Below are 58,704 nucleotides of genomic sequence, written 5' to 3'. Positions count from 1 at the left end.
CAGTAGACGGGTCAGACGATACACAATCGTATGTGTACAATGAATACAGGTAGGGACTTAGCAAACATCCCTGTGGTGTGCCAGTGCTGATTTTTAAGGAATTAGAAGACGAAGAACAAGTTGCATTTATATCCCAACCTTCTTCTCCAACGAGCTCAAGGTAACATAAAAATGTTCTCCCCCTCCACATTTCATCCCCACAACAACCCTGTGAGGTAGGTTAGATTGAGAAGCAGTGATTGACCCAAGGTCACCCAATAAGCTTCATGGCTGAGTAGGGAATTTGAACCCTGGCCTCTCAGGTCCTAGTCCAACATTCTAACCCAGGTGTCAGCAAACTTACTGCGCCTCAGGCCGGCCGGTGTCTTCAGCGCCAATCGTGTTGCAGGCCAGAGGGCAGGGGAGTGCGTGCCCATACGCGTGCGCACACACTATTTCCGGTGCACTTCCGAGTCGGAGGAGCACCGGAAATAGCTTGTGCGCATGTGCACAGGCCTCCTCTGACCAGATGTGCACCAGAAATAATGCAGATGAAATTAGGCATGACAGAACTTTAGAATGCAATTGTATGTGATTTGGGTTGTAAACATCAATGTTGGGTGAGCGGAAAGTCACTAGTTTTGTTGAATTGGAGTATAAATTCTTGAGTAACAAATGTAACTTTCTGTATGGAAAAAAGAAAAAAAATATTATTGTAAAAAAGGAGTGAAGACCCTCAAAATTGGTTTGTCTTGGTCTCCACCAACCAGGCTCCCTCCAGATTTTTTTTGCCTCCTGCCATTCTCATCCAGGAGGCAAAAAAAATCTGGAGGGAGCCTGGTTGGTGGAGACCAAAGACAAACCAATTTTGAGGGTCTTCACTCCTTTTTTACAATAATATTTTTTTTCTTTTTTCCATACAGAAAGTTACATTTGTTACTCAAGAATTTTTTTGCCTCCTGCCATTCTCATCCAAGGGACGCAGGTGGCGCTGTGGGTTAAAGCCTCAGCGCCTAGGGCTTGCCGATCAAAAGGTCGGCGGTTCGAATCCCTGCGGCGGGGTGCGCTCCCACTGCTCGGTCCCAGCGCCTGCCAACCTAGCAGTTCGAAAGCACCTCCGGGTGCAAGTAGATAAATAGGGACCGCTTACCAGTGGGAAGGTAAACGGCGTTTCCGTGTGCGGCTCTGGCTCGCCAGATGCAGCTTTGTCACGCTGGCCACGTGACCCGGAAGTGTCTCCGGACAGCGCTGGCCCCTGGCCTCTTAAGTGAGATGGGCGCACAACCCCAGAGTCTGTCAAGACTGGCCCGTACGGGCAGGGGTACCTTTACCTTTACCTTATTCTCATCCAGCACAGAGGGCACCAGGTTGGCAAAGACAGGTTTGGCCTAACAACATTCCCATAAATAGCCAAGGTAATGGGTTGGATCCAGTCCAGACAGTTGTAGGAACCAGATCTGTGTCCTTGCCATGGAATTCAATCTGTTTCCAACGCCTTTCCCCCCTCCCTCCATAATTGCCCTATAAAGAATGCAAAAGAAATTTGGAAGACGAATAAGAAATACTCTGCATGGGTGGTCTGGGCCCCATTCATTGGTAAATACCCACATAATCTTATTTTTGAAAGCTATTTCTCCTGCATTAGTTCTTAATATCATATTTTCTACTCTGGAAAAAGGGGAGAGAGAGGAGGGATGGGAGAGAACACCCGTAGAGATCTCTAAACCTTAGAAATACACCGAAACAATTCTTATGAGGTCACCCCTATGTTGCCTCTGTGTGACAATGCAGAAAGCAAGAAAGGTTGTTGTTGTTGTTGTGCATTTTCTTCAGTCTATAAAGGCTCCCAAAGCAGCTTACGAACATCAGTGAGAGAACAGTCTTTGCCCTCAGGCAATTTAAGAGATGCAACACAAAAGGAAAGGGGACCAGGAGGGAGGAGGGACACTAATTCTTAGTTTCGGAGATCTTCTAGAGAACAGCAGGAATGGGAGATTTTGGAGAGGAGTGGAAAGCTGCAGGTCTTTCAGCAGAACCAACAGAGAAGCTTCACAGTTCCACCTCTTCCTGCCTCCTACAGCCTGATGGAATAGCTGCTGCAGATGGTACTGAAAAGGAGAAGCCTGTGTGGGAATGTTCAAGATAGAAAAGGTAAAGGACACAAATGACTCTGGGATTGTGGCACTCATCTCGCTTTACAGGCTAAGGGAGCCGACGTTTGTCCGCACACAGTTTTTCCAGGTCATGTGGCCATCATGACTAAGCCGCTTCTGGCGAAACCAGAGCAGCGCACAGAAACGCCGTTTACCTTCCCGCCAGAGCGGTACCTATTTATCTACTTGGACTTTGACGTGCTGATGGAACTGATCTTTAGCAGAGCTGATGGAGAAGCCCTGTGGCCCCATCTCCCTTCCTGTAGGCTGATGAAATATCATGTGTGCATCTTATGGAGTGAGTGCAGGCTGCGCAGCTATCCCAGAAGCCAGAACAGCAAGAGGGATCGCTGCACTCCCTCTCGCTGTTCTAGCTTCTGGCTTAGCCACGCTCTGTCCCTTCCCCCACCTCCCGGAAAAGCCCCCAAGAGCCGCGCTCCCTTTAAAGAGCTGCGTGGAGCGTGTGTGCGGCTCTTGGGGGCTTTTCCCTGAGGAAAAGCCTTTTCACTGACGGGTTGCCCTTCTGCCTCCTCAGGAAAAAGCCTGCAAGTGCCGCACACACACTCCACGCAGCTCGTGAAAGGGAGCGCTGAGCAGAGCCTGGGATGCATACAGGCTCTGCTCAGCGCTCCCTTTAAAGAATATTTTTTTTCTTGCATCCCCTCTCTAAAAACTAGGTGCGTCTTATCGTCAGGTGCATCTTATGGAGCGAAAAACACGGTAGCCGCTGTGACTGAACATCTTGATGGAGCAGGTCATTAGCAGAGGTGATACCAGTTCCTTGACATTACAGGTAAGAGGCTGTACAGGCAGTGTTGTGCTGACGTCCTCCTGCTCAAGGGTTTCTCATAATGGGTACCCAGTTCATCCCAGTGAGAACAGGATGCTGGTGGGCCCCCTTTGGCCTGACTCTGCAAGACTACAATTGCCATCATCCCAGCTCTTTGGCTCTGCTGGTTGGAGCTGATGGGATCTGGAATTCAACTGCTGAAGGGATCCTGACCTACATAGGGGAAAGTGTTTATTTATTTCATTTCCCACATTCAGATCCCACTGCGATAGGACTGTTATGCTCTTAGATAGTGAGAGATTTTACTTTCTTGGGCTCCATGATCACTGCAGATGGTGACAGCAGCCACGAAATTAAAAGACGCCTGCTTCTTGGGAGAAGGGCAATGACAGGCCTAGACAGCATCTTGAGAAGTAAAGACATCACCTTGCCAACAAAGGTCCGTATAGTTAAAGCTATGGTTTTCCCAGTAGTGATGTATGGAAGTGAGAGCTGGACCATAAAGAAGACTGATCGCCGAAGAATTGATGCTTTTGAATTATGGTGCTGGAGGAGACTCTTGAGAGTCCCATGGACTGCAAGAAGATCAAACCTCTCCATTCTGAAGGAAATCAGCCCTGAGTGCTCACTGGAAGGACAGATTGTGAAGCTGAGGCTCCAGTACTTTGGCCACCTCATGAGAAGAGAAGACTCCCTGGAGAAGACCCTGATGTTGGGAAAGATGGAGGGCACAAGGAGAAGGGGGCGACAGAGGACGAGATGGTTGGATAGTGTTTTCGAGGTTACCAGCATGAGTCTGACCAAGCTGCGGGGGGCAGTGGAGGACAGGAGTGCCTGGCGTTCTCTGGTCCATGGGGTCACGAAGAGTCGGACACGACTAAACGACTAAACAACAACAACAAAATGTTCATAAGTGTACCAACCAAGCACATACATAGATCAGCACAGGAAGGCCAACCTGGAACCATTTTGATTCCTAAAATGACCAAATGTTTTCTCTGCAAGGTCAAAGTGGAAAAGCCTCCCCATTGTCTCTTTCCTCACAAATCCTGTCTTAAGGGCACATTTAAGATATGAATAGGGTGTGAGCCTGTGACCTGGCCCAGGAAATAAGTATTTATCACTACAAAAGACTGGCCAGGCTCCCCAGGCAATCCAATCAAGTAACCTGCCAGACAGGAGATAAACAACAACAGGAGAAAAACAATATTCAAATTTCTGTTTTAGACTGCCTTTTCTATGATGTCGGTGTGATGTATCTGAGGGGTGGTCTTAGGTTACACCCCTTCTGTGATGTATGTATGATGTTTCTGGGGGTGGTCTTGATCTACAGGATGGGAATTTCAAAAGTCTTTATAAGGCCTTGCATGCCATTTTTCTGGGTCCCTCCTCTCTCCTGCGGGTGAGGGGAGCACCCTGTTGCAACAGATCAATAAAGATCAGGCTTACTAGCTGCTTTGCTTCTCAATATTCTCTGGTTGGCCTCTGTTATTTTCTCCTACCAATAGGGAACCTATGTAAGGACTCTATATGGGCTCTTGGATACCCCATAAGGGAAAAGGGCAATTTTTGTTTACAACACCACCTTTGTGCTCCAAGGAGCTCAAGATGTTGTGCCAGCTTCTCATTTTATCCCCAGGTTGGTTAGGCTGATGGGGCAGTGATTGGCCTCATATCTTCATGGCCTTCGGGATTTGAATCCAGGTCTCTCAGGTCTTAACCCGATGCTCTGACCACACCGCCACGCTGGCCACAACCTACTGGGAGCTCTCCCATTATCCTACTCTTTCAAAGCCACACATTTAACGGGGGGGGGGGAGAAAATAATAGCTGCTTGTATGTGATTTTATCCCCGGGTCCCAGAATATGATTCCATTCATCAGTTGCCAGCTTCAGCAAAATCACGGCGAGGGGAAAAAATGCAAATGTTAGTGGTTTTGGATGCTCTAACACTACTGACTTTGCTTTCAGGCATTTTCTTTGGGGTTTTGCAAGACGGGGTGCCCAAAATTCATTATTTTTAAATAATAGTGGAAGCAGGATGGGGGAAGGACGAGAGGAAACATAATAGTGAGCTTAAGTAAAGAAACTAATGAAATTCTAAGCCCTCCAAGTGTCCCTATTTTCCAGGGACAGTCCTGGATTTATAGAAGCCGTCCGGTTTCTGATTAGATCCCAGAATGTCCTGCTTTTCCTTTTCATCAGAGAAATGTTGGAGGATATGGAGCTATGCAACCCCCTAGCCAAGGAGATAAGTAACTGGACAACCTTTAGAAGACAGCTGAAGGCAGCCTTTTATAGGGAAGTTTTGTATTAATGTTTAAGGCTTTATTATGTGTTTATATATGTTTATTATGTGTTTATATATGTTGGACAGATTGTGAAGCTGAGGCTCCAGTACTTTGGCCACCTCATGAGAAGAGAAGACTCCCTGGAGAAGACCCTGATGTTGGGAAAGATGGAAGGCACAAGGAGAAGGGGGCGACAGAGGACGAGATGGTTGGATAGTGTTTTCGAGGTTACCAGCATGAGTCTGACCAAGCTGCGGGGGGCAGTGGAGGACAGGAGTGCCTGGCGTTCTCTGGTCCATGGGGTCACGAAGAGTCGGACACGACTAAACGACTAAACAACAACAACAACATATGTTGGAAGCTGCCCAGAGTGGCTGGGGCCACCTGGGCAAGGCATAAATAATAAAATGATGATGATGGGGATGAAATAGGACGTCCCTATTTCCATCAGAGAAAAGTTGGAGGATATGCCATTGGCCTGACAAAGGAAGTCCTCTTGATATTCTCATGTTCTTATCGGGACTTTTATTTTGCGTCTGGCACCTCTCAGTCGGGGGCCATTGTCATTACAGTCATACCCTGTAACCCGTTCCAGATGCTTCGGGTTGTGTGATTTCAGGTTGAGTACCGCGCCGAACCCGGAAGTACTGGAACGGGTTACTTCCGGGTTTTGGCGCTTGCGCATGTGCAAAAGTGCTAAGTTGTGTTTTGCGCATGCGCAGAAGCGCCGAATTGCAACCCGCATGTGCGCAGACGCAGCGCTGTGGGTTGCGGATGCTGCAGGTTGTGAACGTGCTTCTCGCACAGATCACGTTCGCAACTGTATAAGTGAATAAGGGAGGTCTTCATGATGAGTACCTCTTTTTCTAGAAAAATAGCCCTGGTTCTTATGAGGCTGACCATCTCCCACCACCAGGAGCATGAGGAAGTCGTTGGTTTTTTATCTGTCCCGAATCTTCCAACATTCTGCTTCATTAGATGTCCAAAGGTTGCACAGTGGTACCTTGGTTCTCAAACACCTTGGTTCTCAAATAACTTGGAACCCAAACACTGCAAACCCAGAAGTAAGTGTTCTGGTTTATGAACTTCTTTCAGAAGCCGTACGGGCTCCGTTTTGAGTGTTCCGCTTCTGATTTGAGTGCCACACTTCCGTTTTGAGTGTTATGCTGAGGTCTGCCTGTTTTTGCTATTCATTTTGCATTTTTGTTTTTGTGACTCTTTGTTTTTTATTTTTGTGATTGTGTGGAACCCAGTTCAGTTACTGATGGACTGATTGTGTGACTGCACTACATTGTTTATTGCTTTCATTTTGGTCTCGTTAGATAGCAGAATTCATGTTAAATTGCTGTTTTAGGGCTTTTTTTAAAAAAAGGTCTGGCATGGATTAATCAATTTTGCATTACTTTCTATGGGAAAGCACGCCTTGGTTATGGAACGCTTTGGTTTTGGAACAGATTTCCGAAACGGATTAAGTTTGAGAACCAAGGTACCACTGTAGTGTTATCAGAAAGGGAGAAAAACAGCTGGCCACCACACGGTTCCTCCAAGGGCACTGTTCTTTCCTTGCCAACTTTTACGACCTTTCCCCAGCTGGAGCGAAGCAGACATTAACCAGTCCTCCAGAGTCGGCTTGGAAATCATTTTCAAATGGGCCTGGAGAATAATATAAAATGGCACATGAAACAGTACAATTAAAACCCTATTACAATGAAACCAGACAGGGAGCCCGGGGGGAGAAACGTACCGACACACTTGCGGGAAACACTCTCGGTTTTTGTGTCGCGGTTTTTGTGATCTCCCTGGCAGAAAGGTGTCTGAGCTCAGAAATCTTCCCCATCTGTCCTCGCCGGAGGATCAATTACCCCCAACTTTTTTCACCAGGCTTTTAAGAAACCTCTCAGGCAGAGGACCCTGCAAAAATGTCCCTTAAGTGACTTTCCATCTATAACCCGAAGGCATAGGATCTTGCAAATTTCCTGCTAGCTGGGGCTAAGAAAGCAAACTGGGTCAGTGGGTTCAGCTGAGTCAATCCGGGTTCTGCGTTCCAGTTAGCAGGACCAGTCGGTGGAACGGCTTCATTTCCTGCGCAAGAAGTGACACACACATCTACGGTTTCGGATCAGGTAAGAACATTAGAGACAGCCGAGCGAAAGGCAGCTGGGGATATCCCATCGCTGTGTAGTTAAGAAGAGGCTAAAATAGAGTTCCAGGGCAGAAATGAGCACAGCAGGCCTGTAAATGCCTTTTGCAAGTGGCATTCCGCACTTGCAAGGAATCGATCCTTCAGTGTGGCAGCAGCTACCCTTTGGAACTCCCTGCTCACTGATATTAGTAAGGCCACTTGCTAAAAACTTTTTGTTTAAACTGATACGGAAATGACGGGAAGGGGCACATCTTAAAGTTATTACCATGTTATAGATATTATGCCTGGGTGTATGCTTTCGACTTGACAGCTCAGGGAAGATTGTTGTTGTTTAGTCGTTTAGTCGTGTCCGACTCTTCATGACCCCATGGAGCAGAGCACGCCAGGCACTCCTGTCTTCCACTGCCTCCCGCAGTTTGGTAAAACTCATGCTGGTAGCTTCGAGAACACTGTCCAACCATCTCGTCCTCTGTCGTCCCCTTCTCCTTGTGCCCTCCATCTTTCCCAACATCAGGGTCTTTTCCAGGGAGTCTTCTCTTCTCATGAGGTGGCCAAAGTACTGGAGCCTCAGCTTCAGGATCTGTCCTTCCAGTGAGCACTCAGGGCTGATTTCCTTCAGAATGGAGGTTTGATCTTCTTGCAGTCCATGGGACTCTCAAGAATCTCCTCCAGCACCAGAATTCAAAAGCATCCATTCTTTGGTAATCAGCCTTCTTTATGATCCAGCTCTCACTTCCATACATCACTACTGGGAAAACCATAGCTTTGGGAAGATGCCTAGCTTTATAAATTCATGCAAAATCCACACTTTAACCGACTCTCCTCATTCCAACGCCATTTTACCCTTAAAGAAAGGTGAATTTGGGCTCCACTTCCCTCCATGAACCAGGAAGCAGGAAGTCACGTAGGCAGCAGGAACAGGGCATCCCGTGCTAATTCCCCAAGCATGAGAGCGCATACACGGCCCCCCACCCAGGGAGCGACCAGCGGGGCAACACTAGACATCCTCAGAGGCAGTTGAGCAAGTCAGGTGTTCTGAAAGCCCATCTCCAGACAAGTCCTGAGAGCAAGGATATTTAAAGTGTTTTATTGTTCTTTTGGCGACAGGTAGTTAAGAGGTGTTGGGAAAGGTGTCTGATAAAGTGACCTAATGTTGAACTCATGTAACCCTTGGATACCCCTCCCCATTTGTGACATGCGAGTAATGTAGTAAAGGGATGCGGGTGGCGCTGTGGTCTAAACCACAGAGCCTAGGGCTTGCTGATCAGAAGGTCGGCGGTTCAAATCCCCGCAACAGGGTGAGCTCCCATTGCTCGGTCCCTACTCCTGGCCACCTAGCAGTTCGAAAGCACGTCAAAGTGCAAGTAGATAAATAGGGACCGCTCTGGCGGGAAGGTAAACGGCGTTACCGTGAGCTGCTCTGGTTCGCCAGAAGCGGCTTAGTCATGCTGGCCACATGACCCGGAAAAACTGTCTGCGGACAAACAGCGGCTCCCTCGGCATACAGAGCAAGATGAGCGTTGCAACCCCAGAGTCGTCCATAAATGGACCTAAAGGTCAGGGGTACCTTTACCTTTAGTGATGTAGTGATGATGTATCAATAATGCTGCTTGAAGTGTATTCTGGGGGAAGTTTTAAAAGATGTCACCCCGTGCTCGGGGTTATTACTCTTGTGGGACCTGTTGTGCAACAATAAAGATCTTGGTCTACTGACGACTGTTTTGCTCCGATATTTGGCTGGAACTTCCTTCATTTCTGACCATATAGACCCGTGGGCTCTGCCTGACAAGCTGGGCTGTTGAGTAGCGTCTCACCGCAGAATTTTCCTTAGCAAAACAAAGACATGTAAATATGACGTATTTTAATCCGTAATTTTATTTTAGTACCATTGATGTCATTCTGAAGAGAGAAATGTTAGGTTGAAATCTTCTGTTAAAAGCAAGTTATCTGTAGTTTGAATGTCTATTTTATGTTTTGGGGGAAGGAGGGGCAGGAAGGCTCGTATCCTGCATACAAAGGTATCCACCAGCCACGCCTACTTTCTGTTCTCTTCTGTTCCTGTTTATTTATATGCTGGATGTCAGGGAACTGCCATCGGAGCCAGAGGAGGAGGGAGGGCTCCAGAGGGATGCCGGAGAGCGTCCCAGGAGGGAGAGAGGCAGCCCATCTGCGGGGGAAGGAAATCAGCGTAGCACCAGTGGAGAAGGGGGGCAGATGGAGGAATCAGCGAGGTGGCTCCATGACTCCTCGCCGGAGACCAGCGGGGAGAGCACGGGTCCTCCGCTGCCCACACCCTCCCTGCGCAGAAGACTTCCGCGCAGGGAGAGTAGGCGGAGACTTGGCGTCAAAGAACTTCTTTGCTGGAAGAAGTTCAAGAAACGCCCACTGACGGATTCTGCCAGTGATTGAGACAGCCACGGACGGGTGGCTGTCCGGACAGAAAGGGTTCACCCAGGTGACTCAGCCAGGTGTGGCGACGACTTACGCACGAGCAACCCCCTAGAACCATTACACTACCCAAAGGGTTCCCAAGGCAAAAGTAAAACAGATGCATACAAATACAATACTGTAAATGCAAAAATAAAGGAAAAGCAAATGATACAAGTTCAAAACAATTTAACAGTGTTAAAAATCAAACGCATCCATGATCAAGGTGTCTCCCCTGCCAGGTAAGTACAATGTTGAATGAAAACAAAAAATATTTGAGCAGCATCTTTGTTTTAGAAGGTGCCACCAGGCAGGGCAGTAGGGCAAAGCAAGTGAAAAAGCTTTGACCCGGTGGTTCCAGCAGACTCTCCCCTGCAGCAAACTTTTCCTCTTGAAAACGCAAGTAGGTAGCTCCCAATCTTGTATGCTTTGCAATTTCTCCTTCTTCCTGCCTGACATCCTGGGGAGGGGGAGGTTATTGGGCTGATTTTTAGTTTTTAATACGCATTTTGTGTTTTCGTATTGTGATTTTAGGGGCGCAGGTGGCGCTGTGTGTTAAACCACAGAGCCTTGGACTTGCCGATCAGAAGGTCGGCGGTTTGAATCCCCGCGATGGGGTGAGCTCCCGTTGCTCGGTCCCTGCTCCTGCCCACCTAGCAGTTCGAAAGCATGTCAAAGTGCAAGTAAATAAATAGCTACTGCTCTGGCGGGAAGGTAAACGGTGTTTCTGTGCGCTGCTCTGGTTCGCCAGAAGCGGCTTAGTCATGCTGGCCACATGACCCGGAAGTTGTATGCCAGCTCCCTCGGCCAGTAAAGCGAGATGAGCGCCGTAACCCCAGAGTCGGCCATGACTGGACCTAATTGTCAGGGGTCCCTTTACCTTTTACCTATTGTGATTTTATGTTCTAACCATCCTGAGACCTGCAGGTATAGGGCAGTTTATAAATATTAGTAATAATAATATCACCCCATGCTCTGACAGCCCCAGATTGACCTGAAAAACCTGAGCCATCCAGCAGAGATCTGGGGCTGTCCCATCCTGATTCAAGCAATCCGATAATCCTCCCACATTGACCCGATTTGGTTCGAGTCTCATCCAATTCCTGTGAACAGCCCTATGTGCATATGTGACTGTGACACACACACACACAGAGAGAGAGAGAGAGAGAGAGAGAGAGAGAGAGAGAATGAGAGAGAGAGAATGAGAGAGAGAGAGAATGAGAGAGAGAGGGAGAGGGACTTGGGACAGAACATTTTCACTTGGGGGCAATATATATATTTTTTTTTAAAAAATATTTCCTTTCTGCTAAAGACATCTGCTTTGAAAATGAGCACCATCCTCCATCTCAACTCGACTCGATTTGCAACCACAAGGTGTGTTTTGTTCCGGGGCCTCGAATGTGTTTTTAATTTAGCCATTTATATGGTGGCGAAGGTTGTTTACAGCCATGAAGTCACAGATACAGACAGAGAAGGTAATTGCGGGCACAGCTGTCTCCCTTCCATTACGGCACATTTATTTGGCCGTGCCGCTGCCAAGCCACCCGATGCCAGAGGCAGGAAAACAAAAAGAAGGGAGGGAAGGGGAAAGGAATGATGGGAAGCAAAATAATGCCTAGGCTCAAAAGCCACCGAAATGGGATCTAATAAGGCTCCAGCAGGGATGCAAACACCTCCATTCATTTTGGGGGGAGAAACAAACGTAGAAAGTCTGTTCTAGACTAGATGGGCACAGGTTTCTTGCTCACCGTGGTTTTGGCATCCCATTCCCAGCAATATTTCCTTCTGATGCTGCAGACAACTTGATGTCCATGATTTGTTTTGGACCACAACACTCCCCACTCCCCCAAATCAAATCAAACAGAAGGCACTAGGTTTACAAAGGCTGACATACAGCAACAATACTTTGTTGTTGTTGTTTAGTCGTTTAGTCGTGTCCGACTCTTCGTGACCCCATGGACCAGAGAACGCCAGGCACTCCTGTCCTCCACTGCCCCCCGCAGCTTGGTCAGACTCATGCTGGTAACCTCGAAAACACTATCCAACCATCTCGTCCTCTGTCGCCCCCTTCTCCTTGTGCCCTCCATCTTTCCCAACATCAGGGTCTTCTCCAGGGAGTCTTCTCTTCTCATGAGGTGGCCAAAGTACTGGAGCCTCAGCTTCACAATCTGTCCTTCCAGTGAGCACTCAGGGCTGATTTCCTTCAGAATGGAGAGGTTTGATCTTCTTGCAGTCCATGGGACTCTCAAGAGTCTCCTCCAGCACCATAATTCAAAAGCATCAATTCTTCGGCGATCAGCCTTCTTTATGGTCCAGCTCTCACTTCCATACATCACTACTGGGAAAACCATAGCTTTAACTATACGGACCTTTGTTGGCAAGGTGATGTCTCTACTTCTCAAGATGCTGTCTAGGCCTGTCATTGCCCTTCTCCCAAGAAGCAGGCGTCTTTTAATTTCGTGGCTGCTGTCACCATCTGCAGTGATCATGGAACCCAAGAAAGTAAAATCTCTCACTGCCTCCATTTCTTCCCCTTCTATTTGCCAGGAGGTGATGGGACCAGTAGCCATGATCTTCGTTTTTTTGATGTTGAGCTTCAGACCATATTTTGCACTCTCTTCTTTCACCCTCAATAAAAGGTTCTTTAATTCCTCCTCACTTTCTGCCATCAAGGTTGTGTCATCTGCATATCTGAGGTTGTTGATATTTCTTCCGGCAATCTTAATTCCGGCTAGGGATTCATCCAGCCCAGCCTTTCGCATGATGAATTCTGCATATAAGTTAAATAAGCAGGGAGACAAAATGCAGCCTTGTCGTACTCCTTTCCCAATTTTGAACCAGTCAGTTGTTCCATATCCAGTTCTAACTGTAGCTTCTTGTCCCACATAGAGATTTCTCAGGAGACAGATGAGGTGATCAGGCACTCCCATTTCTTTAAGAACTTGCCATAGTTTGCCATGGTCGACACAGTCAAAGGCTTTTGCATAGTCAATGAAGCAGAAGTAAATGTCTTTCTGGAACTCTCTAGCTTTCTCCATAATCCAGCGCATGTTTGCAATTTGGTCTCTGGTTCCTCTGCCTCTTCTAAATCCAGCTTGCACTTCTGGGAGTTCTCGGTCCACATACTGCTTGAGCCTTCCTTGTAGAATTTTAAGCATAACCTTGCTAGCGTGAGAAATTAGTGCAATTGTGCGATAGCTGGAGCATTCTTTGGCACTGCCCTTCTTTGGGATTGGGATGTAGACTGATCTTCTCCAATCTTCTGGCCACTGCTGAGTTTTCCAAACTTGCTGGCATATTGAGTGTAGCACCTTAACAGCATCATCTTTTAAAATTTTAAATAGTTCAGCTGGAATACCATCACTTCCACTGGCCTTGTTATTTGCAGCAACAATACTTATTAATACTAATAATACTAATAATATTTGTATACTGCTTTTGGGGGACAGGAGGCAGGCTAGTGTGGACTCCCTGGTCCTGAATGGGGTAACTGTGCCCCTGAAGGACCAGGTGCGCATTTTGGACTCACAGCTGTCCATGGAGGCGCAGGTCAATTCTGTATCCAGGGCAGCTGTCTACCAACTCCACTTGGTACGCAGGCTGAGACCCTACCTGCCCGCGGACTGTCTCGCCAGAGTGGTGCATGCTCTAGTTATCTCCCGCTTGGACTACTGCAAAGCGCTCTACGTGGGGCTACCTTTGAAGGTGACCCAGAAACTACAACTAATCCAGAATGCGGCAGCTAGACTGGGGACTGGGAGCAGCCGCCGAGACCACATAACACCGGTCTTGAAAGACCTACATTGGCTCCCAGTACATTTCCGAGCACAATTCAAAATGCTGGTGTTGACCTTTAAAGACTAAACGGCCTCGGCCCAGTATACCTGAAGGAGCATCTCCACCCCCATCGTTCTGCCCGGACACTGAGGTCCAGCACCGAGGGCCTTCTGGCGGTTCCCTCATTGCGAGAAGCAAAGCTACAGGGAACCAGGCAGAGGGCCTTCTCGGTGGTGGCGCCCACTCTGTGGAACGCCCTCCCATCAGATGTCAAAGAGATAAACAACTACCTGACATCCAGAAGACATCTTAAGGCAGCCCTGATCAGGGAAGTTTTTAATGTGTGACATTTTAGTGTATTTTTGGTTTCTGTGGAAGTCGCCCAGTGGCTGGGGAAACCCAGCCAGATGGGCGGGGTACAAATAATAGATGATGATGATGATTATTATTATTACTGCCCTGTACCTACAGGTCTCAGGGCAGTTATAACATAAAATCTCAATATAAAAATAAAAAATACTTAATAATAATTTAAAAAAACCAGTAACCCCCTCCCCATTTAAAAAGGGCATTATGTCAATCATCCAAAGGCCTGGCTGAAGAGGAACCTTTTCACCTGGTGCCTAAAGGTATATAATGAAGGTGCCAGCTGAAGCTCCCTGGAGAGAGCATTCCACAGTTGGGGAGCCACTGCAAAAACGGCCGTGTTTTTGTGCTGCCAGCCTCTGGACCTCCCCGGGTGGGTTCATACAGAAAGAGGCGGTCCTGAGCAGTTTAGGGCTTTATAGGTCAAAACTAGCACTTTGAATTAATAATAATAATAATAATAATAATAATAATAATAATAATAATTTATTATTTATACCCCGCCCATCTGGCTGGGCCTCCCCAGCCACTCTGGGCGGCTTCCATAGAAACCAAAAATACAGTAAAATATCACACGTTAAAAACTTCCCTGAACAGGGCTGCCTTAAGATGTCTTCTGAATGTCAGGTACAGTGGTGCCCCGCAAGACGAATGCCTCGCAAGAAGAAAAACTCGCTAGACGAAAGGGTTTTCCATTTTTCGAGGCGCTTCGCAAGACGAATTTCCCTATGGGCTTGCTTCGCAAGACGAAAACGTCTTGCGAGTCTTGCGAGTTTTTTCGCTCCCCCCCTTTTTCTAAGCCGCTAAGCCGCCAATAGCCGCTTAGCCGCTTATAGCGCTAATCCGCTAGTAGGGTTGCTTCGCAAGACGAAAAAACCGCTAGACGAAGAGACTCACGGAACGGATTCTTTTCGTCTTGCGAGGCACCACTGTAGTTGTTTATCACTTTGACATCTGATGGGAGGGCGTTCCACGGGGCGGGCGCCACCACCGAGAAGGCCCTCTGCCTGGTTCCCTGTAGCTTTGCTTCTCGCAATGAGGGAACCGCCAGAAGGCCCTCGGCGCAGAAACTAACAGGCAGCCCTATGTACAGTTGGGCCAGGATGCTCAAACCCTTTTGTCCTGGTGAGCAACCTGAATTCTGCACTGGCTGAAGTTTCCGCAGCATCTTCAGAGGCAGCCCTATGTACAACGCATTGCAATAATCCAACCTTGAGGTTACCGGATCATAGACAACAGTAGTTATGCTATCCCTGTCCAGATAGGGGTGTGGCTGGGCTACCAGCCCGAAGGTGATGGAAGGCACTGAGGCCACCTGAGCCTCAAGTGACAGCATTGTGAGGGAGAAGCACTGCATGATTTTATAAATTTTGATGCGCTGCTACTTAAGAATCCTTTTAATGGGAGATTTTGGAGGCCAGATCAGGGACTTCCTGATGCCGGACACATGCTCCACCGCTGAGCTATGGCCCTTCCCAAATCCCTTGGTAGTTTCTCAGAACAAGAGGGGAAATGGAAAAACAAGAGCTATAAATATTGCTGGCTTTGCTGATGGGAGAGAGGGAAGTTCAGGGAACGAGTGCAGTGAAGTCATATGGAAGGGCAGAAACCCTGCCTTGGGTTGCAATGCCCACAAAGGAAGGGAAGAGGTTTTGAGGACACAGCAGATTGCGCCTTTGAGGTTCATAGTTCCAGGCCATAAATTCTCCCCGGCCGCTTGACTCGATGCCTCAATTGTCCAGTCCAGACGATCTCCGTTTCTCCGCACTTTGGGTTTCTCCAAGAGTGACTCTGCTGATTTGACCACATTGTCTGCTGTTGCAGCCAAACGCAACACTTGAGAAGGAAGGGAAAACCTTACCCACAATCCACCGGGAAGGATCCTCACAGCCACAAGGACAGGTGGGGAATGCCACAAATGAGAGGGGTCAGGATCCAAGTCCAAGCCTGCTCTTCAGCTGGCCCTGTTACGAAAAGAAACCTCATTGACAGACGTAGGGGTAGATTATCTTATCGAAGACTGATGCTCGTTTCACCACATGTTGTTGGCTGCCTGAGGCATCCCCGTCATTTTCTAACGTGCTGCACATCGTCGTTCTCCGCCTGCGTTCCTCGGACATCTCAGAGCCACAGAGGTCCAGATGGTTCCTATTGAGGCTCTGTCTCGACACGCTAATGAGAGCCAGCCACAGCCCTTGCTCCTCGCATCGGGCATCTCCCCACACTAAGCACCGTCATCTTCCATCTGAGACCAGAGTTTGTTTTCCTCCAGACAGGCCCACACAGCAGCTTCCCAAGTTTGTTAGGGAAGCCTGAAGATGGAAGGGTGGAGAGGGGCCTCGCTTGCCAAAGCTGGCCTGTTTCCCCCTTGGAAGTTCCCTGCCCCACACCTCAAACAGGATCACACACCACCAGGGCTGTGTGTGTTCTAAAAGTTTGAAAACAGGAAAATGGAATCCTGCCATGTGTTGCAGGCCAGCAAATTTGTGTAACTTCTGCATTGTTGATTGAGGTTTCTGCTAATCGGAGGGGAGGGACAACAAACAACGCAGGGAACTGAAGAATCATAGGAATTCATGTTCCACCGCATTTCTGAAATCTCACCAGAAATCCTCACATATTTAAAGTCCATTTTTGCAGACACAGAAGCTTGCATCCGATTTTGTGCTAAGTAACCGCCCTGTTAGCACAAGGATTTCCGCCTGGGCTGCAGGACTCCCCCCTCCTCCCCCATGCATCCCTTGAAAATGTTCTGCAGGCTCTTCTGGAACAGATCTAGCAGGAGGGAAGTTCCATTGCACAAGCAGAAATTCTTGCACCAACAGTATGTTTATTTAGAGTTACACTGGGTAGAAGCCAAGTAGAAACTTGTACAAACTAAAAGTGTAGAACCATAGCATGCAATGAGCTCCCTGGGGCACCGTGTGATGGGGAGTAAAGAAGAGGAAAGGGATTAGACACGGGCAACTCACCAAGTGTGAACTGAAGGAGTCAGAGGTGCACTCAGGGCACATTATTTTATAGCACCGTTAACGTGCACAACACTTCTCAGAGGCCAAGGGGTTTGCAATCTAAGACAGTGTCAGGGAACTGACATCGGAGCGAGAGGTGGTGACAAGGCTCCCGAGCGATGCAGGAGAGGGGACCAGCAGGGGGGAAGGAATTCAGCGCAACACCAGTAGAGAAGGGAGGGAGATGGAGAGGGGTCTCCAAGACTCTTCACCCGAGACTAGTGGAGAGAGCACGGGCACGCCTCTGCCCACTGCTTCCTTGCGCAGAAGAGTCCAGCGCAGGGAGAGTAGGCGGAGACGTGGCGTCAAACAGCTTCTATGCTGGAAGAGGTTCAAGAAACGCTCACTGACGGATTCTGCAAGCGACTGAACGGCCACGGAGTGAGGGCTGTCAGCCGAGGGATGGTTAGCCAGGCAATCTAGCCGAAAGTAACGGCAACTTACGCACAAGTAACCCCTTATAACCATTACAGACAGTGATAGGGAATATCAGGTTGAGGGGGTAAAACACAGCCTTCTAGTCCTCTCCATCTGACTCTCAGGACTCTCTGCTGGCCACATCTCCTCCTTAGTAATTCCCCTCACCTGTATCCTTCACACCCTCCATTAGTGTGTGTCTGGTTGGAATTGGTCGTGGAACTCTGATGTCTTTTGCTTGCCTGGGCAAAGCATAGAATTATGAAATCATAGAACTGTAGATTTGGAATGGACCCCAAGGATCACACAGTCCAACCCCATGCAGTGCAGGAATCTCAGCTAAAGCATCCATGACAGACAGAGAGAGAGAGGTGTGCGTAGAACCTAGATCCCACACTTTTTCAAGCCACCGCTCCTTTGGTTCCATAAATTCATCTGCAATGCACTCTACGTGGGGCTACCTTTGAAGGTGACCCGGAAACTACAACTAATCCAGAATGCAGCAGCTAGACCGGTGACTGGGAGCAGCCGCCGAGACCACATAACACCGGTCTTGAAAAACCTACATTGGCTCCCAGTACGTTTCCGAGCACAATTCAAAGTGTTGGTGCTGACCTTTAAAGCCCTAAACGGCCTCAAAGGTCCAGTATACCTGAAGGAGCATCTCCACCCCCATCATTCAGCCCGGACGCTGAGGTCCAGCGCCGAGGGCCTTCTGGCGGTTCCCTCATTGCGAGAAGCAAAGCTACAGGGAACCAGGCAGAGGGCCTTCTCGGTAGTGGCGCCCGCCCTGTGGAACGCCCTTCCAGCAGATGTCAAAGCGATAAACAACTACCTGACATTCAGAAGACAGGGAAGTTTTTAACGTGTGATATTTTACTGTATTTTTGGTTTTTATGGAAGCCGCCCAGAGTGGCTGGGGAGGCCCAGCCAGATGGGCGGGGTATAAATAATAAATAATAATAATAATTATTATTATTATAATTATTATTATTATTATCTGCAGTTCCCCCTACGCCACCCTATAAAAAGCATTACTCAGAATAGCGGTTTGCATGACGCACTAATGAAGGTATCGACACAATGAAATACAAAACAGGAACAATTAATTGCACCTTTATTCAAAATCCAATGAAAACTATTTAGTTTAATTCAACAACATTGAGGGACTGGATCCAGTGATACCAGCTTTTCAAAGTCTGATAATCATTTATATCTCTTCTAGGTAATCCCACTGTCCCCCGGGGGAGGTACTGCCCACTTTGGGAAGCACTGAATTAGATGAAGGAAACAAGGCAGGGAAAGCCCTGCATGAAATTGAGCTCCCAAACCATTTAGCAGTTTATGAAACTGAGCCCGCACACAACTGAGCAGGACACTCAAAGCAACCATTCTTTAAAAGGGTTGCAGGCTAGCATTACCAAAAGTTATCCAACACCAGCATGTCTTTCCATAAGCAAAAACAGTCTGGTGTTCGAAGATATGCCACCATTTTAATGGCAGGAAGAAATGTGCTACAAACGGCCAAATGAACACCCCAATTTGAACTTGGAAAATCCTTTTGAACATTCGCTGATCAAGGTTGTTTGATGACACTCCCCACCTCGCAAAGTCAAGGAATTCAAACCCAGTCAGAGAAATTAGCAAAAATAAACACAACTCATGGAAAAATTTAAAAAAAACAAGGCCTTGTTAGAAAAAACGACAGAAGATAAACATAACTTAATAAAAGTGCATGTGCTATGTACAGGTATTCTTTCTATATTTGAGTGTGTTAGAACAATCTGATTTTATGCAATTTAAGATACGGACAGGTCAAGCCTGAAGCTCTTTTGCTGCTTCTATTCCTTTCTATGGGTTTGTATTCTGCACCCTTACCAAGCTGCCTCAATTTCAACTGAATGCCACAAAATCATTGGGTACAGTTGCTTAAACACAACCACCCCTGAATGCATTTCAACTGTGAAACGGGTTGTTGTTTTTTCATAGGATAAAAATGAACTTAAGTTTCCCTTTAAGCAGGCATCAGTTGATAATTTTCACTTAATTCCCTGAAATTCAGGATACTTTCCCCAAATATTCTGCTTTAAATTCTGAACCCTTAAAATCCATGCAGCATGTGGAGCAGCCATTGTACGAAGCGATCTGTCTGCCCTCACAAGTAAAGCATCATGGGAAATGTGGTTTCAATCATGTGAAAATATGGCTCGTCGTCATATCAAATGATGGCTAGAAACAATATTTAAATACACGAACACTGTAAACATAAGCTTCTTCTCACAGTAATACAAAGCTGGCAAAACACCTGGACCGTATACAAACTAATCTGCATCTTACTATGGATAGAAAAGTGTTTGGGATGCAGGTCAACAGCCTCAGGTGTGGCATACAAAAGGTACAAACCAATCATAAAGGTAGTGGGAAATCAGAATGGGCAGTAAACAGTTTAAAAAATTAGCAAGTTGGCACTATGATTTGGGTTCATCATGGAAGTCTTAAGATCTCAAAGTCATCCACCACTAAAGGATGCAAGGCTTTGCATCCAGCTGACCATTCCAAACATGTTTAATGGCTCTGCTGCTTAATTAGTGTAACGAAGAAATAAAGCATCTCACGGTAAGTGCCTGAAATACAGCACCAAGAATTGAAAAAAATCCACCTCCCTTTACTGAATAAAGGCACAGTCCCACAAAGATCATGATTGCAAAATAATCACCAGATAAAATAGCATCCAAGTCTGCAAAATGGCATGCTCTAAAACAAAGGAGCTGGACTCTGGGCCAGTGAAATCTCAAGCTACACTAAGCCAGTCATTAATTTGCCAAAGCGCCTTTTACCGCTGAGTCAAAATGGGGCTTGGAGATGTCCCATGAGCACTTTTGTCCCCCAAAACTCACACCTCTTTGGGGCTGGCTTTTTTTTCCTTTTTGGCATGCCTTTGCAGAAAAATATGAGGAAGAGGGAACATGTCCTTGTTGCCAGTTCTCCTTCATCCCAATCTAGTCAAGTAAACAGCAGACAAGCCAGGCAAAATGCGATAGGGGTCCCACATCTGGAAGGAAGCATTGCTGAAAGTAATATAGTACAAATGGACAACATCATAACCATCTTAAGTTGGGTGCATCTTAAGTTGCAAATCAGAATGAAAGCCCCAAATACCTGGAAGACTTTCTCCTTCCCTACAGAACCTCTCAAGTGTTGAGATCGGCAGAGGGGCCCTCTTGGTAGTGCCTCCACCCTTAAAGGCTTGCAGGGAGCGGTGGCCCGGAAGAGGGCCTTCTCTGTGGTGGCCCCTAAGCTGTGGAACTCCCTGCCCACATAACAGCGGTTGGCACCTTCATTGTACAGCTTCCAATGAATGCTGAAGATGCACCGCTTTACCCTGGCTTTTCACACTCGAGGTGTACTGTTTTAGGACCCACCTTAATTTTATGATTGCAAGTTGCTTTAAATGTTGTGTTTTAATGCTGCAACCTACTCTGGGACCTTAGGGTGAAGAGCGTAATAAATAATAAAAACTAGAGTAAGACCCATAAAGAAGGCTGATCGCCGAAGAACTGATGCTTTTGAATTATGGTGCTGGAGGAGACTCTTGAGAGTCCCATGGACTGCAAGAAGATCAAACCTCTCCATTCTGAAGGAAATCAGCCCTGAGAGCTCACTGGAAGAACAGATCGTGAAGCTGAGGCTCCAAGACTTTGGCCACCTCAGGAGAAGAGAAGACTCTCTGAAAAAGACCCTGATGTTGGGAAAGATGGAGGGCCCAAGGAGAAGGGGACGACAGAGGACGAGATGGTTGGACAGTGTTCTCAAAGCTACCAGCATGAGTTTGACCAAACTGCGGGGGGCAGTGGAAGACAGGAGGGCCTGGCGTGCTCTGGTCCAGGGGGTCACGAAGAGTCAGACATGACTAAACAAACAAGAGCAAGACAGGGAGCATCAGCCCAGCAAAGTAGTCATGTGTCCAATATGTGATCCCTGATTGGCTGTGTAGTCACTCATGATCCACAATATCATAGAAATGTAGAGTTGGAAGGGACCCTGAGGGTCATCTAGCTCAATCCCTTCCAATGCAGGATCACACCTGTTTCAGAGTCGTGAGTTTGAGCCCCTTGTTAGGCAGAATATTCCTGCAAGCGGTGGGTTGGCCTAGATGACCCTTGTAGCCCATTCCAGCTCTAAAATTCTATGATTCTGGTGTGGTTGTTTGGTTTTGTAAAGTATGTGTGTTGAAGCAGGGTAACAACACCTGCAAAAAAAAGATAAGTTCTAAATATTGGGAATAGTGGATAGGATTTTTCAAAGATTCCACTCACTCCCCACCCCCACCCCATGCACTGGAAAAGGAACCTCACCTAAATTTGGCACAGCATTACTTTTTTTTCAAACTAATTTGCTCTAAAAGTGCAATTAGCAGGCAATATACATGTGAGTAATATTAAAGTACAGCTAAAACACATTTTTGTCTGTAGACGTTCAGAGAACCTAATGGGTCTTCTGGCTGAAATGCAAAAACTGCCCCTAAATTCAAATTCAGGTGCTGGAGAAAACACTTAATCTGACACTTAATTCACAAATGTTACTTCTGGATCGCAAGTTTCTCACGGAGTCCAGTAATTCCAGAACGAATAATGATAAATCGGCAAATTCATCTTTTAGAACTAGCTTTGATGTAAGACACATGGTTATGCCGAGGTAAATTTAGAATGGCACTGAACTACTGTGTTCAACACCAGAAAACCCAAAGGTAAGGAGGACTGGATTCTTCCTATAAACTATTACATCACATCTAAAACTTGTTTTATGAAGTAATTCTTGGTAATAAATCAATCATATTCAGCTAAATAGACTGTATAACCATAGGAACAATGAAATTCAAACATTGCAGCTGTTTCTTTTTTCAATTATATTAAATATGTACAGTGTATCACAGGCATCTAAAACTGGCTTTTCAAAGAGAGGTGCCTCACGCTTTTCCTCTTAAGTATCTGTTTAGAAAAGACAGTAGAAATGGAAGAGGACTTTACTTCCAGGTCACTGGCACGAACTGACAGTGATTCCAATTAAGTCAATAGGTGATTGCCACTAGTTTAGATGGCCTGAAAAAGAGATTAGGCAAACTGATGCATTTTTAGTCCGGTTATTAGCCACAATAGTCCAATGGCACCTCCATGTTCAGAAGCAGTAGTATATCTCACAAATGCAAAGTTGTTGGAAACAGAAAAGAGCTGCTGCATCTGGGTCACTGCTGGAAGAAACAGAAAACTGGAAAATATGGATACACCAGTGCAGTGTAGTGGTTAAGAGTGCTGGAGCATGACCCAGGAGACCAGGGTTCGAATTCGTGCTCAGCCATGAAGCTCACTGGGCGACCTTGGGCCAGTCTTGGCCTAACCTCGCAGGGCTGTTGTAAGGATGAAACAGGGAGAAAGAGAGCATATATTCTGCCTTGAGCTCCTTGAATGAAAGGCAGGATAAAAATGTGAGCTAAATAAATAAATTAATAAATAAATATTGGCCCCAATCCAGCAGGTATAGTGAGTCACTGATCGTATGCTGCCAAGGCATGTCAGTTCCCTTATGGCTGAATAAACACAGCAACTAAAGGTGCTATTCTAAATTTTCAATTATTGTTAGTCATAAAATGCATCATTTGCAAATCATGCTTTGCCTACATTACCATGAGTGGACTTCAGGATTCTCCCCAGCACACTGCTGTATTCTATTCATTCCCTTGAAGCACAGTGCGGTTTTCTTTCAAAAAGTCAATGAGCATGCAAGGGAGTATTCTCAAATCTGCCACAAATCAGGATACAGCCCGATTCCAGCAGTAGAGATTAAGCTCCTCACACTTTAGCAGAACTTCACTGCAATTTAGAAGGGGCTTATCAAAATCACCTCCATTGCTCATCATTTTCATCTTCCAGTCCTAAGCCCTCTCGGGAATTCAGTCAGATAACACAAACATTGGAGATCTTATGGCTTGAGCTCTAAGCTGCAATCTCTGCAACCAGCTTCCCGGGGGCGCTACGTCAGTTTCTTCATTCTGCGGTTTTGTTTGTCAATATTCATGGTGGCTCGATCCACAGAAGAAGTGATGCCATCAAGGGCTTCGTCCTGCCTTTCCAGTTCTGTCTCCGTTTCCAAGGCCAGGCTCTTGAGTTTCCGGAGAATCTGTTCAGAAAAGACACCAAGATCAATTTATCAGCAACACTTGGTTAAAAGCTTTGCCAGCAATCAGCACAATACCCTGCAAAATCTTTCAGATTCTTTACTGCAGGGTGAGGAGAATAGAAAAAATACACTGTGGGAAGAGACCTACAACTTATCTAAAATCCCAAATAATGTATTCCTCTGATTAATTGATAAGAGGGCTGTCTTCCACTGTGGAGGGAGTGGATGTAGGCATGTGAAACCAATCTGCTGATTATTATTTTTGGGCTGGATGAGGCAGCATAGATAGGGAAATTCTGTCGATGAAGGATCAATATCAGAAGACTGACAAGACAAGGGTCTTCTTGTCCCAAACCCCTATTATTTCAATATAAGACACATACAAGATATGGTGCTCACATACAAGATATGGTGCTCAATTTCAGTTATTTGTGATAGGCACTGATGGAGTATCTTCACAACATTGCTTTCCAGAAAAAATGGCTCGTTTTTGAACATGTGTGCAGGTATGCAGGGGCTCTCACATAAACACACACACAGTTTTATTGCTGCTTGTACCCAGGCATCATTAACACACATTTCAACCTGAACAGATGGTAAGTGAATTTCCTACGTATGCTTACACCAAAGTAACTACAACTGTGTACAGTGAGGTTTGCTTCCAGTCAAGTGTGCCTATGATTTCCACCTCAGTAGCTAAAACATCAATTCTATGTTCTGCCTTAATAACTTTTCCATCTGCAATGTAATGACCAACTGAGGCATAGGCAGCATCAGTAAAATAAAAAGGGAGTAAAATAAAAATCCATTCTTTTTTCCAGCAGAGAATCTGACAACAGCTGGATTAAATCCTCCTCTTTCAGCAGCTTTGCAGCTAGGGCTGCTTCGTGTGAGAATGAGGTTTGACTCTGAGGTTGGGCCAAGTTGGGGGAGAGAGAAAGAGATGGCTATTTTGGTGGAGTAAAATGATGACAAGATGTCTGGTCATTGAAGCCTGGGCTCAACCGGCTTCCTAAAAGATTCAGTGCCCTTTTTAAAAAATCAAACTCTAATTTGGACAGATGGATTACAAATCAAAACTGAAAACCTCATTTTACTGTACAACATGATAGCATGTATTGGGTAATCAGCTCCCCAAAATCTGATAATCTGTCATTAACCAAGGAAACTCTGTTATGCAAACCAGCTAATTATAGACATTCAACAAGTGTCCCCATTTAGCCCGAAAACAGCATGATCCAATTAAAAAGCCTTTCAGGGAAAACATTGCTGAACAGCTTCCTTCTCTGTGGCACTGAACTGCATGCACCTATTTCTTAGCACAACACTTTGTGCACTTGTCCAAAGGCAATTCATTCCCACTCTCTCAGTATCCATCTATACGGTCATGGAGTAAACCATGGTATGGTCTGGGTTGTCAACATGTGAATTGCTCTATCAACAGCTGCAAACATGGGCACCAGAATGAGTTTCTACATTCTAGCAGGAGAGGACAGTACCTATCAACACTCATCATAAGTCCTGTGCATCCCATTCCCTCATTTCTTGGAATTTCATTGCCTCTGGTAAAGGAAAAATTCTCAGCAGGAAGACACTTAATGGGTTTTGAGTTGCTAATTTGCAGTGATCCACCTCTAACTGGATGAAAATTGAGATGTGCCCTCTCAGCTACTCACACCTGTTCATCGGCCCTTCCTCCAATGACAGACCAAGGTAACATTCTCTATAAAGATTATAGGACTTCTCTGCTAAGGCAACTAGAGCCCACTGTTGGAAGTTTGGGTGCAACTCAGCTTGCATAAAAGGGGTTTAGAAATGGAGTGGAAGGCTAACCTTTTCTCTGACATCATTTCCCCATTGGCATCTGGTTGGCTATCGTAAAAACAGGATGCTGGAATAGATGGGCCATTGGCCTGATCCAGTAGGCTCTTCTCATGAGCCCGGGAAAGTCTTAGTCAAGCCCTAGATAGCCACATTTCTCTGGAAACTTGCATTCTTTCAACAAACCCCAATCCTTCTCCTGTATCTCATGAGCCTGAGCCAAAATTGCACTTAATTATTGTAAGATTAGGGTAGATCGGTCAACCAAGTATGTGGCACTGACTCAAAATACTACCACCATTTCTGCTCTAGCTGAATATAGCTGGAATATAGGACCAGCACGTGAAGAAGCAACAAAATTCCTCAAGCTAAACATCCTACCTCACAGGCGATTCTGCTTGCTTTGTACCAGAATTCTTCCTTGAGGCTGTGTGGGGAAAGAAAACCTTCACATGGGTTCTAAGGAGAGGGAGGCTCTGTTTTGTTGGCAGGAAGGGAGGGAATGTGTAACCAGAGTACAGGAGGCTGGGCAATTATGAGCCAGGAGGTCAAGAAGCAGGAATGTCAGGCAGATAAGAGGCAGAGGCAGTGTATGTGGTAGCTGTGAGCTGGAGGCCACATTAGTTTGAATGAACCATGTTTTTTTTTTAATAGAGCTTGCATTCCATTTTGGTATGCATTTTTATGCTGAGTAATTCTGATTTGAAATAAGCAAGTATTTACACTTTCCTTCCCTCCTGCTCCTATGTTAGAACTAGCCAGACCCTGGCTGGGCAATACAAACAAGTTAACCATCTCCCTTCTAGACATTTACTCCATGCTCCACAAACCACACAGCAAGAAAGGAGGGAGTCCCTAGTTGAAAAATGGGAGCATAATAAGTATGCTGCGGACCAAGAAGCTGGGCTGCCCACCCTGCTATCAGCCTGAAATGATGCTGACGTACCTGTTTGAGTTCCTGAGTTTCAGACTCTGAAACCACCTGCTGTTGCTTCTGTATCTGAGCCTGCTGGCTTCCTCCTGCTCCTCGCGAGGAGGAGGGTGTTGGTCCAGCTTGCACTATGTTTCCTATCAGTCCTGTTGCTGCAAGAAGAAGACGGCAGGTTGGAATCCAGAAAACAAGAGCACTTGACATATTTTATTTGGAAAAATCCAAAGCTTTCTATTCATTAGGGTAACCATTTCACATACCAGGGACACAACTGTACATTGATATAAATGTAGGCTACCCAAAGCGGCAACCCTATATTGAGCCCATACCCATAGCTGTCAACGTTTCCCTTTTTTAAAGGGAAATTCCCTTAGTCCGAATAGGATTCCTCGCAAGAAAAGGGAAAAGTTGACAGCTATGCCCATACCCCACACCCTCTCCATAATGTGAAGGACTTTTCACCGGGGGGGGGGGGGCGTTGATGGACACCTCTTTGCCCAGGCTCCATGTCACCAGCTGATGCCGTTGTGGCAGCAAAATTCTCAGAACCGTGATGTCAAAGTCAGCTGTTCCTCGGAGTGGGAGATCTTGACACGGGGATTACATTAACACATTTGTGTGCTAAAGAACAGGCAGTTCTACAGACTTGCAAAGGGCTGTGCGGCTTTCAACCAGCGTATTCTTGCTTAAAGAGGTGGTGGTGGTGGGGAGATAGCAACACAGTGACACCTGCAGGATAAAACATGCTATTAACTGCAAACAAGACTTCATGTAGCAGATGGAACTGGGTGCAGCAAGGGTGGGGAGGAATCAAGACTTGCTAAGCATGGGGGTTACTCCCTCCATGCAAAGCTTCCCATAAGGCGTCAGAGTTCACCACTGTTGAAAAGGAAATACTGGATGAGAGACCTTCCGTCTCCTGCAGAAATATAGTTTTCATATCCTGAGGTGGCAATGGCCTGCAATTGCTTGCTTAGGAAAAACTTATTCATGGCCTTTCCTGTAGGGCAGCGTGCACTAAAGGAAAATCTACAAGGCTTCCTGCAAAGGCAGAGGTCACCTTCTGATTTACCACTCGTTGTGCATATTAGGCAAGCTCACTGGGTGGCTTGCATTCTAAAAAGTGGGTTGTGACTGGGCTGGTGGGAAGAGGCCAGGGGTGAACAACTAGCAGGGATGGATCTGAATAACTAGATGAAGGTTTAATGGGCAACATGCATAAGTAATGCATGTGGACGACACCACAGTGCTCACTTATAATTTCCAAGCTAATGTCCACATGCTATCTGCCTTTGTCATAGGTGGATAGGACTTGGAGTACATGAACAAGCCCAGAGTACAAGATCCTGTAGAGGAGATGGGTGCTCCCATTTCTGGAGAAAGGGAAACAGGAAAGGGGGGGGGGCGCAACTTCCATCCTGGTGCAAATCCCACAAAATAGCCCCCTCCCCTCTCATGCCCAAGACTCATCTTCCTCTTGGCATTTGGTAAAGGAGGCCCAAGTTGTCTGTAGCCTATTGCAACCCTGAACTTCCCTCACTTTATTATTTGGAAAGCTGCATTAACTTTTCTCTTAACGTCAGTGCTGATGCCCTTTTACTCCTCTCCCTCAGTGCTGATTAACCAGCAGAGTGCAGATCCTCTGAAAACCACTTGCAAAGGCAGTCAGCTAGCCAAGCTCAGAACAAAAATGTAAGCCGGCTGATATTGGGGCTCCCGGAGTGAATCCACATGGTAGCACGCAGGTGGCGACTCCTGAAACAGCAAGCCACCTGTGGTTTATTTAAAGCGCTGGCTCCTATCATGGCATCTGATACCAGCTAAATGTGGCAATTAAAGGGCATTATTTGCAACACAGATAGTTGCAGGTGCTTAGCACCAGGAGTATCTCATTCTTGAAATGCTCTGAGTACGCCCCCCCCCCAACCTGTGGTCCTTGCTGGAAGGGAGGAGGACAACACATTTTAGAGGAAGCTGCCACTGCCATATAGCATCCTCCACCACCCCGACAGCTGTGGGGCAACGGGCCAGAAAGTGCGTCGGAAGCTGAAGCTCGCTCTTGGTTTCGAAGGACCCATGCCAAAACGTCTGGCCCTGTGACAGAGCCTGCTCCACTGCTCTGGATTGTGTTACTTAATGTAAAAGGCAGACACAAAAGCTACAGCTAAAAATAAAAGCTTCTAAATCCCCACAGGAGTAATTACTGCAAACTCTTAATCCCCTGGAATTATTTGGTTATCGCAGCATTAGCTCCTGAGCTGGGACCCAGGCAGATCTGCTACAAGAGAACCATTCATACGGGTATAAATTTAAACTTTGTCTGAAATCATCAGCTTGTGCCCAGTGAATCAAACTCCTGGTACAGGTGTAACACTGTAATTTCCACAGTAACACACTGGCTAAAACTTGTTTCTGTGTGTGCTGGGGATGTTCTGCAACTTCCCCTTTCAGGTGCCTCTCCCAAAACTTTAGCTGCTTGGTATACACTGCTTTATAAGAGTAAGTTCAGGATGGGAAGCAGGCACACAGACAATGACTCAAGTGCGGGGAAATATGGCAAGTGCAGGGCGGCACCATACTGGGACAACTGTGAATTCTGCTGGAGCTCTGGTTTAGTTAGGGTAGATGGTGATCTCACATTCTGAGTTGCTGAGCTGAGACTCAACACAGATCCATCAGAGTCGCTGCTCTCCGCATAAAATTCATTCATGCCATCAAATTTGTTATACCTTCCTAAAAAGAGGTGGCAAGTTTTGTCTAAGGCAGACAGTGGACCCAAATTGGAAGAGGACATATACTCAAATTTTGTTCAGTGTGGCTCCTACAAGGTTGAGGAGTAAGAAGATATCACAATATATGCAAACTTGCTAATACTGTTGGTAGGCATTTCACACCTTTTTTTAAAAAGGGATACACAAACATTTGAGATGTACATGTGAACTTGCAATGTGCACATGCTGCAAACTTGTTTCTGACAATGTACATTTTCTAGGGAAGTGCTGTGGCTCCCTGCCATGTGTACAGACAATATGTATATACTTTTCCCAGTGTGTACAGAAGCACCAAGTTAAGGAAGATGCTGTATCTGACAAATGATTGGTAGCCTCAAAACTTTTATTTGAGGCTAAATTCTATCAGAATTATAACAATACAATGGTTTTTAATTCCTTCCACTTGCCTCATTTCCTCATGCTCTGCACCTATCAATAGTTTTGATTTATTTTCACAAACATGAGAGCAACAAGGGGAGGCTCAGGTTCATTCCCCAACATGTCCAGAAATCTCAGGGAGCAGGGCTGGGAAGAACCTCTAGGCAGGACTATGGGAGGCGCTGCAGGTAGCAGGAGCAGACAACCATCAGCTGAACAAAGCGGCAGCCTGATTCAAGACACGGTGTCTTCATACGAAAAGTATGAAAAGTGTCCTCACAATACAAGGCGTGCGCAGCAAAATTAACTACCCTGAACAATATGGGGCACACCTTCCTCCAGAGTCTCTAGGTTAGTGTCTCTCAGTAATTATTCAGTTCTAGGGAATTCTACCTTGGAATAAAGGCTGACCTGATGTCCCAGGAAGCCACAGTGTGGTGCAGTGGGAAGGAGGGGTTTGAGTCTCAAAGAGTCAAGGTCAACTCATCCTTGGTCATGAAGCTCACTGGGTGGCATTTGGCAAGTCATTCTCTCTAGTTTGGTGTTCGTGTACGCATATTGTCCTATTGGTGTCTCTGGCAAAATCTAATTTGTGCTTACACTGTGGCAACAGGGAGAAGGGCCACAGAACACGTTTGCATAAAAAGGTCCCCGCTACAACCTACAGCATCTTCAGGAAGAGCTGGGAAAGACTGGCGTCTGAGCTAGCTGGATCAATGATCTGACTTTGGTATAAGCCCAGACCCCAGCGTCCCGCCCGCCCCCCCCCCAACGGCTGCAAAAGCAAGCAGACACCTGGATTCTGGAAGGGAGGAAGCAAGACAATGAACCGTAGCACCCAAGCATCCTCATCAAATCAAGTATTGACAATGCCAATGCATTTCAGCTCAGGTGCAATTCTCCTTTCTGGGAACTGTTCCATGAAAGTGTCTGCCACTTCCAACAAGAAACCTATGGCTCAAATGCCCTGGGATATTCCCAGACACAAGGCTTTTTACAAACCCAAAATACTTTTGCAATATTTCCTTGACGATTTTGCTCACTGCAGTTTAAAGCAGGTTGCAACAAACAGATTGTGCCACTGGCCTGAGGAAGACTGGACTTGAAGCAGAACCATCCATGACTTTTTTATATTAGACAGTCGAAGGATAGACATACATGGCTCTAACTATTAATAATAGTAATAACGACAACCTGTGTTGCAGGTTAGGGCAAAAAGAAGGACCTCAGCTTCCAGAGGTTTAAGATTACTGGTTTAAAATGCCAAAGATTGAATGATAGCAATTTGTACCTAAAATTGCAGGCCTCTTGATTCTGACAGCTGAACAAGTCACTTTGGTAAAACGAAGTGCTCTTTCAGATATTATGTTCAGCTAAGAGGCAAGTGCACACAATTCATGCTATTCACAGTTTGATCTTAGCCCACTATTCAACAGGCAATAGCTAGTTAAAGGTAAAGGTAAAGGTACCCCTGCCCGTATGGGCCAATCTTGACAGACTCTAGGGTTGTGTGCCCATCTCACTCTAGAGGCCGGGGGCCAGCGCTGTCCGGAGACACTTCCGGGTCACATGGCCAGTGTGACATCGCTGCTCTGGCGAGCCAGAGCCGCACACGGAAACGCCGTTTACCTTCCCGCTAGTAAGCGGTCCCTATTTATCTACTTGCACCCGGGGGTGCTTTCGAACTGCTAGGTTGGCAGGCGCTGGGACCGAGCAACGGGAGCGCACCCCACCGCGGGGATTCGAACCGCCGACCTTTCGATCAGCAAGCCCTACAAGGCAGCAATAGTATGCCCATGCGTCACTTCATACAGGGACTCTACAAGAAGTCTCTGAATTCCCTTGATCTGTGAATAAAACAGACAGATCTGCTTGCTTCCTCCCTGCTCTACCACTTTAGGAAAATTAATTTTTTGTTTATGTAAAAAGAAATGGGGAAGAGAAAACACTGGCGGGTAAGATGTGGTGGTAGACTACCATCTAGTGGCAGTGCAACGTCAATGGCAAAATAATATAGAGAACGAAAGAACAAGCAAGATGACTAGAGCAGCTTTTGGGGGAATTGCAAAAAGTCAAAATTTCCACCACCTCTTGCTTTCTGTTATTGATGTTTCCTACTTAACAGTAAAAACACTTTTTGGTTGGTGTGTAAAAAATAAAAAATAAAACTGAGTGAAATATAGAAATAGCAAAGAGGAGAGAGTTAAGATCCGGACCACAAAAGAAGTTCTTTATGTAACAGCAGTTGTCACATCAGGAACTAAACACCAATTTGCCAGGATGTAGCTCAGTGCTTAAAAAACCAGCAGGTTGTTTTTCCTCTGAGTTGTTAACGCTGACATTTTACCGCCAGGTGCCTGGGAGTTATTTCCTTTAAAATTAATAAGCTTTTCCAAGCACTGGACCTCAGCGACTGGTCAACAAGAGAACGTTTTAATCCCTGCTGAAATCTAATTTTAGCATGGGGCACAACAGAGCACAGCTTCTTAACAGATTGGCTTGTGATTGCATTGTATGTTTTTGAGTGCTGGAAAATTCTCTTTAAACACAACCAAAGACTAAGATGCACAAGGTCTTCTGTAATATAACCCAAATGCTGTGCTTAATTGTTCAAAACAGCCTACTCACAGTTCTAAAATTTGGAATTTCCATAGAATAATTAAGACAGGAAATGATGGAAATGACAAAAAGAACACACAGGAATTTCACAGAAAGATGTGTTGCATTATGGTAAAAGAAGGCTGGAGATACAGATTCCATCCGGTCTTGTGTGTGCTGTGGAACAGGCTTACATCACCCATGTTTGGAGGTAGCAGTTAAAATGGGTCTATATGTAAGGCTATCTGTAATGCTTAGCAACCTCCAGTTTAAGCAAACTATGAAAGGTGGACATTCATTCAGTGAGATTCCTCCAAGATTATTTCAGTAATGCCCCAGTGGTCCTCTTGCATCTAAAACTGTACTGCAGAACTACCAGAAGAATATTATTTCATGGGCTAAGGAGGAGAAAACATTTGAGAACTAACAATCAGCAAATTCCTAGTCCAAATTCTACTGCAGCCATGAACACATCAGCAATTGCTGATATTAATGCAAACCTGCCTTTAATGCATTGTTGTAAAATTTACTGAGATGATGTATTTGAGGTGCTCCGAATACTCTTAAAATCCTCTAAAAATGCCATGTATTATTATTGCTAATACGTGTTCTCAATAAATGCACTAAATTTATTTAACAGATGGTTAGTTCTGTTGATTAATATACAGGATTAGTGATCATCTTCCTTCTGCCCTTTACCTGCTTGCCAAATGGAAGCGCCAACATCTTCCTGATGAGTCTTCCTTGCCCCAGCAAATGCCAAAGCATCTTCCATGAACTGTATTTTCTTGCTGAACTGCATCTCTAAGATGGGGATGGCTTCCGGCATCTTTGCTGACAGCAGCCGATAGCTGATGTCTGGTTTCCCAATGAACCTCTGGCGGACGCTTATTTCATATGGTGTATGAACTTTGACATCGTCTACATCCTTCTTGTCAAACCAGTGAAGGAGTTGAGAGTTGGAATCGCTGATCTCCAGGCCAGAAGCCAGGAGGGCGAGTTTGCCTGGCTTGACGTTGGAATCTGTCCTTTCAGTGATAATAACTGGGATTCGCAATATTACTCCATCCTTGTTTCCAGAATCAGAAACGGCAGGGATTTCCTTTGGCTTTACGTTTAATGGCCCCTTCAACAGTTTGCTACCAAATGGCCACCAAGCGGGAGATTCCAGTTCTGACAATAACCTAACAGGAAGAAACATATGCCATGATCAGAAACAGAAAGCTATATTGGCATCTCACACACTTTTCCTTGAAAAAGTGTGGTTTCAGTAAAAGAAACAGAAACTGCCTAGCTGGATCTGACTAAGGTCCAGCTACTCTAGGTCCAACAACAACCTGCAAGATTCTCCTAGAATACCCCATATGCAGGGCATGAAGGTGATGGCCACTCGCTTTTTTTGTCCACAGCACTCCTATCATAGAGTTAATAGTTGCTGAGAACCCCTCCTTCCATTAGCATTTCCATTCCATTTTTAAAGACATCTAAACTGTCATCCATCATCACATCTTTGGGTGGAGGATCTGTAAGATAAAGTAAGCTGAGAGAGCAACTTGCTCAAGCCCCCCCCCCCGCCCGCCAATCCAACAAGCTTCACTGATGAACTAGGAGCCAAATCTCTATGAAGTCCAGCGTTGGTCCTTAAAACAAAACCTTATTCTTCCAAGCACCTGTCCTTAAAACACACTTCCATCACAAAGCGCAGGCACAGGAAATTCAAGCGCGTAGTGAAGAGAGAGCAATACTTGTGTATACACCTGGGTTTGCAGGCTACTAAGTCTGCATCTATCACTGACTGAGACTGCAAACAGTTGCTTGGAAAAAGCTCTGGCATTGAAAATCAAACTGGAAACAGGTTGTGCTTAAGGCTGCAAACATTAAGAGGCTGCATCTGTAACTATGCATTCCTAGCTGCACAACTCAAGAGAATCTCACTTGGTTTGGCACTGTAAACCCAGTCATACAAAATACTGCCTTGGTTTTGGAATCTATCCTTACCATTTATTTTGGTAAGCATTTGTTCCGACATTACTGGAATATTCAAGACCAGTCTAATACGCCATTTCCCCTATGAGGTTGTTAATCATCATGTATATTGCAGGCCTGAAATCAAAGATCAGTATGTGAAATTCAGTTGGCAATCTTCCCCCACTAGTGCCCTGCCTAAATCAAAGAGCACCAAACATTTTTGCCTGCCTGTTCTGTATAGTGGGGGTGGGGGAATGCAATAGGGCCATGAGAAGGCTGCATCTCCTTTCGAGCTCTGAAAACTGCAGTTTGTTTTTAGTTAGCTTTTAGTCTCTAGTCGTTAGCCGGATTAAGTTTTTATATATTTAATCTTACAGTGGTACCTTGGTACTCTAACGGCTTGGCTCCCGAACAAATCAGCTTCTGAACGCCGCAAACCCAGAAGTAAGTGTTCCGGTTTGAGAAGGTTTTTCAGAAGCCGAATGTCCGACACAGCTTCTGCAGCTTCCAATTGAGTGCAGGAAGCTCCTGCAGCTAATTGGAAGCCGCGCCTTGGTTTTTGAACAATTACGGGAGTCGAAGAGACTCCCAAAAGGGATTAAGATTGAGAAGCAAGGTACCACTGTATTTTAATATTTCTTGGGAGGTTTTGAAACTTTCAAGGATGACTGGTGAAGTCGAACATCTCTGTGAGCAAGTGAAGACATCCTCCTCTTCTTCCCATTTGGGTGACAAGAGGGAAGATGTGATGTAAATTAACCGATGCTGTAATTAAATTAACCTGTGATATCCTCCTCTGACTTGGAGAGGCGAGCAACACCAAGCAGTAACACCACCTAATTTTCTGAGTTGCTTTAACATTCGTATCTGAGTTCTGTATGGTTTCCCAGGATTCTTTGTGAGGTTTTCCCTTTTCCCACATCTAATCTCTCACCCTTCCCCTTTCATCTTTCCCTCAACTCTCCTTGTTCTGGGCCTTCTTCCTATCCAGTTTTTCAGCTCTGTTTCCCTGCCTCTCTCCCTGCCAAACAGCAACTGTTGTCCTTAGGGCTCGGGACAAGTTTTCTCCCAAGCTAACTTTTATGACAAATGCCTCTTGGGAATACCTTTACTGTGAGAAGTTGGAATGTTTATGAATGCTCCATGACATCACAGGTACTCAGCCAACGGGGGATGGGAGGGTCTATTCACAACAACCCTTGAATGTTCTTGTTATTCTCATTTTACACATGGTGAACCACAGCTAAGAATTATTTGTCAAAAGCCCAAGTTACATCATATTCTAGCAAATGTTCCTGTTTGGAAACTGGTGAGTCAGGCAGCAATTCTGAAGAAGGAAGCTAGCCAAAAAGGTTGAAACGGAGAATTTCTTTAATCTTGAATAATCCAAATTAAACCTGTAGAACCACAGTTAACCTCAAATCAAAATTAAATTAATTAATTAATTTGGAGTTTGGAGATTGCTCAAGAACACAAGGAAATAAAGGTGCAATCACTGTAAAACATATTCACCTTCCACTTGACGGAAAATGCCAGTTGTTTCCGATTTCAAAAGCCAATTAAATATCTCACCAGGGGGAGAACTTTTAAAAAAAAAAAATCCAGAAAGGTAGGAAGTCAATTCAGTGGGTAGCTCTTCTGCATCTAACAAAATAGTTCTCAAACTACTACCAAAGAAATGCATCAACGGAATTCTGCTTTTGTTATAGATATGTCTGCAAGTATTACTTTCTCTGACTCAGAAACCCTTTCCTTGCGTCCTCCCAACCTGGCAACAGACTCAGAATGGCCCCTTGTGATATGATTGTGGAATTACTCCTGAAAGGTTACTCGACTTCTACTTCACTGAGGTAACATACAAACTATTTTCCAATTAGCACTTCTGCACGACATCATCCAGGTGAGACTCTGGCCTGTTACGAATACAGTGGTGCCCCGCAAGACGAAAGCCTCGGAAGACGAAAAACTCGCTAGACGAAGGAGTTTTTCGTTTGCTTAGCCGCTTCGCAAGACGCATCTTCCTATGGGCTTGCTTCGCAAAACGAAGCTTGCCCCGCAAGCTCCGGGGATAGCGGGAAAGCGCAGCGCGTCTTCCCCGCTATCCTCGGACCTCTTTTGAAGCCCCGCAATCTCCGGGGACAGAGGGGAAGGCGCGCACGCCTTCCCCTCTCTCCCCGGACCCCTTTTGAACCAAGGGGCAGCAACGGGGAGAAGCGATTCTCCCTGCTGCCCCTTCCCTTGCTTTAAAACAGGTCCAGGGACAGAGGGGAAGGCGCGCGCCTTCCCCTCTGTCCCTGGAGATTGCGGGGCAGGCAACGGGAGAAGCAATCTTCTCCCCGCTGCCCCTTGCTTTGAACAGGTCCGGGGACAGAGGGGAAGGCGCTCGGCGCTTCCCCTCTGTCCCCGGACGGTCTCCATAGGAACGCATTGATTGATTTTCAATGCATTCCTATGGGAAACCGTGCTTCGCAAGACGAAAAACTCGCAAGAAGAAAAAACTTGCGGAACGAATTAATTTTGTCTTGCGAGGCACCACTGTACCTATCCTTCCTCTGGGAGCTAACATCATCCAGTGAAAGCATTTTGAATCTGGCCAGTCCTTTGGTTCATCTGCCAACTCAGCCACCGACTCCTGAAATGGACTTGGGCAAGTAACTTCTTTCTCCACTGCTAAGATTTTATTCCTCTAATTAAAAACAGAATGCATAGTTCCACAGGCACAATGGGGCTGTGGGCTTGTTTCTCCAATAATAGCTTACCTACACCACGTGGCAAATTGCTTTTGAAACCAAGAGGTATTTTAAAAATAGTTTGTAATATGATACAGCCATCAACTAATGGGGGGGCACAAAGAGAAACAAAAGCAAAAAAATTCAAAGTGTTTGTATAAGCTCTAAAAAAGTGAGCCTAACATAGTTCTTTCATCATGGGCCAAGCTGATACGTTGGCTCTCTCTTGTCTGGTTATGTACATATTCAGCTATGTTTTCCAAAACTTTGCAACCAACCAAGCCAGGAATTTGTCTTTTCTATTTTTAAAAAAGTTTAACTGTGGGCCTGCTGGATCACACAAAGGGATAGTACAGACTACCATATCTTGGTCTAACAAGCAGAGATATGAATTAAACTTTGCCTGTGCACAAAACCCATTCACATGAGCCATGATTTAATAAGGAAGTCTCTAATAAACCATAGTTTCCTACTTTGTTAAAATAAAGAAATTGTGGTTATCAACTTTGGAACAAGTCAGGATATTCAGTCACTTTCAATCCACGGTTTACTATTCTGACTTCTTCTGAAGCTGTTAACCACTGTTTCCTGTTTTGGACAAATAGAGAACTATGGCTAATTGAAGACTTTCTGGTTTGTTTCCTCACAAAAGGAAGGCAAAGGACTTGAGTGTGCAAGTAAAAGAATCATTCCGATGTCAGTTGTGTGTTACCATACCTGTCTGCTACATCCATCTCTGATTCAATCTTGTCCAGTCCCTTCATGATGTTATCAAACTGTTCCCCCTGGTGTTCAAGCACCTTTGCAGTGTCTTCTAGCCGTTTCTGAGATCCCGCCAGCAAGCCGGTCAGCTCTTGCCCCTTGGATGTTTGGGGGCAAATGGCCCCAGCTGCAGCCCCCTCCGAAGAGAGCAGCTGCTCCCTCCAAAAGTGCTCAAGGATATTGAAAACAACATTTCGGTTGGGCTGAAGGGAACTGAACCAGTGCTTGGTGCTCTTTTCCAAAACAGTGAGGGAACTGAAGATGAAGTTGGAAGATTCCTTCTTGATCTCACTGATGCCAGAGAGATGGAAGTCAGCCAGGAGCTCTCCAGATTTGTCAGCTGTAAATCTGACCGAAATGGGTGTCAGGCAGAGTTTGCCAGCAATCCATCGTTTCTCAGAGTTGATGTAATAGGAGCAGGGCCACGTGTGGATACGAATGACCTCATTCATCACCTTTTTGCTTGTGTCTTCTTCCTCAAGGCAAATGGAACAATCAATTTCTAAACAAGGAGCAAACAAATGATGCAATTCACGATTCACAGCAAAATGACATTTTGACCATTCTATCATCTGTTTTACTGTAAAAAAAAATTGCTGTGGAATTATTCCCCGCTTCCCTAATTTTTGGGTGGGTTTGGACTGAAACATACAATCCAAGACTGGATTGAAATTTCAACCCACTAATCCCAAATCTGAACCTATTAATATTAAATCTGAACAAGGATTCTTATCAATTGCAATATACAGTCTCTCAGATGAACTCAGAAACTAGCATTTCTCAATTATGAACTGTAATAGGTTGATATTTTGGTATGTAAGCATGCTGTTATTTATATGAGAAGCTGCCTTATTTTAAGTAAAACTATTGGTCTACATAGTCCAATGATGATTGGCAGTAGCTCTTCAAAGCCCCAGTGAGACATTAATTTCCCAGAACTACTACCAGAGAACTTTTTAACAACTGATACGAGAGAGTAAGCCTGAGACCTTTTGTAAAATGCTCTATTGATAAAAAAAGAGAAAGATAGTATTTTTGAGAGACAAGAGTTGTGATTATAATAGAACCTATAAATATCTTGGCACAGCTACCAAGTGACATTTACTTTTTCCATGCTGAGTAGTAGGAGGCAATTAGGGAGGCATCCATATAGACAAAAGCTACTGGTTTTCTTCCCAAGCTATGTGGCAATAACTGTAGTAATTATGTCGCACCTGAATTGATTACATGCACAGACATCCATTCTATTACTCAGTGACCGTATCTGATAAAGGGTGTCAGTTCTGCATTTATCTACTTAGCATGTGAAAAGCAAAGCAAAGCAAAGTGTGTTCAATGCTGTACTTGGTTGCCAAAATTTGGACAGCCCCAATTCTTAATATAAATTTGATATGCTGATAAAGCACACCAGTAATCAGAACCGCAACACTCCCCTCTGCTATCTGAGTCATAGAATGAAATCCAAACCAGAAAATAACTCTGTGCTCCCAGACACTAACCCAAGGTCTTTTCTTCCCCCTCTCTTGCACCTAAAAAACCCTGCTAGGGCTATATCACAGATAACAAGGATGCTGTTGTATCAGTGACTCCAGGGGGCAGGGAAGAAAGGAGAGACGTGCTTAGAGAGAATAAGATATAATTTGAAACCTCCATCCTGCTGAAGCATCAGCAACTGCAGCATCTGGAATTTGGGGAGTTGGAGGTTCTGAATCCTGGAGATGCAGAGAGGGATTTCACATAATCATAGAATTGTAGAGTTGGAAGGGTCCACCGGTGTCAACTAGTTCAACTCCCTGCAAAGCTTGAGCCCATGGCCCTGAGATTAAAAGTCTCATGCTCTACTAACTGAGCTAATGCCTCACAGAATGAAGCAGTGGGGAAAGAGATTCAGACCCCTTTGCACATCAACTGATGCCATTTGGAATACAATGGGGCTCAATTTAGCCCAAGAATTAACCAATCTAGTAATCTTATTTTTGAGGATATTAGTTCAGTTTGCTGAGCCCAGTTCTTAACTGAACCAAAGAGACCTTGCTCATCACTACACTTATGGTGTCTATTAACATTAAAAATAAATAAATAAATAATTTAGTGATTTATTTCTGATGCTTATAATCACAAACAACCCCACATGGATGGACAAATAATTCTGACCACAAACTATAATGAAGCCTAATATGAACACACACACCAAAATTTTCTCTAAAAACATAAATAATTCTCCCAAATCTGTAGTGCATGAAGAGGACCTGATGTAAAGTCCTTCTAAGTACAGGCAACACGATGCTTTGTGTTAAACCCAGAAGTGACCCAAAAACATGACAAAAAGGGGCAGAATTGGGTGCTTGCAGACTTTTTCAATGGTGTTTCAAATATATGTGATTTCACTTAAACACACGGTGCCTTGGAACATAATAAAAATATTAACGAAACCTACGTAAATGGGGTGTTGCCTGTAAATAGATGATTTAGTCTAAACAGCCATATCAATAGGCATCAGACAATATAAGCAAGACCCAGAGAAGGGAATGAGTAGTGCTACAACCTTCTTTCTGCTATAGATACAGGAGGATGGCAGACCATTATATGGCCTTGCCTTGGTGGGTTATATTATAACCCACTAAGAGATCAAAACCTAACATTAGTTGCAGGATGCCATCTCCTGAGAAAATCAAGAGAGAACTGCTAAAAAAACAACTCAGAAAGACAAAAATTGGCAGAGAACAGAATGAGATCCTATAGGATCAAGGCAACAGAACGATGCCATGTGGCACACTCTTTTAAGACAAAATATATTTTCCACAATATTTCTTTTCCAGTAAAGCATGTCTGGCACTAACTACTACCATTTCAGCACTAGATAAGAATGTTTTTATCCTCCTAGGCATACAGGCAGCTTTAATAATATTGTTGTAATCCTGGCTTTAGGGTGTGTTTTGAGTAATACTGGTATTGTGAATTGTTTAATGTTTTATTGTATTATATGCACTGTACTGTAAATCACTTTGTGACTTTTAGTATGAAGCAATATACAAATCTAATAAATCAAAACAATATTTTATTGTGTGTTTGCTTCTCTTGCTTTTACTTGCCTTGTTCTGGTGCCAACACTCATTATTAAGCAGAATGTAGGCTAGTACGATGTACACAAGTTTTAGAGGGTTAGCTGAGTTAGTGTGTTGCATAAATACAAGTGTTGTGGCACCATAAAGACTAATAGTTTAATTATGGGATAGGCTTTCGCAGACTAGTCTGCTTCATCAGATGTAGAACTACCCTGACCCTTGAGTAGAATGGAGAAATAAGACTGGATATAAATTAAAAGCGAATCTCATGTCGCAAATGAATGCTAAATGGTGGGCCTTAGGTCTAGAAAAGCTGGCAGCAGTTGCTTTATAACTTAAGTAACATACAAGGGTAGTTGAAAAATATTTTAACTGAAATGAAATAGGTCAGATCAAGCCTGTGTAGCTTAGCATTCTGTTGACAACACTGGCCAGCCAAATGCCTTTGGGAGGCTAAAACCTACAAAACATGCCATGAAGGCAACAACCCTCTCTCCCCGCCCCATATTTTGTGTTCAACAGTAACATGCCTCCACATATGAAGGTTCCCTTTAGCCAGCGTGGCTAACAGGCGCTGACCAATCTCTTCTTTGTGAATTTGTTGAATCGCCACCTAAATCTAAGCCAGTGGCCATCTCCTCTTCTTATGGAAGCAAGTTCTATAAATTGACTATGTGTCGTGTTACATGAAAAAGTATTTTCTTTCATCTGTCCTGAATCGCCTGCCAATTTCAGTAGACAATTCCAAGTTCTAGTATTATAAGACATAGGGGTAAAACTTCTCTGTCCATTATGGAAAGTGCTTTTCCAACACTGTATTCTTCCTCCCACATGAAGATTCACAGTAAGTCAAGGCTAATAAGTGGGGCTCTTCATGCAATTATGTTATTATATTTGCAATCTGCTAGCCACTGCCTAGCCTAATAAACAATTTCAAGGCCTTGCTTGTTGCCAGACACTGAATAATTGTCATGAATAATAGTCTATTATAAGCTTTTGATTGATCATTATGAAAGGCTACATGTCACTGCAATTTACATGCTGTACTCAATGAAGATCTAAAATGACATTTATGTTTCATATGGTGCCCATTAATTTAATCTACACAAGTTTGCACAGTGCAAGCTATTATCTGAGTTGCCAATATGAAAAAGAAAATCTTCCTGTTGTATTCTTTTATTGCAGTTCAATGCCACTGATCCAACTATGGCTTACAATTTTAAACTATATCCCCTTGGTGTATCACAGTTAAAAAACAAAACAAAACAAATCAAACTGTGGACTTGCACACAACTGAGTGTAAAATAGTCTCTTTTTCTATTTTGTGTATCAATTAATATTTTCGGCTGGGACTAACAGGTGGGACAGTATGTCAAGGGCATTTTTATATTATACGTAATATAGAAATATCTTAAATGTTGTTGCTATCATTTGATAAGAAAGGCTGTTGCCATTGTTAACCTCCATTAAAGGCAGGTCCACCCTCTGTAGCCTTTAAGTACTTTGTAACCTACAGGGTTGTTGGTCTTTGCAAATGAATCAAAGTTGTTCAGAAGAAGGAAAAACATTTTGATGATGTATGCACATCTCAGAACAGGCAACATTTCAGAACAGACATTCCTTGGAGGAGGTGTGGGAGAGCAGAGGAAAGTCTATTTTAAGATGCTTTAATTTAAAAAGAAGTAAATAGAACATAAACTACCGTATTCAAAACAATGCAAAAGTCACTACAGTATTTTGCTGAATAGACAGCAAGCTATTTCTTCAAGCATCATCAGCTTCATGGCATGTTCAATGATATCTGATCGCCTATTATTTGACCATCATGCCGATTCTAGAGGCAAGGTTTTCAGGGGGTTTAATGAACTATTTTAACTGGAAGCACCTTAACATAATCCATTAACAAAACCCTGATGCCCTAGTCACAAAACAATCCTGACAATCCCAAGCAGAAAATAATACTTAAGTAAATTAAAAGGTATAATGACTGCCTGTAATTATTACATAAAACATAGCAGAAAATTCTGGAAGAGAAATCTAGTCTCCAATAAACAAGACTATATAATTCTTACACAGAGAACCTGTTCAAATAATGTCAGTCCTGGAGACATCGAAACATACACAGGAGACTAGTTCACGTATGTATTATTCTTTCCCAGAATGAACACAAAAATGAATTAATGGTCCATCACACATAATTGCCAACAGAAGTTCCAGCAAATGTAGTCTTTTTCAATAGTCAATTCATATTTGGTTTACAGTTGTCATTAGAGAAATCAGGTGCTCAAAAAACAATATACATGTGTCTCAAGCCCAACAATCATAGCCGTTTTGCCTTCTATAAACAGTGTTTCATACTGTTATGGTTTACAAGCACACACACAAATTACTTTGCAAGATATGTTTCCATACATATGTAACTATGTTGTTCCTAATGTTACCTTCTCTGGATGTTGATTCAGACAACCACTTTAAGGCTGTCATTCCTGAAATTTTCACGTCACTGAGTTTTCTTTTGATTTCAGAGTCAAACAAAAATTGCCCAATCTCTTAGAAGCAGATACTTGCTAGCCTTCCAGTAACACAAGGAAATTAAGAGTCTCTGGAGAATACTGGATATTATATACTCTTGGCTCTCATGAGTCACTGTTCATCTGTGAGCCAGTTACCATTTGACTAGTCATGTTTTCATATTGCAGAACCTAGTATACTATTACTATCACAGGTATCACATGCAGACCACACTACAGCTGATCACTCATGCAAAGTGATATTAGAGGTGTCAGGTGAGCCATGCCAGATGAGAAATCCTAAATACCATTACTCTATGTCTCAGAGGAGGACACTGGGACTACCCTAAGCAGATGGCTTAAACAGGAAAGTTACACCAAAAGAAACAAAAATTGTACATATTGCATTCAAACTGAGACACTGCTAACAGAGATTCTCTGGAGGTTCCATGGAAACTCTGAGCAAAACAGGGTTTTTAAAGAATGCCGGACGTGAAGCTCTATTTTTCATGTTTTCGCCCAATTAACTGCAAGAGGTGCTCACAAAGGAAGTAGCCATAGAATCTCTTGTCATCAGTGTCTCAGCATTAATGAGTTACAAGTTTGTTTTACAAAACTAAAGCCTGTCTTATATATTACAGTGTTACCTCAGGTTAAGAACTTAATTCGTTCCGGAAGTCCGTTCTTAACCTGAAACTGTTCTTAACCTGAAGCACCACTTTGGCTAATGGGGCCTCCAGCTGCCGCCGCGCCGCCGGAACACGATTTCCATTCTCATTCTAAAGCAAAGTTTTTAACCCTAGGTACTATTTCTGAGTTAGCGGAGTCTGTAACCTGAAGCGTCTGTAACCTGAAGTGTATGTAACCCGAGGTACCACTGTATACACAAAGACATGTAACAGCAGCCCAACAACCCATTTAGTTTCAGGAATGCTGCTTCCAATGGGAACTGGGAAGCAGTGATAGCTACGTGGGCCATCAGTCTACTATTATATGCATCGGAATATAGGTAAGGACCATTTTGCGTGTGTTCAAAGCACACAAGCATCACCACAAACCAGGAAGTGGCAGTAAAAGGGGGCGTGGTTATAGGCGCTCCGCTACCACGGGTGATGACCTAGAATGCAACACCTGTGCAAATCGTGGATTGCCTGTATAATGTATAGCTTCGTCTTAATTCTTACCCACCCAACTCCTGGTTGTCTAAGAATCAGTGCCTTTCAATTTAGAATAAAAGAATGCCAGAGGAGCAGCCCTGCCAGGCCTGCTGTGGAAAAACAAGAGGCCGGGACCCAGCTGAAGGTTTAGACGTTTGTTGTAACATGTGTTTCTACACCTGCATCATTTTGTGTGTCATCATTTTGTGTGTCTACAAAAATCATGTTGCAATAAATTTGAGATGACAGAGAACTGCTTGTCATGTCAGCCTGAATGGATAGTTCAAAATCATTCAGTTCCATAGTAGTCAGGTGCCATATCTTTCCTATAGATCTAACACTGGAACAATTACTGAAAAGCTCCTGCCACTTTAGAGCTCACATATCCCTGGGGTATTATTTACAGAACAGATCCAGGTCACAGAACAGATCCAGGCACTCTTGGAGGAAACAGATATTCTAGATCCATTTCAATGAGGGGTTAGGCTGTTTTGGCACAGAAGCTGCATTGCTTGCCCCGCATGATGACCTATGTTAGAGGAGAGACAGGGGAAATGTGTCCGTGTTAATTCTCATTGACCCTTAGTGGTTTTTTTATACCATTGCCCATGGTATTCTTCTGGAGTGACTGTCCAAGTAGGGGTCAGTGGCACCGCTTTGCAGTGGTTCCAGTCCTACATAGATGGTTGTTTCCAAAGGGTGATGCTTGGGGAGTGATAATAATAATAATAATAATAATAATAATAATAATAATAATAATAATAATTTATTATTTATACTCTGCCCATCTGGCTGGGTTTCCCCAGGAACTCTGTATTTTAATATTCTGCTGGAAGCCTCCCAATGATACCCTTCAATGCAGGGTTCCTCAGGGTTCAATTATATTTCTGCTGCAGCACATTAGCAGTGCTGACCTACCATAGAAGTTTGATACAAATACACAATAATAAATGTGATTCACTTTTTTCCTAAGAAATAATAATGTTATTATCAGATTCAAAGCACTAGACAATGTTTACCAGGTACAGTGTTATCCATACTCCGTTTTTTACTGTTAAGCAGCCTTCACCAACCTGGTGCCCTCCAGATGTTTTAGACTATAACTTCCATCAGCTGTTCTGGCTGGGGCTTGTGGGAGTTGCAGTGAAAACATCTGGAGGTTATCCAGTTGGTGAAAGCTGCTATAAAGCAGTAATGCTTCACCCTCAAGAAATGGGGAAGAAAACAGGGAAATAAACATTCCCCTCCAGGGAAGTAAACATTTACTCATCACAATCCACACATTCATTTCTTCTTATATACATAAAAATGTAAGACTGTCATCATACAACCCCCATTGGATGATTTGTGGTGCCGAATCACAAACCTGGATTTGCATGAAGAAAAACCCAAGAAAAGTAAGCTGAGTGGTGGGAAGGGGAAGCTCAAGGGAGTTAATGTGAAGTGAGCAGGGGCACATTTCTAACCAACCTTCATTATTACCAATCCTAGGGCGAGTGACAGCATAAAAAGATCACATGAAAATACCGCTAAGCCACAGTGGATAAAACACATCACTAAAATACCATATTGAAACAATTACTAAATATGCTGTTGTATAGTGGAAATGCCTGGGCAAATAAGTATGTGTTAAATTGGCCCTGAAGAGAAAAGACAGGTATCAGTCGTACTCAAGATCACTGGTCCCCAAAGACACATAAATGTGTGTGCGAATGGATAGCACATTTTCCAAATGGAATTGCTTTCCCTAATACAAAACAAAAACAAAACATGAAGCGTACATTAACTAGCATTGACAATGAGTGGCACCTCTATAACCCTAACAAGTGTATGTTTTAATTTTATTAATTTAAGGGGGGCGGGATTACAGCAAGCCTACAGCTTCCACTCATTTAACTTGTGCCCATTCAAAAAATTAAAAAGGTTGCAGGGCTACAGGAAAAACGACTTGGGCAAATCCACTCACCATCGAGCCCACTGTGTTTTGACTATATGCAATTTTGGCTTTAGACATGATCCCTGGAATGTAACTCCCACGTATTTGCAAAACTAAGCAGGGCACAGTGTGGTTTCAAATTGGATTGGGGGCCGAGTGTTGAGATTTCTGCATTGCAGGAATGGCCCTTGGGGTCCCTTCCAACTCTATGATTCTATGAAAATCACTTTGTTAATTCTGGTCCAATTCTCCATTCTGTGTGTCATTATCATTAAATTTATTTACATCCTTCCTAGCACTACACTATGTCTCTTACCCACTTTGGATGGTGCCATTGCTGACCTTACTTCTTAACAATTAATTCTGCATCTGCTCTTCTGTGTATATATTTCTTACATTTTTATCTTCCAAGGATCACTGGGTAGTGTACACGGTCTCTTAGGGGTGGAAGGACGCATCTTGTTATTCTATGGATCTATTATTATTATTATTATTATTATTACTACTACTACTATTATCAGGGGCGGATTTAGGTTTGATGAGGCCCTAAGCTCCTGAAGGTAATGGAGCCCTTTATATGTTCCACTGTCCTTTGTCAACAACAGATTGTCACTGTTTTTTGTGTCGAATACAGTGGTACCTCTGGTTGTGATCAGCCTCCGTACTGGAGGCCTGTTCGCAACATGAAAAGAGCGCAACCTGCAGCGGCGTGTGTGCGCATGCGCGGGTTGCAATTTGCCGCATCTGCGCATGCGGCAAAACCCAGAAGTAACCCTTTCCGGTACTTCCGGGTCGCCGCGGGGCATAACCTGAAAGAAGGTAACATGAAGCAAACGTAACATGAGGTATAACTGTATATGCTATGACCAGGGAGAAGAGTCAGTGGAAGAAGGTTGGAATAAATTTAAAGTTTATTTACAGAAACATTGTAAAATTAAGGAATGTTAGAAGGAGGCTGGAATGAAGTTATGTGGCTTTAGCGGAAATATTATAAAGGATTAAGTAAAAATAGATTGTTAATGGATGAAAGGAGGAAAGGTAAAGTTACATTATATTAAGATAAATTATAGGATAAAAATTGGGAAAGATGGAAAGGATTTGCTGAAATAGCTAACCGAACTAGAATACAAAAAAAGGGAGGTGCGAGGAGGTCAAGGAAAGAAGTAAATGAAAGATAAGTTATGGGAAGGTTCGTTGTGTTTTTTAATTGTTTCTATTTTTCTGTTTATTATTATTATTATTTCTATTGTCTTCTTTTTTTACTGTGATGTGTTGTTATGTTTTTGTTTAACTTGGAATTATTTCTTTCTCTTTTTGTAACATTTAAAACTTTAATAAATATTATTTTTAAAAAACTGTATATGCTATATGGTAATTTATGCATCTAATGGGTATCTAAAGCCATTTGCACAAAATATGTATTTTATCAAAGTAATTGTTGAACTGAAATACAATTAAGAAGTACATTAATAGTGAAATTTATGGGGGGGGGAGTGGGGCCCTAAGCTATAGCTTGTTTAGCTTATACGTACGGTAAATCCAGCACTATTACAGTATAATTAATATACTATTACAGTATATTAATAAAAACAAAATAAAAAAATTCCTTCCAGTAGCACCTTAAAGACCAACTAAGTTATTTCTTGGTATGAGCTTTCGTGTGCATGCACACTTCTTCAGATACACAGTATATTGTATACTGAATATATTGTACACAGTATATTCAGCATATTAATAAGTTTGCGTACCGCCTTTCACTCATAGATCTCAGGGCGGTTCACAGCATAAACTCAACAATTCTGTAATATACAGTATATGATGAAGGTTCCCACACACGACTTTGCCATGGTGAATAAATAAATAAAAATACGAAGGGGGGCAAGCAAGCTTCCCCGGCCAGTGTGAGGGGGGGAGGGGCTTCTAGCAGTGTTTCCCAACCTTGGGCCTCCAGCTGTTTTTGGACTACAACTCCCATCATCCCTAGCTAGCAAGACCAGTGGTCAGGGATGATGGGAATTGTAGTCCAAAAACAGCTGGAGGCACAAGGTTGGGAAACACAATCTAGACTCTAGATTGTGTTTCCCAACCTTGTGCCTCCAGCTGTTTTTGAACTACAATTCCCATCATCCCTGACTAGCAAGACCAGTGGCAAGGGATGATGGGAATTGTAGTTCAAAAACAGCTGGAGGCCCAAGGTTGGGAAACTAGAGGGCCTTGGTGCGGGCCTCCCCAATGCTGCTGCTGCTGCTGGGCCCTCCCCACAGCCAGGGGTCGGCGGGGGGCTCACCCACTTCAGGCAACAGGGGGGGGCGTTTTCCCTTCCCCACACCTCCTCCGCCCCCCCCGGTCCCCGAGAAGGCCTGCGAGAGGGAAAGAGGGATAGAGGCAACCTCAGAGGCAGGTGCGGGGAAGGCCGGGGCGTCGCCCCGAAATCACCTCAGAACCCGGGCGAGGCCTCGCGCAGGCGTTTACCTTCGACCCTCAGCCCACCTTCTCGCTTCCAAAGCCCCCCGGCGGCTGAGGAGAGGGATCTGAGGCGAAGGAGGAAGACGAGGAGGAGGAGGAGGAGGAGGCGGGGCTTACAAAGGGGGCGGGGCTGCGCCGGCTTCCCCCCCCCCCCCGAAAGTTCGTTGGGCGCGCCTGCGCGGAAGCGCAAGGGCACGCGCCGAAGCATTTGAAACGAACAACGGCAAAAAAAAAAAAAACCCGACGAAACGCTTCCCTCGCGCCGGCTCGAGGGCGCACGCGCGGAAACCGCCGCAGCCGCCGCCGCCGCTACTTCTTCTTCCTCCTCTTTTCTGGGCTGCGTACGGCTAGCTCCGCCCACTTTCCGTTGGGTTTTTTTTTTTTTTAAATGTGCGCTGTGCAGCCAGTGAATAAGGGGGCGCGCGCGCGCCGGAGCGGTTACGGCGCATGCGCTTCGCTTTGGGCGCTCCCTCTGAGGGAAGAAGCGGCGGCGGCGGCGGCGGCGGCGGCAGCAGCAGAAACCTCGAGCCGGCTCTGGAGGGGGGTCAGTAATGGGGGCAAAGGGGGAGGAGAAGGAGGGCGGGGTGGGGGGAATAATAGAGCGGGGGGGGGCGAGAAAACGTGTCCTCTGTGTTTTTTTTTTGGGGGGGGGTAGAGAAGATATTGGGGGGAGGGGCTCAGGTTTCAAAACGGGGGGGGGAGCTGTGCTAATGGTGGCAGCAGAGCCCCCCCCCCACGGTGGGGTTTTTTTTTGAGGTGGGTGAATTAAATGGGGGGGGGTAAACCACGAGGGGGGAGGCTGGTTCCTACCTATGACAGGCCTTGAGAAATTGGGGGGGGGGGTGGCATGGCTGGAATTGGGGGAGGGAGGCGGGGGTCCTGAGGGGGGACTCTTTGAGGGGATCTGGGGATCTTTGAAGGCAGGGATTGGGATTTCAGGGCGGGAGGGGGGTGGGGCCGCCAATGGGTGAGATTCTGGGTTGATTTTTGTGGCACAGAGCTGGCAAATTTCTCCTGTTCCCAATGAGGGTAATAATCAAAGTAAGGTAAAGGTAAAGGTACCCCTGCCCGTACGGGCCAGTCTTGACAGACTCTGGGGTTGTGCGCCCATCTCACTTAAGAGGCCAGGGGCCAGCGCTGTCCGGAGACACTTCCGGGTCACGTGGCCAGCGTGACATCGCTGCTCTGGCGAGCCAGAGCCGCACACGGAAACGCCGTTTACCTTCCCGCTGGTAAGCGGTCCCTATTTATCTACTTGCACCCGGAGGTGCTTTCGAACTGCTACGTTGGCAGGCGCTGGGACCGAGCAGCGGGAGCGCACCCCGCCGCAGGGATTCGAACTGCCGACCTTTCGATCGGCAAGCCCTAGGCGCTGAGGCTTTAACCCACAGCGCCACCTGCGTCCCGTGCTAACCTTTACCCCCCCCCTAAAAAAGGTGGCCACTTACGTTGATCTGCGGCGGTTATTTATATCCTGCCTTCCTCTATACTGATCATTTCAAGGTGGTTTGCGAAATAATATCTCTGCCCTCTAAATAAGCACAAAAAAGGCATAATAAGCCTGCATCAGCATATAGGAAACATTATAAGGCAGATGGTGTTACATAGCCCTGGCAGGGGAGGCAGGTTGTCTGGTTGGTTAGGTGAAACAGGCCCCTGATGTCTTAGGTCATTTGCCCCCCCTTGCATTTCTGAACTGGAATGCAAAGGATTGTTGTGCTAAGAAACCTGTTGTGTCAAGAGTGGAGCCAGGGGCCAAATCCATGCCTCCAGGCCCTTGGGACTCTCCACAGGCACAACACGTGCTTTTGCGTGTTTTTACCTGGCTGCAAAATACACTTGAACCCTGATGATGCTTCCAGATGGAGGATAGAGAATTGTATGTAGAAACTAGCCTACAGTGCAAAGGTAATGTTTACATTTAGTGCTCCACCCACTTGTCCATCTGGCCCCACCCATGGCTGTCGTGTGCCCCCCCCCCCCCCCGGAAAGTTGCCCAGGGCAAACTGTGGCCCTCTGGCTGAAAAAAACAGTTCTCCATCACCATCCTATTGTGCAGACCAGTTGAGATAATTGTGTCTAAACTTCATGAGGTTTTGCCTTTGGAGAAAGGTTATAAACAAGGAAAGTGCAAGGGTAGATTGGGAGGGGTGTTTGTGTGTGTGTTGTAAAATAGTTGCCATGCTTTTCAGCCAAATCAGGTTTACTTAGAGTCATGCTGAGCTCAGTGGGGGTTAATCCCAAATAATTGTGCATTTTGGTACAGTGTTATACAAAATATAGGATAGTGCTTTTTGAGTAATGGCCCAGTTCTGTGTATGTTTCGTAAGAAGCAAACCTCTGAGAATTGTGCATAGGGTCAGGTTTCTGGTGCATTTCACTGATTATTTTAGCAGTAACTGTAGGCCACTATTACTGTCGGCCTGCCAGAGAGATTGCTGAAGGCCACATGGTGTTGTAGCTTTGCTGAGATTTAAATCCAAGACTTCCAGCTCCTAACTCATCAGCTTAACTGCTGTGCTGCAGTTGCTGGAATTGGAAGAAAATGAAAATGTAAGGTTGTTAGAAGAGCCAGAGGATTTGGGCAGTGGGGATAGAGCAGCCAATTTGCAATCTCATTTATCCCTCCCTTATTTGCTCTTCATTTCAAAACAAGTGTACGCTGCATGGGAGTTTATAAAGCGTTGTCTCCTGTGATTGATAGTTTGAGGCCACAGTTAGCAAAGTGTGAGATATAGGCAATTGCCAAGGGACGAGTGAGTTTCTTGGCTAGACTCAGGGACAAACCAGACATAGATTTGCAACCATGATCTGTTGTGGTTCCTGTGATGGGTAAAAGCGGCTGGAGTTGGGAGCAGATCAGGACCATAGTACTCAGAGAGGGAAGTTCTGTTCTCTCCCCCCCCCCCCCCCGCCCAATAAAAATAAAACCCTGCTACTTGCCCCATGGGGGGAAGCAAACAGGTGCCATATATCCATATATGTTTCTCTCATGAGCAGCACTGTGTTCTCTACGTGTGTTTTAATTAGTGCAGAACCATAAATTCTTTTGACTTTTCTGCTGCAATGAGTTGTATGGATCTCTGACTTTGCGCTATTTGGCCTAATCTCATTTATATTAATAAGAATAAAATATTAATGACTTTTGTGGGGTGTTATGTGAAGGAGGGAGCCACTTCAAAGAATCAGGAATTTGCGAGGCTTTTTTTTAAAATGAATATATTATTGTTTGCTTATAGAATTCAGGAGGAAGTTGCCCTTGATTGCTGCTCTCCATAAAATGCCAAAGAGGAGTGTGGAAGTTGTGCCAGTGCAGATGTTCCAAGGTTGAAGTGAAACTGCTCTGTTAGTTACTGCTGCTCAGTACAGCCTTTCAGGCATCCTTCTCCTAAAGAACCAAGAACATAAGGAGCCATATATGATACAAGCCAAATGGGAAGATTTTCCAGCAAGATTTGGAACTGGACTTGCTTATTCTATACCCTCCATCTTTCCTGAGTCTTCAGTGACACTTCCTTTTTTTTTTTTTTTTAATTTACTGGTCTTCTAGCCCAGCTATTTATTTTAGAATTTAATTCCGTCTGTCACCTGACAAGTTAGGTGTCAGACACTTTCTATCGCCTGAATGGACAGGGACACTTTTGCTTACTCCACCAAGTTTTTTCGCGATTATAGCGGCCCAACTCGGGGCGCAAGCTGCCAATCCCACGAACATGTTGACTACATCGAGAAGCCAGAAATATTCACTTATGCAGACTTTTTCAAGGATTACTTGATCCCCAATGACCCCTGTGTTTTCTCTGCCAAGTTCACTGAGGGCTGGGGCAGCAGGAGGAAGTGGGTGACTCCTGATGGGAAGCCTAACTTTGAGTATCTTCTGCGGACTTTTGGTAAGCCACCTTTAAACTAAAATTGCTAGCTGTGATTTTGCTCCTCTTAGAATTTTCAGTCTGGCTTCTGACTGGCCAAAAACCTGTCCCCTTTCATTTGCTTCTAGTAATGTTTGATTCTGCCCTTATGCTTTCTTCACTGTTAATGTGGTATGTTTGTATTCATGCCTGAGTATGGAGTAGAAAGAAAAGTATATTGTAAGAGGTGGCTTAATTGACACATTGAATTGCAGCTGCACCTCTCTTAGGTAGAGCTGTATCAGAAATAGGGTTGTATACAAATGTGACTTTCCACTAGCGAAAACTGTTTTTGGGTGAGGCACCCAATTGCAGCCTGCTATGCCTTGTCCCATTCTGTTCTCAACTCTGCAGTGAAATTCCTGGGTCCCATTGGATGCAAACCTTAGCATTAAATAGCACTTTTGTGTGCTCAAAGCACTGTAAAGACATAATTCTGTTAGAATCCTTACCATAATCCTGTAAGATGGGACAACATTCGTTGTGGGCATTCTGCTGGTTAATGTATCTATGATTCAGGTATTGCAGCAATTGGAGGAAGTTCCTTTTGTTTCCATTGTCGCTCTGCATAGCACCTAACCGTGCCACATAGGTGGAATGTTCAAACTGGCGGGATCAAGGCCCTTACACTTTCTTTTTTATTGGTAACCCCAACAGGGCATCAGTTATTTTCCCATATGGGCTCAAAGGGTTTATATTGCAGGGGAAGCTGTAGTACCCGTTGCCAACTGTGATGTCAAGGAATACAATTCTAACCCAAAGGAACATCTTAAACTCAAGGAATACATAAGTTATTGGAGAGAACACATTAAAAAAAGCTACCGGTCGCCCCGGGGGTGCCTTTACCTCAAGGACTGGCACCTGCACAGGTAAGCAAAACCTTTGAACTCCTCGGCATGCTCTTACGAATCCCTGGCATGCTGCTGAATTGTACCTCTGATGTTCCCTTACCAGATGATTCAGCTTTTGGGAGCATCCTTAGATAGTAGCCGCCTGTTTCAAAACTGCATCCTAAGAATCTACGGCTGTGACTGCATGGTAGGACACCCCAGTGATGTATAGCGCTGTTTGGCTTACCTTTCTTACGGTGCATGTACCTGGCACTGTCTGCTCTTTCCAATGTGAATGCACATTTATTCTTTCTTTTTCCTGTGTTTGCACATGTTTTGATTATGCCAAAGTTGGTCTGCATGAGAGAAGTTTCCTTCTCTGACCCTGTTCCTTATATTAATTATCATTGTATGTTTGCATAGTTGCATTGGAACCAAACAGAAGAGAAGGCAGGGGAACCTGCTGAGGAGAACACAAATGCACTGTAGGCATCACCCACGCTCAGCCGTTGCACTAATACAGTCAATTGAATTTATACTCTTCCCACGTTTTGGTTGCACAGCAAGTTGAAGCCGGAAAATTGATCAGTCTTTAAGCAATGTTCAGCTTAATTAGTTATATACCGCCTACACCAAGTCTCAGTTTAAAAGAACTTAATAGGTGCTTGAAAGCAACACTGATGTGAGGAAACACCTAATACAGGCAGGGCCATAGTGTGCCGCACAAATAGGATGCCAAGGCAACTTCTTAAATGCCTTTTTGTATTCTTGTCACTTTGCTTTCCTTCTGATGAATCTACCATGATCCTTTACTTGGTGTATATTGGCTATTTTTTTATGGTTATAGGACATTCAAAAGATAACTTGCGGCTTCTTCCTTTTGAGATCAAATATGTTTTTGTATTTACATGAAAACCAGTAAAAATTATTGGAGGGAGTAGTCATTGCACTCTCAAAGCATGAAGTAGACTTCTAAGTGTGTAATATTTGTTATATCCCCAAGACTTGGGAAAGGTGGCTGGTGTGGAAGTGCAATAAAGTACCAATTGCCAGGCCATGTTCTAACCTTTACCATGCTGTTACGCAACTTTTGAATGCGTCTTGAGTGGATTTTTTTTTTTCTGAGATACCGTTTTCAATATTTTAAGGGCTTTCCTGGAGCAAGATGTTTACACCACTCCCATCTATTTCTCATCTGACTGGCTGAATGAATACTGGGATGCCATATCAGTGGACGACTATCGCTTTGTCTACATGGGACCTAAAGGCTCATGGTACAGCCGTTTGGATACTTTCATAGGTTCTCTTTGGAAAAGTTAGTCGTATTAGAAGTATGAGGTAGGACATGCAGCTTGATTCAGTGGGACTTCCTAGTAACTGTTCACGAGAGCAGCCTGTGAGATGTCTTTTCGAGGAAGAGGAAGACAGCACACCTGCTCAGAGCTTTAAACATTGTGCACCTTTTTCACATCAAGCAATGGGATCCCTTCCCCTCCCAGATTGCAGGGCCAGACAGTATTCAGCCCTTTGGATATTATGCATTGTATAGTCCCTGCATATGAAGATGCTTCTTTGTTTTGAGACTTTGCATCTTTTTAGCTGTCAAGATATTGGTGAAGTTCTAGACTTCCCATAACACAAGCCAGTTTTAGTTTGCAGTAAGAGGTTATCAGAAAGTATGCACCTGCATACTTTCAGATGAGAGACCCTTGTAAATCACTGGGTGTATCAGAGTACTTGGAGAGTGGAGAAATAGACGTTGATGCACAAATAGCTTTCTGTGAAAGCCTGATTAATGTCTCTGCTGGAAAATAGGTCTAGGTTTGGGTGTATATGTCTCATGTCTTCAGGGTGCAAAAGTAATTTTCTGAATGACTGTGATACTAGTGTTTTGGGGCTCCTGAGATGGTAGGAGAGGGGGGCCCACTCCCTTACAAATAAGCTTCTACTGCATAAATACTATTCCTGCAGCTATTCAGCTGCCTTCTCCTAACCTCCTGGTTTTCCCCTCCTCCCTGTAGGACTCCATTTCACGCAGATGTCTTCCGCTCCTACAGCTGGTCGGCCAACATTTGCGGGAAAAAGAAATGGCTTGTCTTCCCCCCGGGGCAGGAGGAGTTCCTTCGTGATCGCCATGGTCACTTGCCATTTGACATCACTGCACCTGACCTGAAGAAGAGCAACCTTTACCCTCGCTATGCCCAAAGCAGCCCTCCTGTTGAAATCATACAGGAAGCTGGAGAGATTGTCTTCATCCCGAGCGGATGGCACCATCAGGTTTACAATTTGGTAAGATGTTTCAGACAGCCACAGCCTTGGGGTAATGTGCCATTAAGTGGATTTGGGTGGTGCTTTTGCTCATTGGGGACTGATAGGGCTTAAGGCCAGAAGCCGAACAGTAGATGGAGCCACAGCCAGTGACAGGCAGATCCAATTCTAGTGTGTCTGCATCCTCTGCCCTGCTGAGCTCTAGAACGGCAACACAGATAGAGGAGGGAGCTGACAAGCAGTGCTACCTGATGGTCTAGGTAGGCAGAGGCTTTGAAGCAGGTCTCTACTGGCGACTGGATAAGCTGAGTTTGTATGCTGCATGATGTCTTATGTTCACTATGGGAATCCAGCTGAATAGGCCAGCAGGCAAAAAACTGTGACTCCCTCCAACCCCTTGCTTAAACATGTGGGATAGCCATTTGGACTGTCCTTGTTTTTTCCAGGAGGATACAATCTCCATCAACCACAACTGGGTGAATGGATGCAATGTAGCCATCATGTGGAGCTTTCTGCAAGACGAACTAGCTGCTGTCCAGCGAGAGATCAGAGAATGGAGAGACAGCATGGAGGACTGGCACCTGCAATGCCAGGTAGGGCAGCCGTCTGAGAATGTTGGACATGGTCATAGATGCCCGTTAGCAATCTAGTGTCCGAAATGGTGAAACACAGGAATTAAATGGCTATTCGTGGGTGAACTGTAGTAGCAGCTCAATATTGTTTCCAAGATTTGGATCCCCTGCACATCAGCTGGCTAGCTATAGCAATCACTACTGAGGATTGAGCAGGAGAAATGGAAAGGGGATGTGTAGGTACAGTGGTACCTCGGGTTACATACACTTAAGGTTACATACACTTCAGGTTACAGACTCCACTAACCCAGAAATAGTACCTCGGGTTAAGAACTTTGCTTCAGGATGAGAATAGAAATCACGCCGCCGCACTGCGGCAGCAGCGGGAGGCCCCATTAGCTAAAGTGGTGCTTCAGGTTAAGAACAGTTTCAGGTTAAGAACGGACCTCTGGAACGAATTAAGTATGTAACCAGAGGTACCACTGTACATGGGAGGCTCTTGTGAAGCTAGTTCACATCAAATAGGAGCAACTTTTCTATACGGTGTCTGGAAAGGGCCCAAAGAGAGTGTGTTATCTTCTATTGTCAGCTTTGAGAAGTATGATCTAGCACAACCTGTGTCCTCACTCTCAGGGCCATTCTCGTGCTTTGTAATGGGAAAGAATTCAGACTCCCTAGTAACTCAAGAATTAAGCATTCCTATACTTAGCTCCCATGGCCAGTTTTTTGCCTTGTGCTTTGTCGAAAATTGACATGAAGTTAAAGCATTTCCTTTTCATTCAACGTTTTCAACTGAACACCAGTTCCTATTTAACGGTTGGCACAGCTGTGACCTTTGACTTGTTCTCTCACTTTTGCAGGTGTTGATGAAGTCTTACACAGGAATCGACTACAAGGAATTCTACAACTTCCTCAAAATCATTGCAGAAAACCGGATTTATGTCCTTGAAAACCACCATACTGAAGAAGATGCCTCCAAGCATTCGTACAGAGCTGCCATCTCCGGCCTGGGAATGCTGCATGCAGTCTTTGACTTGAAAAGGACTGCGAAGGTCTTGACCTCTTTGAATGCCAATGAGGAATTCAAGAAACTGAACCCAGAGACCCTTTCCCCTCCTCCTCAGGCGCTGCTGCACCGCCTGAAAGCAGCGATAGATACAGCCCTCCTCTAGTTCCCCATTTGATTTTGACCACTTGCAGAAATGCTTCTTTTGCAAGCTGGGTGCATGCTGATAGGTTATGTTGATCGCCCCATTTAGAAGTCGTAAGCACAGTGGATTTTAGTGACCGAGTAAAAAATACAGAACCAGAGGGAGAATGTTAGGGAATTTAAGCATCTAGGAAACTGGCAGTAATTGGAAAAGGAGAGCATCCCTCGGTGAGATGTTCTACTTCCTCAGTGACTAATATGACCACTTATTTCTACCAGTATTTCTAAGCCTTTGGGCTGCAACCCTATATGGCAGAGATTGGAGCACCTGCGTCCCTCCAGATAATGTTGTACTACAACTGATCATTCCTGTTAACCTTGCTAGCTGCAGCTGATGAGACTTGGGAGTCCAGCATCATCTCGAGGGCCACAGACTCCTCATCCTCTGCTCTACATTCTCACCTGGGAGTATGACTTATTGAATACAGTGAAACTTAACTTTTGAGTAAACGTGTAGGATTGCACTGTTGGTTTCGGGAGCTTTGGTCCCACCAAAATACATGTGAAAAGCATTTCACACTAGACTGTACAGGTGAGTCTTCTTGTTTACCCACAGTGTTAGTGGAAGAATTTGATCCTATTTACATGATCAATGTAAATTGAGGGACGCAGGTGGCGCTGTGGGTTAAAGCCTCAGCGCCTAGGACTTGCCGATCGAAAGGTCGGCGGTTCGAATCCCTGCGGCGGGGTGCGCTCCCGCTGCTCGGTCCCAGCGCCTGCCAACCTAGCAGTTCGAAAGCACCTCCGGGTGCAAGTAGATAAATAGGGACCGCTTACCAGCGGGAAGGTAAACGGCGTTTCCGTGTGTGGCTCTGGCTCGCCAGATGCAGCTTTGTCACGCTGGCCACGTGACCCGGAAGTGTCTCCGGACAGCGCTGGCCCCTGGCCTCTTGAGTGAGATGGGCGCACAACCCCAGAGTCTGTCAAGACTGGCCCGTACGGGCAGGGGTACCTTTACCTTACCTTTACATGATCAATAACTGTCCCCTTTCCCTCCCACCAACTCACCTCCCTGCCCTGAGCACTTCCCAGAGACATGTGTTTTGAGTAAAATAAATATGGGGGTGGGAGGGAAGGAAAAGTAAAAAAATTCAGCTCATAAGTTGAAATGGCTTAACTCCTTGAGGTAGGTAAGTATGGGAATAAAAGGTGTGTGTACCACCTTATTAATTGGTGTGCAATACTCGCCTGTTCATAGCCCCTGCTTCCATCACTCTCTGCTGTATGTGTGTGTGAGAGAAATCAGGAATATACTCACCTCAGGATTGGCACCACACTTTCAGGGACTCTGAGCCA

General features: G+C 45.0%; 2 protein-coding genes across 10 annotated transcripts; one reads left to right on the top strand and one right to left on the bottom strand.

Moving 5' to 3' along the window:
- Nucleotides 1-18,454: 18,454 nt before the first annotated feature.
- On the bottom strand, nt 18,455-48,735 carry SNAP47 (synaptosome associated protein 47). Of its 7 annotated transcripts, none has more exons than XM_079946958.1 (5): nt 48,645-48,735; nt 37,442-37,988; nt 32,727-33,211; nt 26,296-26,432; nt 18,455-23,528 (listed from the first exon to the last, which is right to left on the bottom strand). In XM_079946958.1, exons 2-5 carry the CDS (start codon nt 37,936-37,938, stop codon nt 23,382-23,384), a joined length of 1,266 nt encoding a protein of 421 aa, XP_079803084.1. In that variant the 5' UTR covers nt 37,939-37,988; nt 48,645-48,735; the 3' UTR covers nt 18,455-23,381. The 7 variants fall into 7 exon arrangements, with proteins under 7 accessions (XP_079803084.1, XP_079803083.1, XP_079803086.1 ...); XM_079946957.1 differs by having other exon boundaries at nt 48,627-48,718; XM_079946960.1 differs by having other exon boundaries at nt 37,442-37,958; nt 48,627-48,710.
- Nucleotides 48,736-49,028: 293 nt separating this feature from the next.
- JMJD4 (jumonji domain containing 4) lies at nt 49,029-58,001 on the top strand. 3 transcript variants are annotated; one of them, XM_079946972.1, is made up of 7 exons: nt 49,052-49,164; nt 51,860-52,510; nt 53,232-53,397; nt 54,507-54,632; nt 55,380-55,647; nt 56,073-56,219; nt 57,059-58,001. In XM_079946972.1, the coding sequence occupies exons 2-7, from the start codon at nt 52,246-52,248 to the stop codon at nt 57,368-57,370; spliced, it is 1,284 nt and encodes a 427-aa protein (XP_079803098.1). In that variant the 5' UTR covers nt 49,052-49,164; nt 51,860-52,245; the 3' UTR covers nt 57,371-58,001. The 3 variants fall into 3 exon arrangements, with proteins under 3 accessions (XP_079803099.1, XP_079803098.1, XP_079803100.1); XM_079946973.1 differs by lacking the exon at nt 51,860-52,510 and having other exon boundaries at nt 49,029-49,164; XM_079946974.1 differs by lacking the exon at nt 49,052-49,164 and having other exon boundaries at nt 52,339-52,510; nt 53,186-53,397.
- Nucleotides 58,002-58,704: the final 703 nt, after the last annotated feature.

This window comes from Podarcis cretensis, assembly GCF_951804945.1.
Source record: "Podarcis cretensis genome assembly, chromosome: 12".
In the NCBI taxonomy this organism is placed as follows: domain Eukaryota; kingdom Metazoa; phylum Chordata; class Lepidosauria; order Squamata; family Lacertidae; genus Podarcis; species Podarcis cretensis.
Note: the sequence above shows the minus strand (reverse complement) of the source record. Positions and strands in the feature narration are given on the sequence as shown.

Bases quoted from the DNA above. Each gene is read 5' to 3' on its own strand.
- SNAP47 (XM_079946955.1), bottom strand. From the start codon at position 43,035: ATGACAGCCTTAAAGTGGTTGTCTGAATCAACATCCAGAGAAG. The intron at 37,959-42,992 runs GTAACATTAGGA...GCCTTGAGGAAG, and splicing joins TGAATCAACATCCAGAGAAG to AAGACACAAGCAAAAAGGTG. The intron at 33,212-37,441 runs GTATGGTAACAC...TCTTCCTGTTAG, and splicing joins GAGATGGATGTAGCAGACAG to GTTATTGTCAGAACTGGAAT.
- JMJD4 (XM_079946972.1), top strand. From the start codon at position 52,246: ATGGACAGGGACACTTTTGCTTACTCCACCAAGTTTTTTCGCGATTAT. The intron at 52,511-53,231 runs GTAAGCCACCTT...TTTATATTGCAG, and splicing joins GTATCTTCTGCGGACTTTTG to GGGAAGCTGTAGTACCCGTT. The intron at 54,633-55,379 runs GTACAGCCGTTT...TCCTCCCTGTAG, and splicing joins ATGGGACCTAAAGGCTCATG to GACTCCATTTCACGCAGATG.